This window comes from Helianthus annuus, chromosome 5, assembly GCF_002127325.2.
Source record: "Helianthus annuus cultivar XRQ/B chromosome 5, HanXRQr2.0-SUNRISE, whole genome shotgun sequence".
NCBI classification, from domain to species: domain Eukaryota; kingdom Viridiplantae; phylum Streptophyta; class Magnoliopsida; order Asterales; family Asteraceae; genus Helianthus; species Helianthus annuus.
Genome location: NC_035437.2, coordinates 167,161,944 through 167,233,576, shown reverse-complemented (window position 1 = coordinate 167,233,576; position 71,633 = coordinate 167,161,944). Strand labels below are relative to the sequence as shown.

Here is a 71,633-nt window from a genome sequence, read left to right as displayed (position 1 = left end):
AGGGTTTTTTTTTTTTCTCAAATAGTCACCTTATAAAAAGACTTTTTTTTTTTTTTTGTAGTACTGGTGTGCTGAGTTGTTCCATAAAGCAAATCAAAATCGCCGGTGATCCAAGGGATACCAAGCACGACTAGAGGATCGCAACTTCAACACCTTCAATTTTAGGTCAGTAATTGTTAAAATTTAAAAAAATTATGTTCAAATGGTCAACAATGTGTGATTGTGGGTATATGTGCAACAATCATGATGTATTTCTGTGATTTTTACCGGTTTGAATTGAAACTTCGTTGTTGTTTTGTTTATCAGTGTGTGTGTGTGTGCATGTGCAATAATCAAGTTAGTCGATCATAAATGCCTTTTGTTTGTTCATGAATTATTCACTGAATTTTATAACACCTAGTGCCGGCCAATTATAAATTTAGGTTGTGCTATATGACCCATATCAGTTGTTTGTTCAAATATTTGCTCGTTGGTTCATTTGCTTCTGAACACCAAAAGCTACTTGAGTTATATGAACCAAATGAATAAACAAACAGATCTGACCAAATCCAATCATCTCTATTTTTCAACTAAAAAACCATATTATAGAAATGCTAAGATCAAAGGTGCTGTAGTGATAAACTCCTCCATTTGTCCCAAAGGTCAGAAGTTTGACCCTATTCCACATGTTTTATATTAAATTTGGAATTTGTTTTTTCTTTTTCTGAGCAAATACAGACAACCTGAAAGTACTGGTCCAATATGGAATTACAAATTACAACACCAGCTTGAAAAACAAACATAATAAAATCAATATCAGCAGCTCTGCATATCTTAACTCCTGGTTTCCATGTAACTGACTTCCATATCGATCAGCACATCCACTAATAGATTTAGTTCACCTACCATAATGTTAGCATGATATTAAGCAATTTAGGTTTATTCTTACAAAGTTTGGCTTCATTCCTCTGTTTGTACTCAGTTATATGTTTTTGTATAATATGTAATACTTACAAAGTTTGTTATTTTTCACTTTGAATAGTAATGGACAGATCATGGATGTACCTTGCACCAAGATCAAGTCAAACTTTTGTTAATGGGGTGCACACGTTCTTGAATTTTGCATTTGAGAGAGCTTGTGTCAATGGGGGGAAAATAAAATGTCCATGTACAAAGTGTCTAAATATGAAATATCAGAGTAGACAAACTGTTCTGGATCACCTCATATGTTCAGGGTTCCGGCCTGAATACTTGAATTGGGTATATCATGGGGAAGGCGCAACGGTTGCATCGAGGAGCACAACCCATAATGATGACGAAGAGATACTTCGCCATGAAATGCATGAAATGTTGGATGATATTTTTGAAACAGAAGGTGGAAGTGGAGTGGGGATACATGAGAATGCTTGGAATAATAGTCAAGAGACGAACAATAGAAGAAGCAAATTTGATGACCTTGTTAAGGAAGCCGAAGAAAATGTGTACCCGAATTGCAAATACAGCAAGTTATCTTGTGTGGTGCATTTGTACCAAATAAAATGTCTCGGTGGATGGAGTAACACATCTTTCTCTATGTTATTAGACTTTTTAAAGGATTTGTTACCTAAAGGAAATTTGTTACCTAAAACAACACCACAAGTGAAAAAATTAATGGCCGACATCGGATTAGGATATGAAAAAATACATGCATGTCCTAATGGTTGCATGTTGTTTTGGAATGACAAGGAGAAAGATGAAGTGTGTTCTTTTTGTGCATCTTCTAGATGGAAAGTTCATGAAGCTAATCCAGAAAACGAAGTAAATCCTCCCAAGAGGAAGGCTTTAAAAATATTACGATGGTTTCCCTTAAAGCCTAGACTTCAAAGATTGTTTACGTCATCAAAGACGTCTAACCTTATGAAGTGGCATCATCTAGAGCGTGTAAAAGATGGAAAATTGCGGCATCCAGCAGATGCATTAGCTTGGAAAGATTTTGATGAAAAGTTTCCTGAATTCGCTACTGATCCTCGCAATGTTCGTCTAGCTCTGGCAACTGACGGCTTCAACCCATTTAGGACAATGAATTCGGTAAATAGTATTTGGCCAGTTTTTCTTATTCCATACAACTTACCACCATGGTTGGTTATGAAGCAGCCAAATTTTATTCTTTCTTTAATCATCCCGGGTCCTAAAAGTCCTGGAAACAAGATAGACGTGTATATGCAACCTTTGATTAAGGAATTGAAGGAGTTATGGGAGGATGGAGTTAATACATTTGATGCCTCAACGAAACAATACTTCATGTTGAAGGCTTCTATTATTTCTACCATATCAGACTTTCCAGGTTATGCCAATCTATCTGGGTGGAGCACTAAAGGAGAACTTGCATGTCCCGTATGTGGTTTTGGTACTGAATCCAAATGGCTAACTCATGGAAGAAAGTTTTGTTACATGTGTCATAGGAGGTGGCTTCCATTTGACCATAGTTGGCGTTCAGATATTAGATCGTTTGTTGGACGCCACGAATTCAGAGTTGCTCCTATTCCTCCTTCTGGAGAGGAGGTTCTACAACAAGTAGGCGACATAGAATTTCTTGTCGACAATGATGTTCGTAGTCCATGGAAAAAGAAAAGTATTTTTTTTATGTTGCCATATTGGGAGCATCTGCTGTTGCGTCACAATCTTGATGTGATGCACATTGAAAAGAATGTCTGTGACAACATAGTGGGGACTTTATTAGGACAAGAAGGAAAGTCGAAAGATAACTATAAAACAAGACTTGACTTACAAGAAATGGGTATAAGAAAAGAATTGCATCCAAAGAAGCGGCCTAGAAGTAGTATCACTTTCATGCCAAAAGCTTGCTATCAAATGACTCGAGGTGAAAAGGCTCAATTTTTAACAACCCTTAAGTCAATCAAGCCTCCTGATGAATTTTCATCCAATATCTCTCAATGTGTACACTTAAATGAGGGCAAGCTAATTGGGATGAAAAGTTATGACTGTCACATGTTGATGCAAGAGTATTTGCCGATTGCATTACGTGGAAGTTTGCCGGATCATGTAAGCTCTGTTATAATCGAGTTATGCGAATTTTTAAAGACCATTTGCTACAAGGACTTATCTGAAGTTGATCTACATTTTCTCGAGTCTAAAGTTCATCTCACTTTATGCAAACTAGAGAAGATATTTCCTCCATCATTCTTTACTATAATGGTTCACTTGGTGATCCATCTAACGAGAGAGGTTAGGCTTGGAGGTCCTGTCGCATTTCGGTGGATGTACCCTGTTGAAAGGTAAATAATGTTTTTATTAATGTTATCCATTATCTGCTACATTCCTATATATTTAAAGTGTATCGGGGGGGGGGGGGGGATAGGCCCAACTGGCTATTGGCTACAAAATTTATAACCTGATTTTACAAGCTAAGCTCCATATAAATTTCAAGTTTCATCAAACAATTCAGGTAGAAGTTCAGTACAACTCGTTTGATTTTGTATGATAATTGGAGTTGGGTTTGTGTATATTGAATGATTTGTGGATGGTTACATTTGAGTATATTGATATTCTGATTTATATGTTGAAAATGATTGCATTGAAGTGCACATAAGTTGGTCGATCATATGCCAAAATGAATTTTTGCTGTTTTTTAATGATCTCTTCCAACTTAGGCTGAGTCGATTCAATTCAGGTTGTTCGAACCAAACCGGTTCCATACCCTATCCTACCCGGTTCTTATTGGGTAGGATTTTCCATCCAAAAACTAGTTATGAACCTGGCCCAGTTCCTCTTCCTTGCGTATGGTGTATTTGGTACTCAATACACTATGTATGGCATAACAAACGCAAAACAGTTGTTCATGCATTTTCTAACTACTTACAGATCTAAACCAAGTGTCTTTTGTAACTATACAAGCTAGGCCTATTGTATGACATTAAGTCAAGTAAAAACGACACTTAAACTATAACATGTCCTAAAACTAGTTTATTTTATTTCTAAATGATCAATGACTTAGAAGTATGACATGTACAGGGACCTTCTAAAACTTAAGTCATACGTTCATAATCGAGCTCATCCCGAAGGATCAATTGCTGAAGGCTATTTAGCTGAGGAAAGTATAACATTTTGCTCTAGATATCTATCCAAAGTAGAAACTGTTTTTACTAGAGCAGTTAGGAACGATGATGAGGGTTACCAAAATCACATCGAAGAATCCAACAATCTTTGCCCTGGTCGTGCCTTAGGTCGTAAATTGGATTTGGGAGTACCTATTCGCAAAAGAAGGAGATCTTCAAATTCAGACATTGATGAGAAGTCTCTCACTCAAGCACATCGCTATGTATTATTCAATGTTGAGTCAGTTACACCTTTTCGAGAGTAAGATAATTTGTGTTTGCTATTAGTTACTCTTGCTCTTCATTCATCTATCACAAAAATATATAGTAATATCAATTTTTATTTAAGGGAACACAAACGGATAGTCAAGGGACAATACGGTTCTCGTCGGATACCAGATTATGAAATGAACAAGATTCATGGCCAACAGTTTGCTGACTGGTTCAAGAAAAGGGTAATTCAAAATAAATACTATGAATACCTTATAATTTATTGTTTCGGATCTTAGTAAATGACTATTAACAACTCTGTTGTAGGTTGCACGTTTGGAAGAGCAAGGTGATGAAGTAACTGAAGATCTAAAATGGCTTGCTCGTGGTCCGCTTAGAAGTGTGAATCGATACTCTGGATACCTTGTTAAGGGTTACCGTTTTCATACAAAAAGTCGAGAGAAGTCACTAAAAACCCAAAACAGTGGTGTTGTTGTTACTGTAGAAGGTGAAAATTATGCTAGTAGTCGAGATAGAAGGCCTGTTCAAGGCGTGGTTAACTACTATGGTAAATTGAATGACATTATTGAGTTAAACTACTCAGGTCAAATACGAGTAGTTTTATTCAAATGTGAATGGGTTGATATCAATAGGGGCTACAAGATAGATAATGGTGTAACATTGGTAAATTTCTCATACAAGGCACATACAGGGGCTAGTTTAACTGATGATCCATTTGTATTGGCAGCACAAGTTGATAAGGTGTTCTATGTCACAGATCCCAAGCATAAAGACTGGGAGGTTGTCAGATTTGTAAAAGTAAGAGATGTATTTGACATGGGAGTTCTTGATGATTGCACATTTAATGTGCCTAATTTGCATAGGATTGGGGATGATGGTGAAGATGGCATTGACATTACACCTGATATGGAACATGAAGTAGATGTTGAAGAAAACGGCGATGAGTCTTTTTTTTAATTAGTTACAAATATTATGTTGTAAACCTTTGATGTAACTTTGTTTTCGGAATTTAGTATTATGTGGTGAGTATGTTGACTTTAGGATGTTAACCTATGAGGTCGACTTTCTGATTTAGTTCACTTAGAATGCTAACTTTCTGTTTGAATATGATACTACTAGATATGGTACAGTTGACCACAGTTAGATCAGTTGACTTTCTAACCTATCATATACTGACCATAATTATACACTGAACTGGTTTTTAATTCTTAATGCTATTGGTTTTTTAGGTTAGTGAACTTATAGTTGCAGTTAAGGGAGAAAAGGAGGTACTTGTGCATGGTGGGATGATGAAACCCACAAAAATTCTTGTGGATATATCGGAGTCAGTGACTGGAGTTGTGTTTGTGGATGGTGAGTTCCTCTGCCCCTATGAGTTTCTTTGAATTTGATTTATGTGTTTAATAGGAAACTTAGAGGGTGAGTCAAGGTTTTGATTAATGGGTTTGATATGAAACTTGGAGGGTGAGTCAAGGTTATGATTAACGGGTTTAATATGAAACTTAGTGGGTGAGTCAAGGTTATGATTAATGGGTTTGATATGATCTATTCAGGTATACAGATGCATGCATGCCTGCCTGAACCATTGGTGGTGCTTAATGTCATTTGGGCTCAACCGCAACCTGTTTCAGCACTATATGTGGCGTCCAAAAAAGATAAGATGAGAAGCAGGTTGATATACGTTACTGGTGAGATGGTAAATCTCTCTCTCATCATTTATTAAATGGCCGTCAAAATATGTGAATCGGGTTGGATTAGGTGTCAGATCATGATCATGCTCTGTTAATGTTTGAATGTAAACGGGTTTAAGTCAGAATGGGTCAATTTAAAAAAGGCATCATTTTGCCATTTGGTCAAATTGGATCTCAGACTTTCACATTCGGTGAGCATGCAACTATAACTCGTATTTTTTAGCCCTGATTGTTTTTTAGGGGAAGGTGGGTTTGGATCAGTGTATAGAGGGCATCCGACCCTCGTATTCTTGGCACTGAAGATTATATGCAAACTCTGGGGGTATGTGTGACAGTGAACAAATTGAGAAATTTTGTTATCTGAATTTTCATTTAATAATGTGAATCTGATAACTAACATTATAATTGCAGGTAAGTAGCGGGAGGTTGTCGGTTGGTATGACGTCGAAAACTTTACGGCTTCCAAAACAGGGTGAGATGCTTCTGTCTGTCCATGGTTCGCCGCTTGGTGTTTCATTTATTTTACTTATCTTTTTCGTCAGTACAGATAATTTCTGCTATGCTGTATTGCTTCACACTCCTGCAAAATGTTATTTGGTTTGTGTTTTGAGATACACTTTTCAGTTAATGTAAGATTATTAACCATCATTTGATAATTCATCTGCAGAGACAGAGGAAGAATGAGTTGTTGGCTGCAGGTTATATCTTTTTAAAGCCTCAAAAGGTTTATTTAGGGTCGCTTCTAAGGATACTGCTATAATAATATTCATCGTATTAAAAATGTATGTTGCGTGTTGTTTTTTTATGCTTGAGCTTTTCGCTTCAATTTATCATGCTATTTGCTTGCTTTTCATTACACTTGGCAAACGGGTCGGGTCATGGGTCAAAACGGGTTCGGGTCAAAATGGGTCAATTAAAAAGGGGTTGTTTTGGTTCGGGTCAAAACGGGTTCGGGTCGAAATGGGTTCGGGTCAGAACGGGTTTTGGGTCGGAGCAAGTTTCAGGTCGGGTTGGTTACAAATGTTTTTTTAAAGAGATTGTACATCAAGGGGCAATTTTGATAGGATTTGGGAACTGAAATCTATTTACACAGATATCATGTCATCTTTTTTGTTACAGTTGGTTCGTGTAGTGGTTTATTTGGTTCACCCTTTATTTGTCCAGTTAAATGATATACCGAACACCGCTCAAACAGCAGTTAATTTGGATTTGAATTCTGTAGGTGGGCATGAAACTAACAATCGTGCTTCTACACTTTATTCGTCTAGAAGACGAACTGAACTTCTTCGGCGGTCTTTATTGTCTTCCATTGATTCACAGGCTAGTAGTAGTGGAGGGCAAAACCGTAATCTTTTCTCTAGAATTCCACCACATGTGAATGCTTCAGCTTCACACGAAACTGGAATCCCGATTGTAAATACTATCACGGGTCATCATCATCATCGGGTAAGAACCTTAAATAGACAGGTTAATGGTGCTTTTGGTTTCCCGTATCTATCATCAACAACATTTTCTGGTGGAAGTGAAAGGAGAGGCAGACTTGTAGCAGAGGTATGTTTAATGATTTACAAAGTTATATAAATTATGATTTTATCTTTTTGTTATGCTGAAAACATGTGGTCTTTCTTCGATGCAGATGCACAACGTTTTGGATCGTATACGCAGGGGAGAGGGTCTGCGATTCGAGGATGTTATGCTTCTAAATCAATTTGTCTTTTATGGCTTGGTTGATATTCATGATCGGCACAGGGATATGCGGCTCGATATTGATAACATGTCTTATGAGGTAATGAAAATAACATTCTTTGTTCATTTTATTTATAATGATGCAATTATGAATAGAGATAATATAAATTTTAATATCTGTTCAGGAGCTGTAGCCGTTGGAAGAGCGGATTGGAAACGTGAATACTGGATTGACCAAAGAAAACATTTATAAACATTTGAAACAGAAAACATACGCGAGTGTAGCGGGTGAGACAGATGCCAAACCTTGCTGCATATGTCAGGTACGCGTATATTTCTTTTATTTGTATCTTGGCGAAAATGTTAGTTTGGTTTGTGTTGGTGTAAACTTTGATGGTTTAACAGGAAGAATACAAGAATGGAGATGATTTGGGAGCACTAGGTTGCGGGCATGAGTTCCACACGGGTTGCATCAAACAATGGCTGCTTTAGAAGAACGCATGTCCGGTCTGCAAGTCCGCGGCTTCAAAATGAGAGATTTAAGAGGAGGTTTTTGTTGAAGATAACAATTACTTCATCATACTGGATTGGATTAAGAATCATGAAGGTGGAGTTGGTAATGTTTATTCAGGCAAATAGTATTCTTCAAATATGAAGTATATTGGTATTCTTTTAATGCCAGTTATTTATGACTAAATAGTTATTAATGACTAAATAGTTAAGAGTTTGTTTACATATCTATACTGGATTTTATTCTCTAGGAATATAGAAGTTTTCATAATTATCTTTTGTCACTCTTGATTTTGTTCCATTTTTTAGGCTAATCGCTGTGGCGTGGCGCCCTCCACGTAGGCTGTCAAAGGCGCCAAACACCGCCCTATCCATAGGCTATTTAATTTGCCCAACCCAAAGAGTCATTGAAGTAGCTGTTTGGGTCCAAAAAAATGGCGACACCGTTATTGAGCCGTTAGTCAGATTGTGTTGTAATATTAAAATGCAATAAGTAAATATTTGTGTTAATAGATTCATTCACATTGTTAGTATATAATAAATCAACGTAACCCGTCCATCGGACGGGTATTAAACTAGTTGATTATAGATAAACCCTAGGTCAAAATTTCCACCTCTAAATTATATACAAATTCAAGACCAACTAAAATCTTTAGACATGCTTAATAATTTCAAGATGTTAATATAGTTTGTTGATGATGCATGCAGGACTTGCAGAAAAAAAAAGGTGAATAATGCGGCACAGAGTCACCCTTTGGTGGCTCACTTACATGCTTAATAATTTCAAGATGTTAATATAGAAAGTGTCGCTGTACATTGGTCTTGTGCCGCCATTGACTTCCGTTGGCCACCCTTCTGAACCACCTCCTGCGACACGGCGCAGGACCCTTTTGATCATCCTCCACCTTCAAAAGAGACAGATAGACTAGAAGATTGAAACGGGAGAGAGATTTGGAAGACGGAGAGAGATCCGAACCCGGCCAGTCTCCGGTGACCGGCCCTGCGCGTCCTTGCCTTAACCAAGGATGAAAGTTCGGCAGCCACCTCTCCGGAGGTGATGGGTTTAAAGGTGGTCTGTAGCAAGACGATGGTGGTTGATAGCAGCAACGGCCACCTCCAGAGGCGAGGCAGATGCCAGACGCCATGGTGAAAACTGCGTTGTTTTTCACGTCGATGGTGACGACAGAGTTGTTTTTCACTCCGGTGGTGGCGAGGTCGTGGAAACAAGGGATTATGGTTCGTAAATCCAACTAACCTTCATCTGCTAGCACCTAAACAGAACACATACTGACATACATTAGCTGACTAATTTTAACTTTGAAAATAAATAATCAGTAGCTGTGGAACAAGCAATAAGTGCTGGAATGTAAAAAAAAATCAAACCTTTGTAATTGCATCTATCAGTGTTGTTTTTCCATGATCAACATGTCCAATTGTTCCAACGTTAACATGAGGTTTCCTGACAAATATAAATAACAACACAAAAAATATCTAAACACAAATTTTATCCACATATCATGCTTGTTAAAAACAATATGGCAACACTTGGCCTATTTAACAAAACCTAATATTGCTGACCCGTTTGACCTGTTTAATCATGAAATACCTTTTGACCCGTTGAATAAAACTGACCCGTGTTATCCGTTTTATAAAACTGGTTGTCTGACTCATTTAATTAAACTAACTCATCTGACATAAATTGAAACCTAGAAGTTTCCACTTTTTTTCCAAATAATCTTTCGAAACAAAATTACTTAATACCTAATAGCTTATGTACATGCCATAGTTATCAAAGGCGTTAGGGGCACTAAGGCACATAGGCCTCGCCTGGGGCCTAGGCGCAAGGCGCAAAAAAAGCGAAGGCCTGAGAAAAGAAAAGCGCACAACAAAAAATAATTAAATTTTTTTTTTATAATAGATAATTAATACTATTCTTTAATTAAAATAAACTAAAGCTTTTATATAACATTTAATATCGTCTATTTAGTACAAAAAGTTATAAAATGCTAGTTTATTAGTGTAGAAAAGTAGTTTCGTTAGATAAAAATAGAAATCTTGCCAGAATTTAGAGAATTTTGCTGAAAACTCTTAAGAATCTAGGAATCATGCCGGAATCTGCGCATGAACCATCACCCGGAGAATTAAAGCGCAATTGCCTCGCCTCGCTAGGAAATTGGGCCTAGGCGCAAGAGGCGATGGCTTTTAACAACCATATGAAAAGAGGCTCACAACTAGAGGTGAGCTACTCGTTATCGGCTCGGTTAAAAGCTCGAATGAGCCAAGCTTTAACGAGCTCGAGCCTGAAATAGAACTCGGTTAGTTATCGAGCCCGAGCTCGAGCCTGAAATACAAAGCTCGTTTAGGCTCGCGAGCCTAAACGAGCCCAAACAAAATTTTATTTATTTTTATATAATATAATACTAATGATGATAACATTGGCGAGCTGAGCTCGAGCCGAGCTTTTGCTTGTTAGCGGTACTGAAGCGAGCTCGAGCTAAACTTTTAACTCGTTTGAGGTTGTTCTCAAAATACTCGAGCCGGGTCGAGCCGAGCTCGAGCTTTGGGTTTTACTCTCGAGCCGGGCTCGAGCTCAAATAAGTAGGCTCGAACTGAGCCGAGCTCGAGCTTTATAAAAACATGACGAGCCGAGCTCGGGCTTGGCCCGGCTCGTTTACACCCCTACTCATAACTCATGTTAGACAAATAAATTGATACATAAATAATAGATTATGATTGAAGCAGGGAGAGTATTAACAAGGTATACCACCATAACTTATGAGATAAATTATGTATACTAATACGAAACTTTGATGTTTACCCCTTCCATATGTGTAACATCAAGGTTAAGTGGGGGCGCACACATTATTGGATTTTCAGTATTGGTCATGATCTCCTGTAACATGTAAGAACAGAATACAAATTCAATACCACTAGTTAAAGACTTAAAAATATGGAAAGGGTGATTACTGAAGCAAAAAATAGATGATACCACCACCATTGATAAGGTTTGACGTTACTGCAATTTATGATTAAGGTATCTCTTGTGAAGTATATATGGTTCTCATTACTCAAATATTTTGAGAATAAAATTTACCCCTTTTTTGAACGGCCAACGAATCGAATGCATTAATCACCAAAAGTAAGCCAGAAAGAAGCTAACTTACAAAGTAACACCACATCAACACAGGCCAAAACAAAACGACCACAACAGCAAAGAGAAAGCCTACAGCCTTCAAAAAAAAAAAAAAAGATAAATTAAAACCACACCATTTCTCCCAAGATAGCCCAACAACCTTACATCTATTTCTTGAAGATTATTAATGTCCATAAAGATTATCAAAATTGGCTAAAAATGAATACAGACTCCAAGATTTCATCCAGATTCACTTTATACAATAAAAAACCCTAGGTTACCGTACTGAAAATTAAACAAATTGAGATCAAATCTTTGCCTAATTAGCAAATCACAAGTTGTAATTAAACTTGGATTTTTCCTAGCAAACACCACCAATACTGAAATAAACAATTGAAACTTAAACAATAATAAAGTGGAGTTGTCAAATTAAAGAAATTAACACAGAAAATCTAATAAATTTGTTCTATTTAGCATTTAGTCATCCATATCGCTTAAAAATTCTGACACACACATAATACATAATCTATAACCATATATTTGCAAACATCACCATTAAACCAGTAGGTTTTGTGGAAGATTGGAGAAGCGTACCAATTTCACCGCCGACGATGAGGGAAGGAGAGTCTGATTCCGAACGATGAGATTAGCATACGCGTATACCTCTTTCACCACCGGCGATGCAATGCGAGAGAGATGGAACAAATTTTAGGTGGTGGGAAATAATTTTTGGGGAAAATTTTATTAAAAGTTGTCAAAGGAGGGAAATAGTTATAGGTGTAAGTAAACTCTTGTGAGTCACTCGAGTTTAACTCAAAAGAACTTGTACGATTCGAGCTTAAATAAGCTCGACCATGAGACTGAGCCTAGATTGAGCTAGCTCGCGAGTCTACTATTTATTTCATTTTTATTTATAAAATTAACGAAATAGAAAATATACAAACAAATATTGTTTGACATACAAAATTTGTAAAAAAATAATTATAACTAAAATAACTAAATTAATAAAATTGATCCGAGTTCGAGCCTGTAAAAGTACCCATGAGCTAAGCTCGAGCTCAAGCTACGCTCGGATCGTCCCTTGAAAGAGTGAATATAAAAAGTAGTGGTTGCTTATTGAGTGGCATACTCAAAGTGCCATTAAAAACCTAAACTAATAACATAAAACTTAAATGCCACTAAAAGTGTGTACTAAGCAAATGTGGCATACACAAAATGCCACTAAAACCCTATATTAATGGCACAAAAGCAAAGTGTCACTAAAAGTGTGTACTAAGCAAATGTGGTATACGCAAAAAGCCACTAAAACCCTATATTAATGGCACAAAAGCAATGTGCCACTAAAAGCGTGTGCCACTAAATGGCATTTTTTTTGTAGTGACTGTCTCACTAGGACCCGAAATGGCCTTTTTCAAAAGAGAAACATGAAAAACCGGATGTATTTTGGAAGTGGCAGGCAATAGCAGTTTGTAAGCCACTGGACCCAACTTTTCCACTATCTGAAATGGTCCAAAGAATTTTGTTGCCAACTTTTGATGAATACGGCTAGCAACAGACAACTGACGGTAAGGTTTCAATTTAACATAAACCCATTCTCCCACCGAAAACTGGACGTCCCGTCTTTTCTTGTCCGCGTGTAACTTCATAGCACCCTGGGCATTAGATAAATGAACTTTCAGTTGCTTTAGGGCCTCGTCACGGTCCTGAAGGTCTCTCGCGACCGAATCCACCCGAATTTCACCCGGAATGAACTGAAACACCGAAGGGGGACGTCGGCCATAGACGGTTTCGAAGGGGGTAACACCCGTAGAGGAATGAAAAGTGGAGTTGTACCAATACTCGGCCCATGGTAACCAAACAGACCAGGTCTTGGGCTGATCAACAGCAAAACATCGTAAATAGGATTCCAAACACCGATTAATTACCTCCGTTTGACCGTCGGATTCTGGATGGTAGGCTGAACTCAGTTGTAATTTAGTACCCATGGAGCGAAATATTTCTTGCCAAAACTTGCTTAAAAACAAGGGATCCCGATCACTTACAATGGATTTTGGAATTCCATGGTGACGAATAACCTCTTTAACAAAAATCTCAGCCACGGTTTTTGCGGTGTACGGGTGTTTTAATAAAATGAAACGAGCATATTTCGATAAACGGTCCACCACCACCAAGACCACCGTAAATCCCTTCGAAGGAGGCAGCCCCACGATAAAATCCATCGACACGTCTTCCCAAATAGCTTCAGGAATTGCTAAAGGTTGTAAAAGACCCCCTGGCAGTACCGAACTTGCCTTACAACGCTGACAAATATTGCATTCCCGAATAAACTGTTTAACCGTAGCTGTCATACCTGCCCAATATACATTAGCCGCCAGTCTCCGATATGTTCGGTAGAACCCCGAATGTCCACCCGCAGCGGTGACATGGAATTGGTGTAATAAAGCAGGAATAAATTTAGAGTGGCGCGAAATAACCAAACGGTCCTGGTAAAACAGAACATCATTCTTGATTGAATACCCAAGATACTTTTCAGGCGTCACTTTGAGTTTTGCCATTAAGGTCTGAATATCAGAAGCTTGTTTGGCCTCCTCAATAAGCAAAGCACCGTGTAGCCAAATAGGAGCAGAAACTGCCTGTAAAAACTGACCAGAATCAGCACGACGGGACAGGGCATCTGCTGCCCGGTTCTCCCGACCGGGTTTGTATTGGATGTCGAAATCATAACCCAAGAGTTTAACCACCCAATTCTGTTGATCGTAAGTAGAAACACGCTGTTGTAATAAAAATTTCAAACTCTTTTGATCCGTACACACCGTGAACTTGGAACCCAACAAATAAGGCCGCCAATGTTGGACCGCCAAGACTAAAGCCATTAATTCCCGTTCATAAGCCGATTTTGATAAATTGCGATCGCTTAACGCTTTGCTAAAATAGGCAATAGGTTTATTGAGCTGCATAAGAACCGCACCAATCCCATAACCCGAGGCATCACATTCCACAACAAACGGAAGAGAAAAGTCGGGTAAAGATAATACCGGAGCTGAAGTTAAGGCCTGTTTCAGTTTCTCAAAGGCTGCTTGAGCCACCGGGGTCCAACTAAAAGCATCTTTCTTTGTGAGATCAGTTAACGGACGGGCAATACTTCCATAATCTTTAACGAATTTACGATAATATCCGGTCAAACCTAAAAATCCACGGAGAGCTTTCAACGTTGTGGGGGTCGGCCAATCAACAACCGATGCCACTTTTGCTGGATCCATAGTGACCCCTTGACCAGAGATTATATGACCCAAGTAATCAATCGACCGTTGACCCATACTACACTTGCCCGGATTAGCTTTGAAACTATGAAATAATAAAATGTCAAAAACCTCCTTTAAATCAGCCAAGTGAGTCTCCCAAGTAGGACTGTGGATCAAGATATCATCAAAAAATATGACAACTTTGTGACGTAGAAGAGGCCGGAAAATATCATTCATCACCGCTTGAAAGGTAGCCGGGGCGTTCATAAGGCCGAACGGCATGACCAAGTACTCATAGTGTCCATCGTGAGTACGAAAAGCGGTCATCTCAATGCTATCAGGACACATACGAATCTGATTATAACCTGCCTTGAGGTCCAATTTAGAGAAGAAGGTGGAACCATGTAATTCATCAAGCAATTCATCGATCACCGGGATCGGATACTTATTAGGAATTGTGGCGTTGTTTAGGGCGCGATAATCAACACACATGCGCCATGAGTCATCTTTTTTTCGAACCAATATGACCGGACTTGAAAAAGCACTCGTACTCGGTCTAATCAGCCCCATATTTAACAACTCCTGAACCTGACGTTCGATTTCTGTCTTTTGAACGTGAGGGTAACGATAAGGGCGGACACATATGGGAGCAGAACTGGACAACCGAATGCTGTGATCATGAGTACGGCTTGGAGGAAGAGACGAGGGTGGTTGAAAAATCTCTTCGAACTGCTGCAATAAGGAAGTCAAAGTGGTTTGTTGTTGAGTGGTTAACATGGGTGAAATTGAGGGAAGTGAAGTGTCTACCGACGAAGTAACCGTAATTCCATCCATTGATAACCATTGATGCAAGGCTGAAAAGGAAGATTGACCAGAATGAACTCCGTGTAACTGCACTGACACTCCCTGATGTATAAATCGCATCCAAGAATGTTGCCAGTCATGGACCACCTCACCCAAGGACTTTAACCATTCTAGACCCAGAATAAAATCCAAAGACCCGGTATCGAACACCAACGCATTCACCGAAAACGAACAAGGACCAATAATAATCGGCAAAGCAACACATCTTTCATAAACAGAAACGAAATGCCCATCACCAAGTTTAATATTTATACCTCTGAATTTCGACGAAGATAAACCCATAGCCGACACTAAACGTTGTGAAATGAAATTATGAGACGCCCCACTGTCAACCAGCATAGAGATTGGAAAACCCATCAACATACCCTCCAATTTCATAGTAGTAGACGGTGCTTGGGCAGCCACCGTTCCAGCAAACTCCAAGGGATTACAAGTACCCACCGTGCAATCCGAATCGGTCTCGTGTGTAGGAGAAGTATCCTGTAGTAAGGCGCATTGTTCTCCAATGGGAAAATCATCTTCATCATCTCCCAAGAGCAAGACGCGTAACCGACCCTCAGGACACTTATGAGTTGGTCCATATTGTTGACCACAACGAAAACAGAGTCCCTTCTTACGCCGGTCCTCCCACTCGGTTCGAGAGAGAGAACGGATACCTCTATCACGGGGAGATGACTGACCCATATCGGCCACTGGAGAAGATGATTTAGGGTATCCCAAGAAACGGGGGGAGTCCAATTTGGGAGTCACGTTCTTATCACTGGGTCTGGTAACAAAATTGGATCTAGAATCTGAACGGCCCATACCCGACGGCCCTTCTTTTGGCCCAAACGATGGAAGCCTATTAGGGTTTAGATAACGGAAACGGCCCAAAGCCTCCTGACCCGAGTCTGGTCGAAGCATCAGTTCGACGTCTGATGTGTGTAAAATGCAACATATAAAACACATCAATTAAGGCATAAAACTAACCCTTTTTAAGTACTAATGTTGGAAAAAGAGTGTTTTTGTCTTCCTTTTGTATTTTCAGGATGAAATGAGCTCAAAATCACAAAAGAAGCAAAAAGACCACTAATTCTACCATAAATACAAGAAAAGGAACAAAAGTGGACTGCCCGGACCCTCAACGGCACCTCCCAAGGCAAAAAGAAGGAAACAGAGTCTGAACACGCCCCGTGTCCAGCGAACACGGGGGCGCGCCCAGGAAGCAGCAGAAAAGACAAACCAGTAGAAGCTTCCATTGCCCACCACGGGGCCGTGTCCAGCTAGCACGGGGGCGTGGTGAAAGTACAGCAGGCGCATTAATTGTAATTCGCAATTACAATTAATGAAGAGAGAGAGTGTCAGGCGGGCACGGGGCCGTGTCCAGCCTTCTGCTCAGCCTATAAATAGAGGAGCTTGGCTTCATTCTCTCTCATCCCTTGGCACACCACCTCTCTCACACCTCATCCACCACCCACCACCACCATAACACCATCATCCACCACCATCATCCATTGTCCATCGTAGAGTGTGTGAGTCGTCTCGGGATCCAAGATTGATCGTAAGAGTTCTTGAAAATCAAGGCCATGTTTGCCTAAGTCTCTTACATCACTTGGTGAAGACAAGTGTTTAGTATAATACTTTTTATTTTTAATCTTTTGCACTTTTTATTTGGTTTTGTATTAATGACTTTAATAACTAGTTACTTATGTTGAAGGTGATCTTTCCTTATCGTTTGTCCGTGGTGTCTTGGCGTTATTTTACTGTCTATATAAAATAAAAGATTTTCACCATTCATATCTCCACGGTCTATATGGAGGTATGTTGGCTACCTGGTCGGGGGTTAAGGGAACGGTTTGGTAAGGGTCTTGCCCTTGTTCAGCGTTTAGAGGTCCTGCTTGGGACCTGGGTCAAATTTAGTAGGATCTCCTTCAATGCCCATAGGTATTGGATGGCGGGGATCCAAACTCTTTGACCCCCTCATAAGTTAACTACTATTAATACTATAACCCGGCTATTTAGGATTGTATCCCTGCTGACTCAGACTACTTAGCCGAGGGTAACGTCACCGCCAAAAGCGGGGCCTACCATAATTTGCATTAATAACTTAATTCATTATCTTTCAATAATCCGACCCTTTAGGATTGTATCCTTGCTGACTCAAACTACTGGGTTGAGGGTAACGTCGCCTTCAAAAGAGGGGCCTACTACAATAACTAAGATAATCTCTTAAACAAGTGCAAAAGTGCGAAAATAATCAAAGGTTATACTAATACACGTGTCGGAACCAAGTGATTCATCTTGTCTATCTGTTTTTATTTTATTTTTATTTTCAGCATTTAGTTAGTTTTTATTTTTCTTAGTTAAAACATTTTTCTAACCTTTTTGATTTGATTAGACGTTGAGGATAAACCGGTATTAAAAGCTCTTGTGTCCTTGGACGACCTCGGTATCTTACCAACACTATACTACGTCCACGATGGGTGCACTTGCCCATATGTGTGTTTAGTGTTAGTAAATATCGTGTTTTATAAATTTAAAACTTGGCTAAAAGTGTAAAAAGGGCTTAAATATATATCTAAAAACATATATACACTAACACGCATCAAGTTTTTGGCGCCGTTGCCGGGGACACAAGGATTTTAAGAAAGTTAGGAATCAACGGCCTAATCATATTTTTATTTTTCTTTAATTTTTTTAGGATTTTTTTTAGATTTTTAGCTTCTGCAGAGCTCAACACGGGGCCGTGCTTGCTGAACACGCCCCGTGCTCAATCATTGGAACTGGCAATCCTGTTTTAAATCAGACAGTAGGCTGAACACGGGGCCGTGTCCACTCAACACGCCCCCGTGCCCAAGATTCAGTTGCTGAAAACAGAACCGTTAGAGCCCGGCGGTTGGTAATTTCTGATACAAATATGGGTGATAGTAATTCTTTTTACTTTCGGCACTCTTATGGTTTGTGGTGTCGAATATGTGGAGGCGAACATGAGGAATTAAAATGTTTCTTCCTCACTTATAGGCCCCACTATATAGACCCACCGATTCCTTGTAACCTTAAGAGGGGCGAAAGTAAAAATAAGCACTATTTCTCCCTCGAATGCGCCCAGCCAGATATTCTAGGAGAAATGCTCCTTGACGAGCTATTTCAACTAGAAGAACTACTTCTTAATTGGTCAAAAGAACTTAGGAAGGATTTTTTAGATCCATCCCAAGATGATAACCATGAGGAAATGTTGGAACCGCATTCCGACAACCTCGTTGCTCCCGAAAATACCTTTTTACCTAGACAAGACGCGGACGATAGTCGTCCCTGTGCCGATTGTTCCGTGAAGAACTCCCCATCGACTTCGTTCGGTGCATACATAGACCTGAGCGATTCGGCATACACCTTCTTTAACGAGAGCCCGGGAAAGGGTTGGACTTGTCCACCTAGAATGAAAATAGGAATTACCCTCACCGATAACCTCTTGCGTTCTCGCCTTAGTATAGGACAATTAAGGTATCTTAGGCACTATGGGGTTGTTCCAACAAGTCAAGAGCCACCCGATATAGATTAAATCCTTAGTAAAGACAAAACTTCATAAGACAGCTTTCCGACACGGGGCCGTGCTCGGCCCACACGCCCCCGTGTCCACCAAAAGATTCCCTTCTGATCAGAACGTCAGAATACGGACAAACTGTGTCAGAATTTTATCTGCACACGGGGCCGTGTCCAGCGGACACGGGGCCGTGTCCAGCAGGCTGTCGTTTTCTATAAATGCAGCCAAAAATCCTGCACATTTGGACCAACTTGGGGACAGAGATTTGAAGGAATCTTCTCTCAAACAATCCTAGGTAAGTCTAAAAGAAGTTTCCAACAACCCATCTTGTCCTTTCCTCTTCTAGACATTTCCTTCTTCTTCATCTTTCTTGAAGAACTACCATGAGAAGTTTGAATTTTCAATCTTTGTGGTAGGGAGCAATGAGTTTTGATCATAGAATCTTGGTGAAAACATGTTATTTAACATTGTTTAAAGTTATTTACTGTCAAAAAGCTTGCATGAACTCAAAAAGTAACTTAAAAACCCAAGATTCCTTGCTCCAAAATTCTGCAGAAAGATGAACACGGGGCCGTGCTCAGTGAGCACGGGGCCGTGCCCAGAAACTGTTTCGTCCTATAAACTATTTTTGGTTTATTTTTCGTAGAATGGCGAGTGAGAACAGCGAAACATCATCCGTTCATTCCTCAAACAGCCGAAGGGGAAGGAGGCCCTCCGTTGAAGCTACACTTGTGCACTACGTGATAGCACTAAGGGAAGCTCTCGACGAAATGACGTCAGTGGAGGAGGTCCTTATTGACCGTATTAACGATCTTACAATGGGACTTGAAAGCAGCTTCCAAGAAATTAACCTTTTGCACCAAAGGTTAAACATTTTGGTAGCACCCCCTATGGAACCAGTCCTTCCACAACAAGACTGGAACTTGGCACTCGGTGTTAACAACCCTACCGGGTGGGGAGACTTTCTCGCAGAACCTCCTATGGAAAACCCACAAGAGGTCCCAGCGGAAGTTGAAACTCCTCAAACCAATGCAAATGAGCCCTCTTTTCTCCTTCCAAGGGAGGTAGAGGAGTGGCTTGCCGACATATGAGGAGAACTGTACCCGAAAGGAGGAGCTCTACAAAGCCTTATCTAACCAAGACTAATATCTTCTTGGAAATTTTGCTAAATTAAAATAAAAACATAGGGCTAGAACTCCATTAGTCTAATATCTATGTAGTTTTTATCTTAGTGTAATGTGTCTCTATGATTTGCAATGTTATGATGGTTTTTATGATTGATGGTTGTTTTGAGAATAAAACACACTCATGGTGGTAATGGATGAAAAAAGGAACGAGAAAAATGGACCCATGCATGAAGAACAGAGCAACCCGACAAAAATCTCCATCACAGAAGGCTCAACACGGGCCGTGCCCAACCAACACGGCCCCGTGCTGAACCCCTGCAGAAAAATCACCCAGTTCAGGTAACTGGACACGGGCCGTGTTCAGCGGACACGCCCCCGTGTCCAGGCTTCTGTTTCAATTCTGAAATTTTTGTTACTGGCACTTGACCACGGGGCCGTGCCCAGTGAACACGGGGCCGTGTCCAGAGTGCCAGTAACATAAATATTTGCTTTTTAACACACTTTTATACATTTTAATCACCCAAAAATATTGTTTTTGGACACATTGAGGACAATGTGTAATTTAAGTGTGGGGGGATGCTAAAACCTTGAAATTTTGCAAAATCCTAAACACAAGCCTTACACAAAACTCTATTGGAACCGCTAAACACCCCAAATTTTTTCAAAAAACTTTTTCATTTTATTTATTTACTTGTCTTAGTTTAAGTTGGGAAGAACAAGTTCTAAAAAGGTTATATTTTTACAAGTTTACAACCGATAGCGTCGTGATAAAAAAGGAACCAACATAAGAAAATTATGAAACGGCATAACAAATCTAGTTTAAAATTCGATTATATATGCTTGGTCACATTAAAAACCCATTCCCACAAAAGTGAGTTTTGAGCCTTTATTGAGCATAAAAATACACATATTTAGATTAAATGCTCATTTTTCGTTTCTTGTGTGAATAGCCGCTCGGTCCTTACAAATCTAGAACTTGCCACGACGATACATTCCCGGTCCTTACCAACTTAAACCCAAGTAAGTAAATGATGGAGGCATTAGGACTAACCATTTTTCTTTCAAAACCATTATTTTTCATTTTTTTTTACCTACCCAAAATCCCCCTAGATAGCCCCTTTGAGCCTAAACCTTTCATTTCATTACCCCAAAAACCATTTTTACCCACCAAAAACCTTTTTCATTTTTTCCCCTTTATTTTAGTAACAAGCTCGGTTTTTCGTCAACTTGCCCTTTCAAGTGACATGAAAAAAAAAAAAAAAAAAAAAAAAGATGATGAAGTCAAAAACAAACAAAAGCTACAAAAGCTTGTTTGAAGAAATACTTCAAAAATAATAAGTCACTAAAAACAAGGTATTCTACGAAAACCGACTCTTGTTACGATTTTCGCCCTTTTTACTAACCACTAACCAACCACCCACCTTTAAACCCAAGCCTTCACCCCAAAAGTCCTCTTGATATTTACAAAGGTAAAAAGTTAAAAAAGAGGAGGATTGATTGCTTGGCAAGCCTATGGAAGATGTAAGTTCCGGGCCGCTCTCGAGTGATTCACTTAAATATACACCTTCGGCCGAGTGTTGAGTGATCTCCCGTGAGGTATGTGAACTTGTATATAAATGGAATTTTAATAAGGGATGTTATGCCCAAATAAGTAGTTTATCTTGTGAAAAGTTCAAAATAAATCATAACGAATAGGATTGTAAATAAATAAAAATAAAGCCTATAAAAACCTTGGATTCCCGACACTCTAGGACAAGCTAAAAAACTTCTCTTCTACCTATTCCATTTGGGAGTGTAAGCCACATTTAAAGAGTTTTGCTTGAGGACAAGCAAAAGTTCAAGTGTGGGGGTATTTGATGTGTGTAAAATGCAACATATAAAACACATCAATTAAGGCATAAAACTAACCCTTTTTAAGTACTAATGTTGGAAAAAGAGTGTTTTTGTCTTCCTTTTGTATTTTCAGGATGAAATGAGCTCAAAATCACAAAAGAAGCAAAAAGACCACTAATTCTACCATAAATACAAGAAAAGGAACAAAAGTGGACTGCCCGGACCCTCAACGGCACCTCCCAAGGCAAAAAGAAGGAAACAGAGTCTGAACACGCACCGTGTCCAGCGAACACGGGGGCGTGCCCAGGAAGCAGCAGAAAAGACAAACCAGTAGAAGCTTCCATTGCCCACCACGGGGCCGTGTCCAGCTAGCACGGGGGCGTGGTGAAAGTACAGCAGGCGCATTAATTGTAATTCGCAATTACAATTAATGAAGAGAGAGAGTGTCAGGCGGGCACGGGGCCGTGTCCAGCGGACACGGGGCCGTGTCCAGCCTTCTGTTCAGCCTATAAATAGAGGAGCTTGGCTTCATTCTCTCTCATCCCTTGGCACACCACCTCTCTCACACCTCATCCACCACCCACCACCACCATAACACCATCATCCACCACCATCATCCATTGTCCATCGTAGAGTGTGTGAGTCGTCTCGGGATCCAAGATTGATCGTAAGAGTTCTTGAAAATCAAGGCCATGTTTGCCTAAGTCTCTTACATCACTTGGTGAAGACAAGTGTTTAGTATAATACTTTTTATTTTTAATCTTTTGCACTTTTTATTTGGTTTTGTATTAATGACTTTAATAACTAGTTACTTATGTTGAAGGTGATCTTTCCTTATCGTTTGTTCGTGGTGTCTTGGCGTTATTTTACTGTCTATATAAAATAAAAGATTTTCACCATTCATATCTCCACGGTCTATATGGAGGTATGTTGGCTACCTGGTCGGGGGTTAAGGGAACGGTTTGGTAAGGGTCTTGCCCTTGTTCAGCGTTTAGAGGTCCTGCTTGGGACCTGGGTCAAATTTAGTAGGATCTCCTTCAATGCCCATAGGTATTGGATGGCGGGGATCCAAACTCTTTGACCCCCTCATAAGTTAACTACTATTAATACTATAACCCGGCTATTTAGGACTGTATCCCTGCTGACTCAGACTACTTAGCCGAGGGTAACGTCACCGCCAAAAGCGGGGCCTACCATAATTTGCATTAATAACTTAATTCATTATCTTTCAATAATCCGACCCTTTAGGATTGTATCCTTGCTGACTCAAACTACTGGGTTGAGGGTAACGTCGCCTTCAAAAGAGGGGCCTACTACAATAACTAAGATAATCTCTTAAACAAGTGCAAAAGTGCGAAAATAATCAAAGGTTATACTAATACACGTGTCGGAACCAAGTGATTCATCTTGTCTATCTGTTTTTATTTTATTTTTATTTTCAGCATTTAGTTAGTTTTTATTTTTCTTAGTTAAAACATTTTTCTAACCTTTTTGATTTGATTAGACGTTGAGGATAAACCGGTATTAAAAGCTCTTGTGTCCTTGGACGACCTCGGTATCTTACCAATACTATACTACGTCCACGATGGGTGCACTTGCCCATATGTGTGTTTAGTGTTAGTAAATATCGTGTTTTATAAATTTAAAACTTGGCTAAAAGTGTAAAAAGGGCTTAAATATATATCTAAAAACATATATACACTAACACGCATCAACGTCCTTCGCTAAGTACATCGCGTCCAGACGAGAATGAGGACGATGAAGACGGACCCACTTCTTCACATCGTCTTTTAAACCTGCCACAAAGTAACCTATCGTCTGTGATTCCGGTAGTCGGGGAACAAGGGAGAGAAGGTACTCAAAATCATCAATGTAATCATAGATTGAGTCCCCCTGTTTAATCGTCGCCAACTGTTCATACGGGTTCTGGATTTCTAATCCACTGAACCTCTGAAGCAATTCCGATTGAAAATCCGGCCACGAGATGGTCGGATGCACCTGAGTAATTATGGTGAACCAGTGTTGTGCAACCCCAACCATACTCAAGCGAGCCAAACGTAATCGACCTTCATCAGGTGTATTGTTCAAATCGAAATATAGATCTGCTTTTTGAATCCATCCTTGCGGATCAAAACCAGAAAATTCAGGAAGTTTTACCTTCTTAACCGCCCAAGGAAGTGATGTTGATGAATCGGACGGTCCCAAACTAGATCCGGCACCAACAACGGCGGAGCCACCACCGGAAACTCCTGAATCCGGCGAACCGGACCCCACTTTCTTATCCTGCTTCGCCATCCACGTCAAAACCACCTTCCTAAACTCGCCGGACTCTGCTCGTTCCATCTCCAGAGACTGTAGCGAACTACCCATCGCCTGTAACGACCCACGAATGTCAGTCACATCTGACTGTAACTGTTTGATTTGAGAATCCTGAGCATCTAATCTGGAGTTTGTACGAGTTTCCATGTTGAAGGTCACCGGAAAACGAAGAAACAGGTCACCGGAAAACAAATTAACGGCAGGTCAAAGGTAGGTCGGACCAATGATGAGTATCAGACTCAAACAAGAGCAGTTAATCGGTTTGTAATGGAAATAGGTTTGAGAATTAATGAACAATGAACTGAAAATAATAAGAGCAACAGTGAGAAGGATGGGAATTTGATTGAATACGTAAGAGAATTACAAAAGAAAGATTGAAAAGGACCACTAACAATCCAGGGATATTCCCTCTCTCATTGCATGATGCAAGAGCCACTAATGTCTAACAAAATTCATAACTAACTCACATGATTATTCCCATCCTATTAATACTAACGTGTGCCCCTCTAGCCACTTTGCGTTTTACCCCTTCTTGAATAGACAATTAACTCTTTTGGACCTTCACGATTCTTATCAGTGTGTGTGATTGATGAACAATAGATAGAAACGGGAGATTCAAAGTTCAAACCTGCAAGCAAACGAACTAACGAAGAACACGTGAAGAAGCCACTAGGTTTCATATTATATTGGTTTAACAGTTATTAACTTTATAAAACACAAGACTTGGGCCTATGTTTCAATTCTTTTATTTGGTTGGGCTTAATTAATTATGACCCCTCACTATCAGGCTTTTACTTGGTTGGGCCTAATGGTTCGTTATATATATTGGAAAATCAGGCCTTTAATCGAACACACAAGCACGATATTGAGCAAACTTGTTCCACTCACACCAATACAATAACCCTAACAATCTATTTATACTAAACTCGTTCTAGTTCTAACCCTACTAAAACACTATTAATATAAATAAATAAACCAACTACAGAAACCTATCTAATTTAAACTAACAATTATCAGACTCGATAAATAATTCATCAAGAATTATCTATAACCCGTCATGATCTTGATCTCCTCAATTCAAGATTATCATTTTCAATATATGTGTTGTATGATCCACGGTTTTCTATTTAAAATTGATTTTACATGATAACGAATTTATGTCTTGATGAATATCACATATTTATTGAGGAATATTTACATGAAACGGTGTTGTATATTTGATTATTGATGGGAAAAGTATCCCAAGTACCTTATAATTTAAAATAAATGATAACAATAAACTTATAAACATATAACATGATGGACTAATTTTGACCATGATTTAGGTAACAGTGGTAGACTGGTAGTGGTTGTAGCTTAAGAAATCTTCAGGTGTTTGTTTTGAGAGAAATTCTTTGGTTCCGGTAACGAATGATACAGCATGGTTTCTACACAAGCCAATATTGATACCACATGGTTCTTACACAGGCCAATATTGATATTGTAGGTCCCGATACGGATTGTCGGACTATGATGATTTCTTGTTTCGGATGCCGTAACGAGTGCGGAATCAACGTTACAACACAAACCGAGCGAGAGAATGTTTTACACAATAAAGATTCAATGATTAACTGTGTATTCGATTCTACCGAGTTTCGGTACAATATTCGCACATACAAAGCAAAATATGCTTCACGTAAAGTTACATTCACTGTATTGTTGGGACCCGTAAGTTTACCCACGAGTCTTCATGATCACTAAATTATAAAAAAAAATTAAAAATAAAGAATGAAGATGCTAAAAGTTCTCATTTTTATAATACTCCTCATACGTTAGAAACTCAGGCATATTTTATTAACTAGCTTCAACTGCATCTAGGATCTAAAGTGAAAAGAAAATCGGGACACCTGGCAGCGTTGCACCCGCATCGGCAATGAACACATTGCCGCTTACGGACGCAGACACGAGTCATGAATTGGATACCTGACTAGTCTGGTTGAGGCTGGATTAAAGGAACAGTTTTTTTAACCACCACTCTGTTAACAGCCCCGGATTAATCGAGTTTACCCTGATGTTGTACATACCCAATTCCATAGCCATTGCCTATTCAAATCGTTAGATCTTTGAAATACAAAAATAAAATAAAATAATAAAACACAAATGGTGTTTTGGAATCTTGAAGATTACCTTGGTCAATGTATTAACACGTGGCTTTACGTAATGGTTTACATTGAATGTGTAATCACGTATCTTGTAAAAAAATTTAAAAAAACTATAGCAATATTCTGCTCGAATTAAAGAGAATGAAATGCTCGTTAATACGGTGTAATTTTTATAAAAAAAAAAAATATAAACGTATGCAAAGGTTGTAGCCGTCTGAAAATCAAGAGGGAAACTAGTTCAAGGGAGAAAGTATCATCATACTCTTCCCTTCTTAAATTGAGAAAGACACGAGCAGGCACGGCCGTGATTCTCCCCTAAATTTTGTATGAAATTTCTCACTTGTACATGATCTCTTATCTCTATTATTAATGTTGATTTTAATCGTATTTTGTTTTTCACTTATGAGTTTAAAAATACGATACTATATAAAATTTTAGGTATGGCATTGTTACGTGTTTATTTTTATCTTTGTCGTACATATAATAAAAGCTACTTCATGGTAAAGACTTTTTTTGTAATATAAAGTGACGTTGTTTACCATTTCGCCATGCTAATGATATAACATAATTCGTTATATAATTTCGAATATACCTTTGTGGAAGCCTCTCTTCCACAAATTGCGCACTTTTAATCAAGTAGCACGTCCGGTTCAAAAGCGAAGGGTCACAACTTTGGGCAAAAACTATTACAGCAATACACCGAAGCCCGAGAAAATGGGAGTGCATTCCAGTCAAAGCAACCTTGGGTGGGGTTCGGAAAAACATCATTAGGTTGGAACAGATCAAGGAACTCGCTTCATTGACACATGTAACAAAATTGTGGTGAAAATAGGTTGCGGCAACAACACTCTTTTTTGGCTTGATAAACGGATTGGGGACCAGACGATGAAGGACAGGTTCGGGTAAACAAAGCAAGATCAAAAGCCTTCGAGGTTATCATAGCTACAACCTGTTGGATGTTGTGGAAGGCCAGAAACGACATCATCTTCAATGGTAAACAACCTTCTCAAAAATCTTGGGCGACATCAAGGCTTCCTCTTATCTGTGGACGCGGCGAGCAAAAGCAAACATTCAGGAGTTGGACTGGGAGAAGTGGAACAAATTTGAATTTATAAATTTTCCCATGTTGCTTTCTGTGTTAAGGTCTGTGCCTACTTTTGTCTGGACCATTTCATTCTGTTTGTACTGTACCTTCAGCAACTTGCTTAAGCCATTCAAAAAAAATTGATGGCTTTGGGTTGAAATTGAGTCAATAAAGGCTCAGGTATGCTCTTATATATTTGGACATATTCAATAAATACATGTAGTTGAATTTGACAATCTAGAGTTAAATTGTCCCAAACAATGTATGATGTAATTTGGACTTTCTAGCGACTTGCTAGTATGGTAGTTTGTTAATATTATCCCCGCCTTCCAAAACAAAATGTTAAATTGTGTGTTTGAACAAAGGCGTGTAGTTGGAAAGCCTAAATAGCCAAGATATACTATATATCAGTGGCGGAACTAGCCCATTAAATCAGGGGTATCCCAAAAAAATTTTTACCGTGCAATCATACAGTATTAAAAAAACGACAATAAATAAATAAAATAAAACAAATACCTAATAGATTTGTCATTTTCTTTTTTCATAGCTTAAAATCGTTCCATCACATCGTCATCTTTTACTTTATTAAAAAATTCCTTTTCGACAGTACAAACCATGACACTATTCAAGAAAATCCGAGCATGTTTGAGTTTTATTATTGTTTTGCGTTTGGGCTAATGGGCTAGGTTTATCAATTACCCAAAAAACCAAACAAATCAATTAATAAATAAAGTAAAACACACTCCAAAAAAGACAAGATTTAGTGATTTATTTACCTTATATCCTTAATCAGAATCAGAGCCGATGAAGTCAGACTCAATACCCACGACCACAAATTCAGCCGCTGAACTGCTGAAGTCAGACAGTCTCAATCCTTAATCACGAATTCAATACTCAAAAAAGTCAAGACGAGCAGCAATTCATTAAAACTTGTCGTGCAGACGTTTGACGATGAGAAAGTCAAGCGCAGCAGAGTGGCAGACGTTTGATGATGAGAATTGAGAAAGATAATTGACGTTTGGTATCCTTGCCGTGCATTAAAACTTCAGGGCTTGTTTTATTAATTTGGGCTAACATATTAGGCAATTGAGCTTATTATTTACAATCTTCATTTGATTTGGGCTAACATATTAGGCAATTGGATTTATTATTTTCAATTGATTTGGGCTTACAGACTTTTTTTAAGAGTGTCCCTGTAGTGGTTCAACAGAAAAAAAAAATTACACTGCCGATAAAAAGTTGAGCCGTAGCCCGTGCTACGGCTCGGTATACATTAAGTCCGCCACTGGTGTATATCTATATCTATATGGAAAAGGTTCCAGCACATAATAATCTTAACTTAGACCACCCGTAGTAGGCATCATCTCCGGCGTGATCCCCCAAACACGCTCAAAAACGTCGCCGCCCCACCCCCGCCGGCGTGATCCGGCAAAAAAAATCCCGCAGGCGTGTTTTAAATCACGCTTGGAACATATTTGTTTGGCCAATAGCATTTAAGCTTCCTTTTTTTAATCCAATAGGTTTTTTTGTTGGTTTTTTTATTTTTATTTAATTCTCTACACCATTTAACATAATGTCTGCATCCCCACTACACCCATTTTATAGAAACGCCCAATAGTGCCCCTGGCTGAATGTACTGCCACATGGCGGAAAACGTCCAAGGGTGGGAGCATTATTCACCCTTACCACTACGCATGGTCTTAAAAAGTATAAGAGGCAACAGAAAGCGACACACGTGACGCATTTAATATTTATATTTTATAGGCAAACGGAGTTGAGTCAGTTTACTATTTTCCCCCGTTATATTTTGTACGATATTATTTATAGAAAAACAAATTATACCAAAAAATCGAGCATTTTTAACTCTTTAATATGAGTACTTTATTAATATATTTTTATCATTTATTTTAAAAAGGTATAATCAGACTTTGCGTATCAGTGTTTTGTTAACAAAACAGTTCTATGTGTATTCATCTGACTCATTTATCATGTAGGCATGTAAGATCAAATACTTACAAGTTAATATGGTCACTTGATAGATTTTTTATTTAAAATAAAAAATTGTATGATTATCTAGTAAAAATTTTACGCAAAATTATAAAAAATAAGTCTTTATACGAACTTAACAAATTCATTACACAACCAACAAAGAACGCGATTACGCGAATAAGAGACCGATACCACCACTAGCAAAATTTGAAACGAGAAATAACCCATTGAAAATCAAAATAGAACTAATAATAAAAACCCTACACTAAATGTTACATATATTCCACATAAATCAGGGAGGAGACACCAACATACCACCAAAAACAAATACAAAACCCCATTTTTCATTAACCCCAAGCAAGCATCACCACTCCGGCAACTACAATAGCCAAAAACCCGAAAATGTTGGTTTGTTGATGTAACCTAACCCCACCATGGCTAATGTCATCGGATGCAGACGGACCCAAGTTTCCCATTCCACCACCTAACCCACCAGTTGTCGACGGAGTGTTGCCAAACGAAGAACCCGGTGTACGAGTGTTTGTAGACCCACTGCATAACATAACGATATGTGTAACGCATACCCATCAATATTATTCGTTGATTTATTCGATTGTTAAAGCCATAAATATGTAATAAAGTTTAAAATGGACTATGTGGTTTGGTCCACGTCACACATTTACTCAAGGGTATTTTGGTCATTTTATGTAAATTCAACAAAAGTTAGCGTTAGATTCCAAACCTTTTACAAAAATAGACCCATAAAACTCAAACTTGCAACTTTTAAAACTTAAACCCTAACGAAGTGAACCAAGCCAAACCACATAGGCCATTTGTATAATTAACTTTTAACGTTGTTTTTAACCTTAAACCCTAAACCTTTAATTTTCAACCCCAGAGTTAAAGGTAAAAACCAAATATTTTAGTATTTAAAAAGATTAGCACACACATCTCAAAATGTGATTTGGGGTTGATCCAACGGTTGTGATTATGGGTTATATATGTGGACCAGGTCTTGTCGTCGGTGGGTTCGATGCGGACAAATTTATTGGGCAGAGGCTCAAGTCTCACAGCATCATCACTACTTAACCGTACAATATACACTGTACAAATCACATGTGGGGGGCTACTAAATCTTTTCACCAAAACAGTTGACGTAACAAAATATAAATTTATGAGTAAACTTCCAAAATGTATCTACTTAACCGTACAACATACTAGAGTCTTTAAACTCAAACGTTGTGAAAGTTTCAATTTTGTTGTTATTTTTTTAATTTGTTGTAATAAAACGTTAAAATACAATTTTGCCCTTCATTAAAGGGAGAGAAAAGACAAAAAAAAATTAGATGCTAACTGAAAAAATTAACAAGCTTTTGATTTTGTATGAAAATAACAACAAAACTTTTTGATTTTGTATGAAAATAACAACAAAACTTTTGATTATGTATGAAAATAACAACAAAACTGAAACCACAAGGACACAGATTCAAGAGGTTTGAGTTTTGCACTAAAGTGTCAAAAGTGACCAAACCTCGTGGACACGGTTTACTCTAAATTCATTGTTTTCGTTAAGATTTCGTTTATAGATAAAAAGCATTTAACATTGTTTGTGTTTTGATAAATTTGGTACAAGTTTTTATTCATGTAAAAATGTATAATTGGATAAAAAAGCTAAAAGCCTCCTTAGTAGCAGACTAGCGGTTAAGGTTGTAAATGAGTCTAGTCGAGCCTAAGCTTTACTCAGCTCGTAAATAAGTTTTTCAAAATCGGCTGAGGTTCGTTTATTATTTATTAACAATTTTTATCATAATATCTGTGAGTAATTCAAAGTTGTCGTTCAAAAAAATAAAATAAATAAATAATAAAAATAAATAAATAACATGTGTGATTTTAAAGTTGCCGTTAAAAAAGTAAAATAAATAAATAATAGAAATAAATAAATAACATGTGTGATTTATCATGGATTTCTATAATAATAATTAATAATTAACATGGGTAATATGTAAGTAGATAAATATTATTTTTTTAGACTTGTAAGCATAAATGTGGGCTCGTGCGTGTTTAAGCTCGACTCAAAACGAGATTTATCAAGCCGAGTAGGTGTTTAAGCTCGGCTCAACACGAGATTTATCAAGCCAAGTAGCTTACGAGCAACTCACTCCTTAACACCCCCAGTTGGGGTATTCATTCAAAAACCGTAGAAATCAACCTAACAGTCCAACAAACCGAAACAAGTAGACCGGATAGAGACATAAACGGTTCATTTTCACGGTTTTCTAGTTTACCGACCCGGTTCATGAAACCAAGGACCAAAATACTTTCATAAATCTTTACTTTAAAGTTTAAACGTATTTTCATAAATAAAATATAAGGTTTCAAAAGGACAACATACATACCTTGCAGACGTGGGATAAGTACACCCATTAGCACCTAACATAAAAAAATAAGTAAACTAACTAAAAATAAATAAATAATTAATTTAATCAACTTAAAACAAAAAAAAAAAAGGAGACACTAACTGGGATCTGTGGTAGTGACCATGGCTGCACCGGAGAAATCACATGAGCCAGGGGCCTGGCCCTTGTTCTGAAAATAACTATTGACTGCATAGTTACAATGGTCAAGAATGGTGTCAGGGTTGAAACACTTGCCACCTTGGTGCGTCTGGGTGCAGTCAGCTCCGTTACCACAAGCGTAGTCTATGGCTTGTTGTAGCACTTTATCTTGTCCACCTTTTTTACACACACACCATGTAGCACCTTCACACAAAAATACACACATTTGTGAATGTTCAGATCAGATCTACATGTTTAAAGTTATGACATATAATACATGTAGAAAAATGTGGGAAAGTAGAAGGAAGGAAGGGTGTTTGAGAGGAAATGTGTGTACTTGATTGAGCAGCCATGGAGATGATGATGATGAGCATGGAAACAAGTAAAGCAGCCATGGATGAAGGTTAAACCTTTTGGGAGAGATGAAGTCAGAGAGAGAGAGAGAAAGTGGGTGTGAAGTGGTTTGATGAAGTGGGTTTTATTTGAGTTACGGAGACCATAAAAAGGGGTGTTTGTCCTAGTTTTTTTATTTTTTGGCTTATGCTTATATTTTAAACTAGCTTATAACTTATTTTTTATCATTTTATAAGCTCTTTTTAATGTGTTTGGATTAGCTTATAGTTTATTTATATCATTTGTCCTTACATAAAGAAGGTTTCTTCAAATAAGCTAAAAAACCATCATCAAATAAGCTTATTCAAATTAGCTTATATAAGCTAATAAGCATAAGCTTAAAAAGCTAAACCAAACATCAAATTAAGCTTATTTTGTAAAAAAAACTAAAAAAAGTTATAAGCTTTGTTAAAAAAGCTAGGCCAAACACCCCTAAAGTTCAGGTCGATAGGTGAGCTCATTTTTCCAAGTTTATTGAGAAATGCATAAAATAAAGAGTTAATTGACAAAATCGTCCCTAAGGTTTGGGTAGGTTTGCCATTTTCATCCAAAATAACACTTTTGTACCAAACTGCCCCCAACGTTTGTAACTTTTTGCATTTTCATCCAAACCACTAACTTAGTTTATTTTTTCTGTTAACGATACGTTGTTTGATAGAGGGGGGGGCATTGGCTTCTGTTTTTCCTTAGGAGCGAATTTAAAAGAGTAGAAAATAAATTATAAACTACCTATGATAAGATTTTTTATTTGACCTTTTTCAATAAGGTCACCAGTATTTTAGTTTTATAAAATTTAGAGGTTTAAGTAGATTTTATTTTTGTAAAACTGATCTATAAAAAATTAGAAATTAATTGAAGTCTTAGTTTATAAACATCCTTCGCCTTAATAGAAAAATTAACTTAGTTAGTGGTTGGATGAAAATTTATAAAAATTATGTCACAAAGCTATTCTTTTTTTTTTCATATAAAAGTTGTATGTATATTCTTTTTTATTATATATGTAACAAAATTAATTAAATAAAAGAAATTTAAAAGAGTTTGAGTAAATTGCCAAAATCGTTCCTGTGGTTTTATATTTGCCAGTTTTATCTAAATATTCTCAACTTAACAGAAAAAATAAACTAAGTTAGTGATTTGGATGAAAATGGCAAAAAGTTACAAACGTTGGGGGCAATTTGGTACAAAAGTATCATTTTGGACGAAAATGGCAAACCTGCCCAAACCTCAGGGACGATTTTGGCAATTAACTCTAAAATAAATAGAGTAAACTGCCATTTTGGTTCATGTGGTTTGGTCAATTTTGTCACTTTAGTCCAAAACTCAAATTTTTTGCATCTGGCTCCCTATGGTTTCAATTTTGATGCCATTTTGGTCCAAAAATGAAATCAGGTCATATTTGTCTTATAAAATCCTGTTATTTTGTCATTTTCCATAGGGGCAAAATGATCGTTTCTTTTTTATAAATAAATGCCATATTTTATAAGACAAATATGACCTGACGGGGCCGTGCCCAGGCCTCTGTTCAGCCTATAAATAGGAGTGCTTGGATTCATTGCAACTCATCCCTTGGCACACCACCTCTCTCACGCTTCATCCACCACCCACCACCATCACAACACCATCATCCACCACCATCATCCATTATCCATCATAGAGTGTGTGAGTCGTCTCGGGATCCAAGATTAATCGTAAGAGTTCTTGACAATCAAGGCCATGTTTGCCTAAGTCTCTTACATCACTTGGTGAAGACAAGTGTTTAGTATAATACTTTTTATTTTTAATCTTTTGCACTTCTTAATTGGTTTTGTATTAATGACTTTAATAACTAGTTGCTTATGTTGAAGGTGATGCTTCCTTATCGTTTGTCCGTGGTGTCTTGGCATTATTTTACTGTCTATATAAAATAAAAGATTTTCACCATTCATATCTCCACGGTCTATATGGAGGTATGTTGGCTACCTGGTCGGGGGTTAAGGGAACGGTTTGGTAAGGGTCTTGCCCTTGTTCAGCGTTTAGAGGTCCTGCAAGGGACCTGGGTCAAATTTAGTAGGACCTCCTTCAATACCCAAAGGTATTGGATGGCGGGGGTCCAAACTCTTTGATTCCCTCATAAGTTAACTACTATTAATACTATAACCCGGCTATTTAGGACTGTATCCCTGCTGACTCAGACTACTTAGTCGAGGGTAACGTCACCTCCAAAATAGGGGCCTACCATAATTTGCATTAATAACTTAATTAATTATCTTTCAATAATCCGACCCTTTAAGATTGTATCCTTGCTGACTCAAACTACTGGGTTGAGGGTAACGTCGCCTTCAAAAGAGGGGCCTACTATAATAACTAAGATAATCTCTTAAACAAGTGCAAAAGTGCGAAAATAATCAAAGGTTATACTAATACACGAGTCGGATACAAGTGATTCATCTTGTCTATCTGTTTTTATTTTTATTTATTTTTCAGCATTTAGTTAGTTTTATTTTTAGTTTAAAAATCTTTTTCTAACATTTTGATTGGATTAGACGTTGAGGATAAACCAGTACTAAAAGCTCTTGTGTCCTTGGATGACCTCGGTATCTTACCAACACTATACTACGTCCACGATGGGTGCACTTGCCCATATGTGTGTTTAGTGTTAGTAAATATCGTGTTTTATAAATTTAAAACTTGGCTAAAAAGTGTAAAAATGGCTTAAAATATATATCTAAAATATATTACATTACACGCGCATCAAGTTTTTTGCGCCGCTGCCGGGGACACAAGGATTTTAAGAAAGTTAGGAATCAACGGCCTAATCATTTTTTTTTATTTTCTTTTAATTTTTTTAGGATTTTCTTAGTTTTTCAGCTTCTGCAGCGCTCAGCACGGGCCGTGCCTGGTCGGACACGGGCCGTGCCCAACATTATTACTGACAGTTTTTAGTTTTCCAAGTTACAGAAGGCTGACCACGGGGCCGTGTCGGTGCAACACGGGGCCGTGTCCAAACTCTCCATTAACTGGGATCTGGAAAACAATCACCGTAACTCCGACCACGGGCCGTGTTAACTGAGCACGGGGCCGTGGTGAACCTTCTGACCAACAGTCTTTTTTGTTTTTGTTGCAGGACTTGGAAACAGACGACACTTCTACGTAGTGTATGAGCTCCAGTTCTAATAAAGACATAAAAGAACCTCTAGAAGAACCCGAACGCTTTCTCAGAAAAAGACTAAAAGCTAAAAGCCAATAGAAGGTTTCGGGGAACCCACTTCCAATGGCGGACCAACGTACCCTCATGGATTATCTACGACCCACCGTAGGTAATCTCGGCGCCGCTATCAATGCACCGAATGTTGAAGCCAATAACTTCGAACTTCGGCCGCATTTGATACAGATGCTTCAAAACTCTGCAACCTTCCATGGGCTTGCGGACGAGGATCCCCATCTACATATTACTAATTTCATATAAATATGTGATACCTTTCGGATCAATGAAGCATCAAATGACGCCATCCGCCTCCGAATGTTTCCTTTTTCACTAAAAGACCGAGCAAAAGCTTGGCTTAACGCCCTCCCAGCTGGATCGGTAAACACCTAGGATGAACTAGCCCAAAAATTTCTATATAAGTATTTCCCTCCCGCTAAAACGGCTAAATTAATGACTGAAATTAATACATATTCACAAGAGGACGGGGAATCCTTATATGAAACTTGGGAAAGGTTCAAGGAGCTATTGCAAAAGTGTCCACATCAAGGCCTTGCGATATGGCAACAAGTATCCACTTTCTATAATGGGATGTTGCCACACACAAGGCAAACACTTGACTCTAGCTCCGGGGGACTTTTAGGTAATCGCCGCCCGCATGAAATATATAATCAAATTGAGGAAATTGCTCAAACCAATTTTCAGTGGCACACTCCCCGAGGCAATAAATCCATTGCCTCGGGCGCCCATAAGGTTGATGAAAGCACTTCTTTACAAGCCCAAATCGAGGCCCTTTCTTCAAAAATAAAAAAAAAAAAAATTGGAAATGACAAAAACGGTCTCGGTTATGGATTGTGAAGGGTGTGGTGGGCCACATGAAAATTGGAGTTGTATGAAAGAAACAGACGATCAACAAGAATCGGTAAACTACATTGATAATAGACCTAGGCCGTCAGGTCCTCCAACGGGCACCTACAACCAAGGATGGCGAAATCACCCTAACCTTGGTTTGAGAGAACCCGGCAATGGTAGTAACCAACAAAGCGTAAACCAACGAACAAACTTTCAACAACCAAGAAATGAGTCACAAAATTTCCCTCAGCAACAAGGTGGACGAGAAAGGCTTGAAGATACTATATCTCGCCTCATCTCCGACACTGAAAAGAAAAACTCGGATAGGTTTCTACAATTAGAATCAAATTTTAAAAATCAACAAGCTAGTATTCAAAACATCGAAAAACAAATAAGTCAACTAGCACAAAATTTCTCCGAGAGACCACAAGGCGCGTTACCAAGCAATACCGAAACAAACCCAAAGGCGCAAGTTTATCTCATAACACTACGGAACCGCACCGTGGGTCCTACGGAAGGCCCTCCGCCTACCGAGGAGACCGTAACACCGCCCTTACAAGAGAAGGGTTCCCCTCCCTCATCAGAGTCTACCAAGGCTCCTCGAGTTCCGTACCCCGGTAGGTTAATCCGTCAAAAGACCAATGAGCAATTCGCAAAATTCGAAAGTCTACTAAAACAATTGCATGTCAACATTCCTTTCATTGACGTCCTAACCCAAATGCCTAAATACTCTAAGTTCATGAGGGACTTTCTCACTCATAAAAGGAAAATTGAAACATTGCAATTAGTTAACTTAGGCGAAAAATGCTCTGCCCTCGTACTCAACAAACTCCCCCAATAGAAAATCGATCCCGGAAGCTTCACAATTCCCTGCTCGATTGGGGACTCCCCCGTTCGTAATGCACTAGCCGACCTTGGGGCTAGCATTAACCTCATGCCCTCATCAATGTTCAAAAGACTCGGCCTAGGAAAAACGAGTCCTACAAAAATGAGCATACAACTTGCTGATCGATCCGTCAAGTTCCCGCAAGGTGTCATTGAAAATCTCCTAGTCAAGGTCGACAATTTCGTCTACCCGACCGACTTTGTCATACTTGATATGGAAGAAGACACCAAGGTCCCCCTCATACTAGGGAGACCATTTCTCGCCACCGCACAAGCAGTGGTAGACATGAATGACGGAACACTCACTTTGAAATATGGGGATGATGAAGTAAAGTTCGGGGTTGGGAAGAGAATAGAGGACGATGACCCGGTCAGTTACATGAAGGTTATTGATTCGAGTTTGGATGATACTCTCCGACGGTGCAACATGGGATGCAAAACATCCCGCTCAGAAAACATATAACCTTGCCTTGGGTCTAGCCAAGGACCCTTATAAACGTGGCGCACCACGGAGGCAATCCACGGAACTATCCTTAGTTTAAGTTTAATCTTTTAGTTTTAATTTGCAGGAATAAAACACACTCATGGTGGTCAAGGATGACAAGGGAAACGAGAAACATAACCCCATGCACGAAAACAAGGCCATCCGACAACAATTTCTCCATTACAGTAAGTTCAGCACGGGTCGTGCCCAGCCAACACGGCCCCGTGCTGAACATCCTGCAGACAAATGCCCAGTTCAGGTAACTGGACACGGGCCGTGTTCACCGAACACGCCCCCGTGTCCAGGCTTCTGCTTCTTTTCTTTAATTATTGTTACTGGCACCTGAACACGGGGCCGTGTCCAGACTGCCAGTAACGTAAATATTTTGCTTTTAACACCATTTTGCACATTCAGTCAACCTAAAAAAATTATTTTTGGGACACATTGAGGACAATGTGTAATTTAAGTGGGGGGGGGGGGGAGATGCTAAAACCTTGAATTTTGCAAGTCCTAATAACAAGCCTTACACAAAACTCTATTGGAACCGCTAATCACCCCAAATTTTTTTTTTCAAAAAATTTTAATTTTTTTACTTTTCTAAGTTTAAGTTGGGAATTCTAAAACTAACAAGGTTATATTTTTATTAGTTTACAACCGATAGCGTCGTGATAAAAAGAACCAACATAAGAAAATTATGAAACGGCATGACAAGCTTAGTTAAAATTCGATTATATATACTTGATCACATAAAAACTCATTCCCACAAAAGTGAGTTTTGAGCCTTTATTGAGCATACAAATATACATCTTTACGCTAAATGCTCATTTTTCGTTTCTTGTGTGAATAGCCGCTAGGTTCTTACGACTCTAGAACTTGCCACGACAATTCATTCCCGGTCCTTACCAACTTAAACCCAAGTAAGTAAATGATGGAGGCATTAGGACTAACCTTTTTTCTTTCAACACCATTATTTTTATTTTCCTTTTCACCTACCCAAAAATTCCCCCTAGTTAGTCCCTTTGAGCCTAAACCTTTTCATTTCTTAACCCAAAACCCTTTTTACCCACCAAAAACCCTTTTTATTTTTACCTTTTATTTTAGTAACAAGCTCGGTCTTCGTGTGACAAAAAAAAATTACAATGAAGTTAGAAATAAACAAACAAAGCGCCTCAAACAAAAGCTTGTTTGAATAAATACTTCATTGAAAATAAAAAGTCACAAAAACAAAATGTTTTACGAAAACCGACGCTTTTTACGATTTTTGCCCTTTTTCTATTAACCACTAACCCAACCACCCACCTTTAGCCCAAGCCTAACCCTTCACCCGAAAAGTCCTCTTGATATTTACAAAGGTATAAAGTTAAAAGGGAGGAGGATTGATTGCTTGGCAAGCTTATGGTAGGAATAAGTTCCATGCCGCTCTCGAGTGATTCACTAAAAATACACCTTCGGCTGAGTGTGAGTGATTTCTCCCGTGAGGTATGTAAACTTGTATATAAATGGAATTTTAGAAAGGTATGCTATGCCTTAATAAATAATTTACCTTATGAAAATTTTTTAATAAATCATGACGAATAGGATTGTAAATAAGTAAAAATAAAACCTAAACAATCTTGGAAAATCCCGACACTCTATGACAAGCCCAAAACCTTATCTTCTACCCATTCCATTTGGGAGTGTAAGCCACATATTAAAGAGTTTTGCTTAAGGACAAGCAAAAATTCAAGTGTGTGGATATTTGATGTGTGTAAAATACAACATATAAATTACTGCAGGCACATTAATTGTAATTGCAAATTACAATTAATGAGGAGAGATAGTGTCAGACAGGCACGGGGCCGTGCCCAGCGGACACGGGGCCGTGCCCAGGCCTCTGTTCAGCCTATAAATAGGAGTGCTTGGATTCATTGCAACTCACCCCTTGGCACACCACCTCTATCACACTTCATCCACCACCCACCACCATCACAACACCATCATCCACCACCATCATCCATTATCCATCATAGAGTGTGTGAGTCGTCTCGGGATCCAAGATTGATCGTAAGAGTTCTTGACAATCAAGGCCATGTTTGCCTAAGTCTCTTACATCACTTGGTGAAGACAAATGTTTAGTATAATACTTTTTATTTTTAATCTTTTGCACTTCTTAATTGGTTTTGTATTAATGACTTTAATAACTAGTTGCTTATGTTGAATGTGATTCTTCCTTATCGTTTGTCCGTGGTGTCTTGGCATTATTTTACTGTCTACATAAAATAAAAGATTTTCACCATTCATATCTCCACGGTCTATATGGAGGTATGTTGGCTACCTGGTCGGGGGTTAAGGGAACGGTTTGGTAAGGGTCTTGCCCTTGTTCAGCGTTTAGAGGTCCTGCAAGGGACCTTGGTCAAATTTAGTAGGACCTCCTTCAATACCCAAAGGTATTGGATGGCGGGGGTCCAAACTCTTTGATCCCATCATAAGTTAACTACTATTAATACTATAACCCGGCTATTTAGGACTGTATCCCTGGTGACTCAGACTACTTAGTCGAGGGTAACGTCACCTCCAAAAGAGGGGCCTACCATAATTTGCATTAATAACTTAATTAATTATCTTTCAATAATCCGACCCTTTAGGATTGTATCCTTGCTGACTCAAACTACTGGGTTGAGGGTAACGTCGCCTTCAAAAGAGGGGCCTACTACAATAACTAAGATAATCTCTTAAACAAGTGCGAAAATAATCAAAGGTTATACTAACACACGAGTCGGATCCAAGTGATTCATCTTGTCTATCTGTTTTTATTTTTATTTTATTTTTCAGCATTTAGTTAGTTTTATTTTTAGTTTAAAAATCTTTTTCTAACGTTTTGATTTGATTAGACGTTGAGGATAAACGGGTACTAAAAGCTCTTGTGTCCTTGGACGACCTCGGTATCTTACCAACACTATACTACGTCCACGATGGGTGCACTTGCCCATATGTGTGTTTAGTGTTAGTAAATATCGTGTTTTATAAATTTAAAACTTGGCTAAAAAGTGTAAAAAGGGCTTAAAATATATATATCTAAAATAATTACACTACACGCGCATCAATACAAGTTGATATCCTACTGATATTATAACCTGTTTAAAGTATATTAGCTTATAGAACTTGTCCATGACTTATCCGGTTACCCATTATCGCTTATATGCGTACTGTTAGGCTTATGTAACTAGGGGTTAACCTTATCATTTTTATCTCAATTTCCAGAATGTTATTTGTTTACCCATATTATACAAGTCTTAGTACTTGTTGGGTTTAAACTACATTCTATTCCGGTCATTGCTTAATCAAGCGTATCGTACCGTTTTTTATATTTTAAGCTAGCCGGTCTAAGTCTATGACTTGAATAAGACCCGTTAGCATTCTAATTGGTTATTTATACCATCATTCCATACTAGAGCCTTTCAGTAAATTGTTACCTACACTTACCAATTGATTAAACGACTGAGTTATTTATAAACCTTGCATTTATAAGACAAGTATTAGCCCAGATAAATACTCTTAACCTATTTTCTCTATACGGGCTTGGGATATGATAAGTTATTACCACTTGGTCGGGTATGGGATCATATGCAAGATTGTGGCTACAAAATCTTCATAACCCGTTTCAATCTGTTTTGTCTGATAACTTAAACATTGGGGGGTTAACGCGACCGTGTGATGGATATCCACGGCTCATTTAAGTTAATAATGGCCACGACTGTGCACGGGGTGTAGGCATGCACCCGTCAGATGCTAATGTTTTATACAAAATGTTTTCTTACCCGTTGATCAGGGGATACCCCTTTGTGGGTTTTAAGTGGTGTGTCGGTTAATCATGTCTCGGTGTTTAGTACTGAGCCCCATATGTATTGACAAGCATGTAAAACTGTATACAAGATTAATTTTAATTGTCCCAAATTATTTATAAAATGTGTGCCTTGTGCACTTAAATCAATTTTGAATTTTTTTTCAAAATGTGTCAGTTGATTGTATTTACCAGTGAAAACTGACATATTTTCAAAATGCTAAGTTACAGGTACAAATACGTAAATAGGCTGGAAGCTGCTTGGTAATGCTAGAAGAGGAATTTGCAACTCCTTTACATAAGCCTATTAGTTTGTTGAACTAACCTTTGTACATTTTATGATCCGCCTGCGGATCTTTATTATTACGAGCCGTCTGTGTATTTATTTTGAACTTTGGACATTTGGTTTGTAATAGTAATTTAACTCCAAGACTTCTGCTGTGCTATCTGTGATTATTTGACTATACGTCACGATACTCCCCACGGACCCCACCCGGGCCCACCGGGATTGTGTTGGAAATTTGGGGTGTGACATGACCGGTTTCCACCACGTCCCTATCACCACCACCGTTGTAAACCACAACCATGACCCGATCTGACTATAAAGGATACATGCATACTTGGTTCAAGTCACCAGGTTCTCACCGGACCTCGTCGGAACCCTAGAAATCCCAGGTCTCTCACCGCCAAAGAACCCGACACCAGGTTCTCACCCATTCCGACGACTTGACCACCGTCTCTGCCGTCGGAGATGTGGAAGCACCCTACCCTGTCTCTCTCTCTACTCTATCGTGTATCTCATCTGATCTCTCTCTGTCTAGCAGAACCCTCTCTCTCTTTCAGTTCTCTCTCTATCAGTGATAGACTTCAACAATCAGGAGGTTAGAAATTTGGGAAACAAGCCACCCTTAATACGTGTGTAAGAAGCAACGTGGCACACACATCAAATGCCGCCAGAAAATCAACCATCCCTTCACTTGCTAAACTAATAGATATAGATATAGATATATTAATATTAATAATAATAATTAACCACTGTAAGACCGTGGGGTATGGTGGGGCGGGGGTTGGGGGCATGGGTTGACACGTGGAGTTCGAGCCCCCCACCGGTGAGTGACGTGTCCGTGGGGTATGGCGAGGCGTGGCTAGCCCGCGTGGCTTGGCAGGTTTATTAAAATAAAAATAAAAAAAAAACCAAAAATTAAAAAATACACACAACTTAAAAAAAAAGCCTAAAATTTTATTAAATTCCTAAAAATTACAAAATTCATAAAAATTACAAAAAAAGCCTAAAAAGAATTACAAAATTAAAAAAAAAACCCTAGAGCGTTAGGTAGATTTCGAAAAGGGCAAGCTTGTCGAATGGCTTCCGCTCCTTGGCCCGGAACTCGATGTTCGCCACCGCCACCCGGTCTTCGTGGCTTATCTCACCGCCCGGGACGCTGTCGTAGTAGGATTTGAAACGATCGAGCTTCGATCGCAGCTCGCGCCATTTGTGTTGGCACGCGTTTAAATTGTGCTGGTCGTTTCCCACGTTATGCCGGTAGCTAGCGGAAGCTTCCGGCCAGTAACGGGTATCCCTGGGTTGGCGGCCCTTCATTGCGTCAACGACGCTCGTGACAAGAGCTAGCTCTTCCTCGTGTGTCCAAGAGGCCATCGATCAAGTGTGTGTGGGTAACGGGTTCGATCAAGTGTGTTTGGGTTGGTAGCGGTGGACAGCCGGTGGGGTTGGGGGTTATATATAGCGATGTTGACTGTTGGGTGGGTGAATCGCTTGGCTTGGCCAAACGGTTATAATTTGAATTTTAAATGTGCCCCGCTATGACCTAGCCAACAAGCGAATATGAGCCGGCCACATAGGATCGCTAGCATGCCCCACGCTCGGCCTTAAACTCCCGCCCCTTGGGCCACACCCAAACCCAAACCCACCCGAAGTGATGGCTTGGGCGTTTTCAGCCAACCCACGCCCCATACCCCATAGCCTAAACCCAAAACGAACACACAAACTTTTTAAAAGCTCAAGCCCACAACCCATAAACCCAAACACACGGTGCAAAATATCCACTATCCAGCCCAAACTAAACACCCACCACTTTCAACAATAAACCGACCCTTGGGCAACACTCCTCCACCACCGGACCACCCTCCCGCCATCACCGAACAAGAAAAATGTTGCTGGAACTGCCGCGATTAACTAACTCTCTCCGGGAGCCATTCGACGCCGATCAAGCTTATCTCAACCGTAAATCTCTTCTTCAATCGCTCACCAATCGCCGCAGGTAACTATTTCATTCCAAAACCCTTACATATCGAACCGTTCAGTAATACTCAATCTGTAAAGTTTGTGATTATCTTCGTGAACTGAAATTTGAATTATCTATAACTAGCTCGGCGAAACCTGTTGACGAATTCGAAGTTGCTCGACTGATTGTTCATCGATGGGATGAAGGTACTTGTTAGTTCATGAATTGATGAATTGTTGTGTAATCTCGCGTTTTTGTATGTTGTGGCATGCTAAATATGTGATCTCTGTTTTCAACTTTTGAACCGATCAATCTGAAAATTTAGGAGAAAGTTGTGGTAATTAGGTTAGAATTTTAGATAACATAGTGACTCGACGTATGGAGTCTTATGATTTTATGATGTTTGCTTTGTAAAAATGCTAGGTGTGACCTTGAGAAACTTTACGAAAATACAGAACACTATGAACTGTCTCACGGTAACTGTATAGTTTATTGAAGTTTGCTGTATATGCATACAGGATGTGACCACAAAACTAAGTTTACGGTTTATCCGGTGGTGGAATTCCTTTCAAACTTATGTTTATGCTTATCGAGTGTGGCATTGATGGTTCTGTAGTTATTACCTACTGAATTTTTTAGACTAATAAAATAATTACGTTAAAAATTTGAGGAAACACTATAGTAGGAAAAGGAAGGTGTTTCATATTGTAAAAAGATTGGATGATCGACTTCACATTGATAAATGGAGGGAGTATTACTATCAAGCATGGGTTTGTATATTGTGTGGGATTTTGGGAACTGGATATGTGTTGTTACAATACGAATCTGCAGTTTCAGTTGGCAATTAGTACAATAGCTGTAAAGGCCACTTGGAAATATTTCTAACTTTTGCATGCGTGCTTAATGCTTATAATTGGTGTAGCTTCTATTGAAGTCCGCCAAGCATACAGGCAATTTGTTGGGGCGGTGGTTGATTTGATCGATGGGGTGGTGATCAATGAGGAGTTCAAAGAGGCAGCGTTGGCAGTATATAAGCTTTTTGGTACTCGTGAAGAGGTGGAAGAAGATAAACATAAGTTCATTGAGAAGAAGTAAGCAATTATTTTTTTACCCTAACAGTCACAACTATTTCATGTGAAGACAAAAATCTTTATCATACAATGTGTTTGTGCAGATCTGAACTGCAAAAACTACTTGGCTATGCTGTTTCGGATGCAAAGTTACAGAAAGTTGTTAATGCCGTTCAGAGTCTTTCTTTTTTGCAGCCAGACAACCACGAGTCAAAGTCTTTACTTGAAAGGCAAGTAAACGGGAATGATGATGGCCAAGAATTTGGTGCAAATTTGGTTTTTCACCACCCAACCCGGTTCTTGGTTGATGCTTCTTTTGACGATCGAGAAATGTGGGGGGAGGGTACAAATGTAACTTCTACCTCACTCCATGGAGGGTGGTATGATCATAGTGAGAACACAAATAAAGTATTTGATTTAGAATGGTTAAGAGATGAATGCAGTAGAATAGTAAATGGTAGTGCTTCTCAGCTTCCTCAAGATGAACTAGCAATGGCTATATGTCGGGTACTTGAATCAGACAAAGCTGGTGATGAGGTACTGTAATCTTGTCAGTTCTGGAGTATATTTTATAAAACGGTATCTTGTTTGGATATGAAGTTATTCTAATGCTGTTATATCTGTTTTGAAGATAGCTGGTGATTTGTTGGATTTAGTTGGTGATAGTGCATTTCAAACTGTTCAAGACCTTATCACGGTGAGAGAACTGAAAATCTTGTTCTTGCGTTTTGGTTATAACTCATTTTCTTTTGTTTTGTCATTTGTCATGTTCTCACCTGAAAGTGATTATGATATATGATTGTTTTGCGAGTGATGGACTGTAATATAATTGTAGCTACTTTGAAGTCTGTTTCATTCTTTATTCCTCATTATCAGCCATAATTAGTCTTTCTGTGAATTTTGATTGTATTCAGCATAGGAAGGAACTTGTTGATGCCATTCATCATGGGATGCTTAACTTAAAATCTGAAAAGTCGGTTTCTAGCTCTCAACCGCGTATGCCTAGCTATGGTACTCAGGTATGAAGTTGCTGATATTATTATCCTTTGCCATGTCATCATCATATACTAGATGTCAAATTCCGGTGTCAACAATTTGTGCAGGTTACTGTTCAAACAGAATCAGAAAAGCAATTTGATAAATTAAGACGCAAAGAGGAGAAGAAACATAAGCGTGGAGCAGATAACGAGTTTGACAATGACTTGTCTCTTACAAGTTTTAGTTCTTTACTTCATGCAAGTGCAAAGAAAAGCCCATTTGATGATCTGATTGGGCTTGGTGAAGGGCCCAACACAATAGCAGCTACTGCTCTTCCTCAGGGAACTACTAGGAAACATCATAAGGGATATGAAGAAGTTACCATCCCACCCACACAGACCGCACCCATGAAGCCTGGAGAGAAGCTGGTACTTTCTGTTTCGTATTTTATAAATAATTTATAATTATGATCATATTTGTCAGATGAGTATAAACACTTCCGTCATCCTAATTGGTTAATCTTGTTTGTTAAATGGCATATGTCATATGTCCATAGTTTTCTACTATAGAAATATTATATTTCGATTTATACAGGGGCTTTTTGCTGGCTTACTAATGCCGTTAAGATTTAGTATTATTATTAGATTTAGATTGAGGTGAAGCACAGTGGCGGAGCCAGGATTTTTATCCAATGGGGTCCAATTTTTCGGTGTTAAGATTTTTCATGTTAGAATTGTTGGGTCGGACATCACTCGGGTCGGGTCGAGGCGAGAAACATAATAATACAATATACAATATCATAATATAACTATATGATATAAGAATACCATGTCATTTGAAATGAAAAGAAAAACATCACAAAATCAAATTAAATCTAAAAATACGATGTCATAGTTCTCTGCAGCTATGCTCTCATTATCTCCAAGACAAAAATCAACAAAATCATTAAATCTAATAGATTAATATATTCACCATAACAACATTAATGGTATGCATATCAGAAACTTCTAATAAATCAGATACAAATAATGAAGAGAGGAAGGCAACGAGGGTGTTGTGTTTTGAACCTGATGAAGGAAACAAGGGTGAAGGCAGCTGATGTTCTGTTTATATTTGGAATAAAAAACAAGACGATAAAAAAGGAGAAAGCGTGACTCGAAACTATGACCTTTCATATATAAGTCAAGAAATTTACCACCACACCAAGTTTAATCTTGTTTTAATGGGTTCCATCTAAATATTTTTATGGGGTCCATACAAAATCTAACACACCGTCGTTACTACACTTTTAAAAAACATTGGGGTCCGGGGACCCTGACCCACATAGTGTGGGTCCGCCCCTGGTGAAGCATATTTGGCGAGTTGATGATAACCTAGAAATGAAAATATGATGAGGGTAGGTATATGGTCAAATATTTTATTGTGGCTATAAGTATCCTGTTTACATTTCTTACCTATGTTTGTGTTTTTTTACCATATGGTCAAATTTTTTATTGTTACTATAAGTATCCTATTTACATTCCTTATCTATATTGTGTTTTTCACCAGATTGAAATAAAGGAGTTGGATGAATTTGCACAAGCTGCTTTCCAAGGCTACAAGACACTCAACCGTATTCAGAGCAGAATATTCCAAACTACTTACCATACTAATGAAAATATTCTGGTTAGTTTGAAATTCACTAATACAAATGGTGCCAAAATTAAGATCCTTTTCCTTAAGCAATCATCATGTGTTTCAGGTTTGTGCTCCAACAGGAGCTGGCAAAACAAATATAGCTATGATTGCTGTTCTACATGAGGTGCACCAATTCTCAATACTTCGATGTTCATTTGTTATCTAATACGTAGTTTGACAATTATATTACAACTTACAACACACATTGTACCTGTTGTTTCTCATTGAGGAATCTTAGCTCTATTTCCATACCTTCTTGCTCTTGCGCCAATTATCTGAATCAAATGATAATTTTTTCAGATTGGACAGCACTTTAAAGACGGTTACTTGCATAAAGATGAGTTTAAGATAGTTTATGTTGCTCCAATGAAGGTAGAACCGCTATTTAACATTTGCCCCAATGTCTTTGTTTTGCTTACTTTTTTTTTGTAATACGATCATAGGCATTAGCTGCTGAGGTTACTAAGGCATTTAGCCATCGATTAGCTCCATTGAACATGGTTGTGAGAGAACTAACCGGTGACATGCAGCTTTCTAAAACTGAACTTGAAGAAACTCAGGTTTTTCACATCCCATATGATAAACGCAAACAAAATCATATATCTGCTTTAAGCTTTAATTTTTAAATCTTTGTTCACAGATGATTGTAACAACACCTGAGAAGTGGGATGTAATCACCCGTAAAAGTAGTGACATGTCACTATCGATGCTGGTAAAACTCTTGATTATCGATGAAGTACATCTGCTGAATGATGATAGAGGGCCTGTAATAGAAGCTTTAGTGGCTCGCACTCTTCGCCAGGTACATCTATAATCTAGTTAAGAACAATACAAGAATAGTTGTTGATGTTTGAAGTGAGTTTGAAGGTGGTTTTGAATTATGTTCTTGATAACTTTTGATAGGTGGAATCCACACAGTCAATGATCCGTATTGTGGGGCTATCAGCTACACTTCCCAATTATCTGGAGGTTGATCTGGCGATACCTTTGATTAAGCTCTTATGATTTGTAGTTTGATTTGCTTGTTTCTTTCTCAACTTCCAGGTGGCACAATTCTTGAGGGTTAGTCCCGATGCGGGTCTCTTTTTCTTTGATTCTAGTTACCGCCCTGTGCCTCTTGCACAGCAATATATTGGAATTACAGAACCAAACTTTCAAGCACGGAACGAACTTTTGAATGAAGTTTGTTACAAAAAGGTCTTCTTTAATTTTTGTTAATGACTTCATGCTTTGCACTAAATCTGGATTAGCTTTTGTTTATTCTGGGGAGTTTTGTATGCGCAGGTTGTTGAGTCGTTGAAGCAAGGGCATCAGGCGATGGTGTTTGTTCATTCACGTAAAGACACAGGGAAAACAGCTGATAAACTGGTAATATCTTCTTTTTCTTTCATATTTTAAGAACCAATATGGATCATCTGAGATCTGTACAAATGGTTTTTGTGTTTGACATGTTATACAGATAGAACTTGCCCGGAAGTATAATGAACTAGACCTCTTTATGAATGAAGAACATCCTCAGTTTCATTTGGTCAAGGTAAATTGTCATAGTCAAAACTTTAAAAGTCCATCATGATCAAACAAGATATGTCACCGACTCACCGTTACTTTTTTACTTTCAGATGGAGGTTGCAAAGTCCCGAAACAAACAGCTTGTTCAGCTATTTGGATCAGGAGTTGGCATTCACCATGCAGGGATGTTGCGTGCTGACAGAGGTTTGACCGAACGCCTTTTTTCTGATGGATTGTTGAAGGTACACAGATCTTTATTTGACTTGCTTCTGTATCTTTATTGGTATTCCACCTAATGTGCCACCATTTTTTTTCAGGTCTTAGTTTGTACAGCAACTTTGGCATGGGGAGTCAATCTACCTGCACACACTGTTGTGATTAAGGTTGTTTAGAAGGCTACTATTTATCACAATATGAACATCCACATTCAAATTTGAATTCAAGTTCATTCAGTTTAATGAACCCTTTATATCTTTTATCTATTTATTAATCAAAATAAACACTTTTGCATAGGGGACTCAACTGTACGATCCGAAGGCTGGTGGATGGCGAGATTTAGGCATGCTGGATGTCATGCAGGTGCCGTTAATGTTCACACTGATCTGTTATCAGCTTTTACTGTTTTTTGAGTTCTAAATTCTAATGTTGTTTTCTCCTGTCTATTATGTTGTGCAATAGATTTTTGGACGTGCTGGTAGACCTCAGTTTGATAAAAGTGGCGAAGGCATTATAATTACATCTCATGATAAGTTAGCTTACTATCTGCGACTGTTGACAAGTCAACTTCCCATAGAAAGTCAGGTAACTGCTTGTTCAGTCAGAAATTTATCTCAAATCGAATGTGGAAGCTCAAGTTTTTCTACAATTAGATTTCACACTGGAGCATTAAAATAATTTGACGTATAACTTATATTGGTTTTGTTGGCAGTTCATTAGCTCCTTGAAAGATAACCTAAATGCTGAGGTAACACTGGGAACTGTGACGAATGTGAAAGAAGCTTGTGCATGGCTCGGATACACGTACCTGTTCATAAGGATGAAAATGAATCCTTTGGCATATGGTATTGGATGGGATGAGGTATATTCATCTTAGTGGCACCTACATATTGTTGTTTGATCTGCATTATCTGTATTGTTGTATTGCTTACCAAACATTATTCTTTTGACTTCTATTTCCCTGTGTGCTGATATCTTTAATAACTTTTTTATGACTATATCTGTTAGAATTTAGAAGGTATGCATGGTAACTGTTTTCAATTTGATAGGTTATCGCAGATCCTTCATTGGGTATGAAGCAAAGATCCCTTGTTACAGATGCTGCACGCGCTCTTGACAAAGCTAAAATGATGCGGTTTGATGAAAAAAGCGGCAACTTTTATTGCACCGAACTTGGTCGCATTGCTAGTCACTTCTATATCCATTATTCTAGTGTTGAGACATACAATGAGATGCTGAGGCGTCATATGAGTGATAGTGAGGTAACACATTCTTATTAATTTACTTGCATAACCGGTCTGTTTGCATCACCGTTAAATTCTATTGCTAACTACATATATGCATATAAAATCTATGCATATAAACTCTAGTCACTTCAATTGCCCATAATTGTTTTTCTTTGCAGATAATTGACATGGTTGCTCATTCTTCGGAATTTGAAAATATTGTTGTTCGAGAGGAGGAGCAAAACGAATTAGAAACATTGTTACGCACGGTCTGTCCTTTAGAAGTAAAGGGTGGTCCCACAAATAAACACGGGAAAGTATCTATTCTAATTCAGGTATAAGATTATAATTATATATAGTACCATGAGCAATCGAATCTATGTGATTTGTTTTTATCCAACAATAAATTGGTAATCATGTTCTTTGCAGCTATACATATCTCGAGGTTCTATCGATGCATTTTCCTTAATTTCTGATGCGGCATATATTAGTGCCAGCTTGGCTCGTATAATGCGGGCCCTTTTTGAAATCTGTTTGCGTAGAGGATGGTGTGAGATGACGTCTTTCATGTTGGAGTATTGCAAGGCTGTCGATCGTCAAATATGGCCCCACCAGCATCCCCTAAGGCAGTTTGACAGAGATATATCACAAGAAGTTTGTCTAGCCGTCTCTGTGTGCTTGATGCTTGATGCTGCATCTCTGTTATTGATTTCTTTTTTATTCTTTCAGATACTTCGGAAACTAGAAGAACAAGAGATTGACTTGGATCATCTTCAAGAGATGAAGGAGAAGGAGATTGGAGCTATGATTCGTTATGCACCTGGAGGAAGGGTACTTCGATTTTACTAGTTATTGACTTATTGTTCTGCAATCTATTTTGAAATCTGAATTTTACTTCTGTAAGATTTTATATGGCCGCTTTTCATAAATTTGAAGGTGGTGAAGCAATACTTAGGGTTTTTCCCATCAATCATATTGTCTGCTACAATAAGTCCGATCACCAGAACTGTTTTAAAGGTAACTTTTTGTATTCAGTTCAAGTCTCTTAAATGCAGCGAATTGACATTCGGTTCTATCTTTCAGGTAGATCTGGTCATAACTCCAGATTTTGTGTGGAAAGATCGCTGGCATGGTGCTGCTCAACGCTGGTGGATTCTTGTTGAGGTTCTGTTTTGCATTTACTTTCTATTTTTATGCGAAATGGCCAATTGTTGTTGCATCTGGCTATTCTCTTCTAATCTAAAAAAATGATAGAAATAAAGGAAATAAAAAAATATGGGCAAAGTAGTCAACTTCTCATTTAGTACTTTTATGCAGGATTCAGATAATGACCATCTTTATCACTCGGAGCTTTTTACATTGACCAAACGAGCAGCAAAAGGAGACCCACAAAAGCTTTCCTTTACTGTGCCAATATTCGAACCACATCCTCCTCAATACTACATTCGTGCTGTTTCTGATTCTTGGTTGCAAGCAGAGGCTTTCTATACAATATCTTTTAAGAACCTTGCCTTACCAGAGGTCATTTTAGTAATTTGAAAATGAGATGATCAGAATATTTATGAATGCCTATTCTTGTTTTGAAGGTTAAATTCGGTATTTTTTTTTTTTTTATTCAGAGCCATACGACACATACTGAACTTCTAGATCTGAAGCCACTTCCTGTGACTGCACTTGGCAACAAGGCTTATGAAAATTTGTACAGATTTTCACACTTCAATCCTATTCAAACGCAGGTATGTCAGCATCCTAAATTGTAGATTTAAGCCGTGTTATCACCAGTTATGATGTATGCTACTGATGCTTTACTTGGCAGGCCTTCCATGTTTTATATCACACGCAAAATAACATCCTCTTAGGAGCTCCTACTGGAAGTGGGAAAACTATATCTGCAGAGCTAGCTATGCTTCATTTGTTCAATTCAGCACCTGATATGAAGGTACACGTTTCATTTTGTGATCAAGGAGATCACTTGTTATGTGTTCTAAAACCTAAACATATCATATCCTTGATAAAGAATAGAACATCTAATTTAAAGAGATCTAATTTGTAACTATTGTCTATCCAATAATATTGAAATGGTTATGGAGGCCATGTATTTAACTGTTATCATCATAACATCCGATATTAATGCTATTTGTTTGGGTGTGACGTAGAAGTAAATGTATACATAAAAGTTAAATTTATGTATGAATCTGGATTTTTTTTCTTTTATTATCCTTCGATCAGTATGCCCTACTTACATTGAGAAACCAAAGCTCTCATTTCTGGTCAAATCACCTTTGCAGGTTATCTACATAGCACCGTTAAAGGCCATTGTTCGAGAAAGAATGAATGACTGGAAGAATGGCCTTGTTACTAAACTTGGAAAGAAGATGGTAAGTATTCTTTTTTTTAGTTTTATACCAATGAATTAAACCTTATGTGTTTGTTATATTAAGCAAACGTTAGTTTTATGTTTGAGGTTTTTTATCGCTTTTGTTTATTATTTTTGGCTGGATATTTTTTTTACAACAAGCATAGATTACATTTATCATCTGTCAAACATGAATTCATATTTCCACATGTTTTATCAGGTTGAAATGACTGGTGATTACACACCAGATATGATGGCCCTTATGTCAGCAGATATCATTATATCAACTCCTGAAAAGTGGGATGGTATTAGTCGTAATTGGCACAGTCGAAGCTACGTCACAAAGGTTCCTTTCTTACTCTCTGTTCAAGAATTACCTTTACAGAGTTATATACCAACAATAACATATTATTTCTATCATTCATTCTTTGATTTTGTACAAAATGTTTCAAACGTTGTCTTGTATTATGTGGCAGGTTGGTCTTATGATTTTGGATGAGATTCACCTTCTTGGAGCTGATCGTGGACCTATACTGGAGGTACAATGCAATTTGTATAAAGGCTTAAATGGCATTTTAGCACCCATGTATTATTCTTGTATATTGTTCACTTGACACACCCATGACAAGTTTCAAAACATATTCAAGCAGTTCATCGTATTTTTCTTGTCATCTGTTGGAATAAGCACTTGTTACTGTGTTACACATAGTGTGATAATGTGTTTGTCTTCATGTCTTGTCACTTGCTGTAAAAAGATATACGTACCCTGTATATATGCTCGTTTGGGGTTAATGTTTTTACCCTTCTCGACTTGATTGCCAGGTCATTGTCTCAAGGATGAGATACATATCATCACAAACAGAGCGACCTGTTCGGTTTGTTGGTTTGTCAACAGCACTAGCAAATGCTCAGTGAGTTATCTTGTTCATGAACCTCATTACTAGAACTAAAAAAATCATCTACTACTTACACTAAAAATTCAAGCATGCATTACGATACGCAGTATCAAACCGTATTCAGATTAATTTAGAAACCTACTTTTTCATTTTCTTTTTAGTACTTTATTCGTGTTCAACGCTACTTTCATCCATTTTAACAACGATATGTGTTGTTTCATAACTTCATTGCCCTGAACTGCTGTATATTGTTCCAATGTTGTGATGTGTTCTAGAAATCTGGCTGACTGGTTAGGAGTTGATGAGATCGGTTTGTTCAATTTCAAGCCAAGTGTGAGGCCTGTGCCTCTCGAAGTTCATATACAGGCAAGTGAAGCGTTTTTTGATCTATAACTTTGTTTCACCTGTTTCTTATAGATATTCATACACAAGTTTGTATCTAATTTTATATTTTGTCACGTCAATCTACAGGGGTATCCTGGGAAATTCTACTGTCCAAGAATGAATAGCATGAATAAGCCCACCTATGCTGCCATATGTACACATTCACCTACAAAACCAGTTCTAATTTTTGTTTCATCTCGACGGCAAACGCGGCTTACTGCATTAGACCTCATACAGGTAAGTCAGTTGGTTTGTAACTTTGTATGATATGCAGCTCCTGTATCAACTATTTGATTCATTACTTAACAATATTTTCGCTCTTTTGCAACATAAAGTTTGCGGCTTCAGATGAACATCCAGTACAGTTTCTAGCCATGCCCGAGGATGCACTACAGATGATTCTTTCTCAGGTCACTGATCAGAATCTGAGACACACTTTACAGTTCGGTATTGGTTTACATCATGCAGGATTGAACGATAAAGATAGATCTTTAGTTGAGGAACTTTTCGCAAACAACAAGATTCAGGCAATGACTATTCACTTCATTATCAATATTCATTGATAGAGGACTTTGTATCATATGTACATTTTATGGACCGTTACTGTTTTTTCAGGTATTGGTTTGCACAAGTACTTTAGCTTGGGGGGTAAACCTTCCAGCTCATTTGGTTATAATTAAGGTTAGTAACTTATGTCAATCTCATACAAACATACACAGAATAATTTAGTATAATAAACTTTGTTGGGATTTGATCACACGCTTGCAGGGAACAGAGTATTACGATGGAAAAGCGAAGCGATATATTGATTTTCCGATCACAGACATCTTGCAAATGATGGGTCGTGCAGGTCGTCCTCAGTATGATCAACATGGGAAAGCAGTCATTCTTGTGCACGAACCTAAAAAAAGCTTCTACAAGAAGGTGAAATAATAAATGCAAGTGAAACACTAATATTGTAAAATATTGCAATTACTGATTTATTTATTTATTTATTATTTTTTTGCAGTTCCTTTATGAACCATTTCCAGTTGAAAGCAGTCTTCGAGACCAACTCCATGATCACATCAATGCCGAGATAGTTTCTGGAACAATTTCTCATAAGCAGGATGCAGTACATTATTTGACCTGGACATATCTGTTCCGCAGGCTGGTAAAATTTATTTAAAAAATAATTTATTAAAAATAATAAAATTACAAACGCAATTATTTTCCTTTTGACATTATTACACATGTGACAGATGGTTAATCCGGCTTATTATGGATTGGAAGATTGTGATCCTGAAAGTCTAAGTTCTTACTTATCCAGGTAAAACCGCAAGTCAGCAATGCTTCATAGATTTATTTAACATCTCTGTCTGATTGGTTAGTAGTACTAAATGTGCGATTTTCATTGCAGCCTTGTGCAAAACACATTTGAAGATTTGGAAGACGGTGGATGCATTAAGATGGATGAGGAAAATGTGGAGCCTTTGATGTTAGGCTCAATAGCATCTCAATATTATCTGAAATATATGACGATTTCCATGTTTGCTTCAAATATAGGGCCAGATACATCTCTCGAAGTAATTAACCATTTTAGTTTTAACTTGCAACCATCTTAATATAATAATATTTATTCTGCAAGCAAATGTTATTGGCTAGTGATGATTCTATGTTATGTCATCTTTCTTCAGGTTTTTCTTAATGTACTTTCTGCTGCTTCTGAATATGATGAACTTCCTGTCCGTCATAATGAGGTAATTCCAGTTGTTTACATATCAGAGTTTATAATCTTTTTTCGTATCTTTTCAGTTTTATCTTACCTGCTCGTTTATGTTGTAGGAAAATTACAATGAAGCATTGTCTGCCAAAGTTCCATTAGCAGTGGACAAGAATCGCCTCGATGATCCACATGTAAAAACAAATTTGCTTTTTCAGGTCAGCATCGTTTGCAATATTTTTAAAAACTTTTGATCATTTTGTTTCCTTCTGAAACATAACCTACCAAATTATTAAAATTTTATACAGGCACATTTCTCTCAAGTAGAACTGCCGATCAGCGACTACTATACCGACTTAAAGTCAGTGTTGGATCAGAGTATACGTATCATTCAAGCAATGATAGATGTTTGTGCAAATAGTGGATGGCTCTCGAGTTCCATTACTTGTATGCATCTTCTTCAAATGGTCATGCAGGTATTTTCAAATTTCCTCAAAAGGGACTACTTATATAATTTATAAATAAGTAAAATCAGCTTTCATCATCATCATTTTTTACTATTTTTGTGATTATAATCAGGGTATGTGGTTTGAGAAAGATTCTCCCTTATGGATGCTGCCATGCATGACTGAAGACCTTGTCATTTCATTGCAAAAAGGAGGAGTCTCTAATATACAACAGCTTTTAAATCTCCCAAACACAAATATGCAATCTAGATTTGGAAACATTGCTTCAAGACTACAGCAGGTAAGCAGAACATATGAGAATTCGTCATCTGATTTCGTACATATAAAGTATTTACCAACACGGGTAACGGGCCAAAACGGGTTTTTGGGCCAAAACAGTAACTTCTAATCCAGGCCTAAACAGATCGGGCCAGTTGATTTGCATGCCAACGTTTTCATTTTGTTTTAAAATATAACCCAAATTAACCCATTTATTAATAAATGTCTCAAAATTACTGATTATGGTCACTCTCAGGATCTACAACATTTTCCTCGTATTCAAGTCAAACTCAAGATAGAAGGAAGGGATGTAGATAGCGACAACAAACCAAGTCTCAGCATACGGTTGGAGAAATTCAACCGCAGAAAAACTTCCAGAGCTTTTACCCCCCGTTTTCCAAAGGTATGATATTTCTTGTATGATTTGAAAATCGTTCATCTTTGATCTTGTTTTTATTTTGTATCTTTTCAGTTAAAAGATGAAGCATGGTGGTTGGTTCTTGGCAACACTTCCACCTCTGAATTGCATGCTCTTAAAAGGATTTCCTTCACAGATCGTTTGGTTACTCGCATGAAGTTACCATCAACCACAACTAGTTTTCAGGTAATTTAGTTATTTAATTTAATTTTGCTCTTTTTATAAGATCGTTAAATTCCTGACTATTAGATATTTTTTGCCTTTTTTAAGCAAAGGGTCAAAATTGTCACCTTGTGGGTAACGAACACCATACGTTCGCAATGTATTTGCTTATATCTTGAGTTGATTGTATTTTTTTTATTTTTTTTCACTAGGGAATGAAGCTGCTTCTTGTTTCAGATTGTTATCTTGGTTTTGATCAAGAATACTCGATTGAAGAACTAATGGAGTCTTAGCCAGACTTTGTATATATGTAAGCTGAGAGTTGAAGATCTTTTTGGCTTAAATTATATCCGATCATCTTATACCTTTTTCAATAGGTTCAAACATAATTTCCGGCCGGCCTAATGTTATAGATGGAAGTTTTTGTAGAATAATGAAAATCTCATCAGATATTATTAAGAAGATCTAATATATCTTTTAATTATAGTAAAGATTAAAATAAACCATCACTTGTATCTTGTGTTTAATATTTTTTTTGTGGTGAAGAACATTAATTGTGTGAAAGAGAGGGGAGATTTGCTACTCATCCGAGGGTTCATTTCGTTCATTATGCACTCAAAAGTGAAGGTCTTAAAAAACTCCAGACTTCATGATCGTCCATTACATTTGTGCTTTCGGCATGTTTAAAACATCAATCCAAACTGTTTTAACTTAGCAATCAACCCATATGGTTTAATTTGCATTTCTGAAACTATAGTTTGCCGTTCTGAAACTAAATTTGCTTTTCTAAACAAACACCCTACAGCTAACAGAATAGCAATTTGATTTTTAGCTTAAAGTACACCGTAAATTCATATAGGGGTGTAAACGAGCCGGGCTGAGCTCTACTAGGCTCGAGCTCGACTCGTCATGTTTTTATGAAGCTCGAGCTCGGTTTCGAGCCTACTTCTGAGCTCGAGCTCAGCTCGCGAATAAAACTCAAAGCTCGGGCTCGGCTTGCCAATGTTATTATCATTATTGTTGTACAAAAAAAATTGTTTGGGCTTGTTTAGCCTAAACAAACTTTCTTTCAGGCTCAAGCTTGATAATTAAACAAGCTCTTAGCCGAGTTCGTTAAGGCTCGTCTTGTTCGATCTTTTAGCCGAGCCGATCACGAGTAGCTCTCGAGCCTCTGGGCTTGTTTACACCCCTAGCTTCATATGTTGGATTTACTGTTTCTCAAAAGTAAAAGATTAGCCGAGCCCTCAGAAGTCAAAACGGTAAAAAAAAAATATCTAAAAAACACAAGTAAAAGCAATCAACACCCAAGTCCCAAATGATAATCATTGAAAGCTACAATAACCATATGTTTTATAAGCCAAACAAAGTCTTTGGTGTCCAAACCAAATTTTGTAGTGTTAAAATCTATCTACATTTTACTTGGCACAAGGAAAAATCAAATCTAACATGCAGGTTACATATCTATCGTATTTACGGAATTTCTTATTCCCAGTCTGAGTCAAAAAACCCAGCATCTCTCATTTCAGAGTAGTAAGCATTATCTAAAAGCAAGTCTTCCTCCTGAAACATTATTAAAAAAAAAAACAATAAGTGGTCAAAATCCTGGCTTTAAAAAGGCCTTTAATTATAAAAATAAACACAAGGACGATCAATAACCTGGAAAAAATCAGCCAGGAAAGTGATGTACAGAAAAGGAAGGTAGAGAGTGTGGTAGCAGATGCCTATGAAACTATACAACCTGCAAATATGTTAGATATTTTAGTGTAATCGGGATTGACTTGGTGATCAAACCGAAAAATAATACACATCAAGCAAGTTAGGAGGTGCGGGAGTGCACGCTTGTTTGAGTTATTATAATTCAATGTGTACGGGCGGAGCCCGTACTCTACCGGGGTTCCAAGGGGGCAGCGCCCCTGGGAGCAGGGTCCAAGGGGCGGCAGCCCCTGGCGGGGTCCAAGGAGCAGAGCCCCTGGCTGGGGTCGAGCTGCCAGGTCAGCTTGGAAAAATTTTATTTTCATTAAATTGCCTTAATGAAACTGCATCAGAAAATTTTATTTTCTGGAATTTGTCACATTTTCGAAATGACAAAAATTGGCGGTTTTTTGGCAATTTTGTCTGAAAATCGAGATAACTGCCACTAGGCAGTTACACCCCAAAAATTCCAAAATTTCGTAGACAGTTTTTCTTTGGTCACAAGCCTCTGGTTCGAAAATTCACACACACTAACATACCCTGGTTCAATTTCTCATAAAATCAGAGTTGTATCCGATTGAATTTTTCGGGTGAACCACCGAAATAATTTGATCTGAGAGTGATTACAGAGTGATTACACGCCTCTATGATCATCCGGCAAATCGAAATTCCCAAACAAAATACATGTTGGAAATTAATTATCAGATGGGTTTACTGTTTTGAGAGAAAGCTCAACAGCTCAACCTAAATCATTAGATTGTTATTATTATTATTATTTAAGTAATAAAATTTTGTAAGCATGTTTGACACAATAATTGTTCATAGAAATCTCTGCAATACGCCCGAAAGTTACTGTTTTGAGTGGTTACCAATCCGCCCATTTTCCCACCTCGGCTAAAAGTAATTTTTATGATTACCAAAGTCCAAAGCCGACGCTACTAGCACCTAATGCACAGGCGAACAATCCAGTTCCATGAACCATAAACATGACAACAGCATAGTTATAAAATGCTGGTCTGGCTGCATAAGCGAAAGACAGTGGTGTAGTTAGAAAATCGAAGGTCAGTTACTAACATGTATAGAAAAATGTAACTTCGAACTTGGTTAGTTAACTCACGGGGTAACTTGTCTCTCCACTTTGAGTAATGCACAAACAAAATATAGCCATAAGCGCATGTAAGCAATATTTCATCGAATGTCCACATGCCCCATTTTACGCTATGAGTAGTTGCACCATCCATAAAAAGCGGCACGCCAAATCCAAACACAAATATTGCCTGATAACAAAATGTAAATAAAAGGGAAGCATCAGTAACTATTTTAATTTTATTTACAACGGGATAGTGTACAAAGCTAACAAATTTCACTCAACAGATATTATGGCTACACAAACTTTTAAGAATGGCCATCGATTGAAAATAGATAAACTGCACTTGAAAATCACAAACTGAAACTGAACCTGAACCAGTAAACTACTAAACTCGATTCGAACAGTTGGTCAAAACAAAACGCAAGCTAACTCTGATTCTTATTCGATTAACCAAAAAACTTCTAAAAGAATTCATATAAATGGCCACTTATAGTTATTGCTAAAATTTACAGTATCTGACAGAATAAGCTGATTCTAGCTAGCATCAGTTGCATACAATGCAGGCAATCAGGCACATAATGCGTCATGTATCTATAACCCCACTGAAACAGGCAATCATGCACACGATGCATCATGTATTATAACCACAAAAACAGGCGATTATGCACACGAGGCATCATGTGTTATAACAAAAACAAGCAATTATGCACACGATGCATCATAACCACAAAAACAGGCAACACAGGCAAATAACCTTGAGAAGCATATCTGCTCCAACAATCAGCCCTGAAACCATGAAAGTATGAGCTAATGTCTCCAACCCAGTTGCATAGTTTTCCTGAAGTAAGAAGGCGATCAAACTGATTTCTAGACATAAGGATCCAGATTCTGTCAGCAATGACAATAAATTCCACGAAACCTCCTTCCCAGAAGTGCATTGCCATGCCTGAATAAACACGAATTCGAAGTCAATACCACTCAAAAGACAAAACAAATAACAATACTTCTGAAAGACCAAAAATAGGCAGAAAGACCATGGTCTTCTTTCTTTATATAAAAAATATTACATAAAAAATAACATCAAGAAATGAAAGATCAACTGGTGGGATTAGATGGACATGAAAACTGATGCACAAACAATTCAAAAGCAATCAATCAACTATTAGATAAACCAAGTTATTTCTCTATAGCCTTCAATACTCATTTCCAAACCGAATTCAAAAGGCAGCCTACAATCACTCAATTCCTAATTCAACCTAACATAAACTACAATAACCACTAACAACACTCTCATCAACCAAACACAAAACAAACTTTCACAATCCACAAAAAAAAAAAAAAAAAAAAAAAAAAAAAAAAAAAACTCTACCTGAAGAGAGCACCAAACGAGATTAAGAACAGCAGACAACCAAAGAAGCACATAATAAGCGATCATAACATGCGAACGACGGTGACTAAGCTTCTTAACATTCTTCTTCAAATAAAACCCTAGGTACACTATAAACAACGCAGCCGGAATCGACAAAGCAGCCGTATACAATACTCCATGACAGTTGCTCTGATTGGGATCCGAATTCAACGGCGGTGATGACGATGATGAATCAACAACGGAGTTGATGTCGGTTATGGCGGGAAGAAGGGTTGAAATCGGAGAAATTTGATCATGTTTGTGATCCATATTGTTTGTTAGAAGATGGAGGAGGTGCTGATCGGAGGCATGGATCGGATTGAAAGGCTAATTGTGTGTGAATTGATCGGAGAATTGAGAAAGTTAGGGTTAGGGTTTGATGGGGGGGAAAAGGGGTTTTTGGTTTTGTGAACGGAGGAGGAGCATCGGAATTGTACAACTAGAAAGAATGGACAGCTGATTCAGACTACACGACGTCGTTTTCGCTTATTGTAATAGTTTGTAATGTAATTGGATCGGATCGGAACGGATCATTTTAAGTCGGATTGGGACCTCCACGTAGGGATGGCAATCAAACCTCAACCTGTTGGGTAAATCTGAAACCCGACATATTTGAAACGGGTTTGGGGTCGGTTAATCGGGTTTGGGACGGGTTTGGGAATAGTTTTTATTTTTTTCGCGGGTTTGGGATTTAGTGATATACCCGTTTACCCAACCCAATTACCGATAAAGTGTACCCGTTTACCCGATCGTATACCCGATATAATTTCTTTTATTTTATTAAATATATGTATATATATATATATATATGATACATCCATTTTTTTACACATATAGGTATTCTATTCCGTATACATTCTAGGTATTTGATATATATTTTTATAATGATAGTACAAAATGTAACGGGTTAGTAGTTAGCCAATAAATACCCATGGGTTTTGAGATGAGTATACCCAACGAGTAATCTTTTTAAATTAACGGGTTTACCTGAAACCCGCGGGTATACCCGTTGGGTATTCACCCGCTAGAAACCCAACAGGTTTTGGGACGGGTTTGAGACAAGCTTATCTAACCGGGTTTGAGTTTGGGATTACCTAAACCCGTCCCAAACCCGACCCATTGCTCCATGTGGATAAAAGACATTTTCATTAATTATTAAATAAATTAATTAAATAATTACAATAATTAAAAATAAAAAGGTATAAATAAACTTGAAATAAAAAAAACTAAAAGTTGTTTGCCCAACCTCATATTATTAAATAAATTAATTAAATAATTACAATAATTAAAAATAAAAAGGTATAAATAAACTTGAACTAAAAAACTAAAAGTTGTGTGCCCAATCTCATTTTTTTCGCGAATTACGTTTACATTATATACTAGGTTACAACCCCGTGTATTATACGGGTTGAAAAAAATAAACATAGTTAACATATGATGCAAATTATAACATATGATGCAAAATGGTAATAATACTAACAACAACAATAATAAAAGTATTTTATGGAGTTTGGTAGATAATTTCTAAGAACACATTTATCACACTTCATGATAGTGTTAGGTTATAAGCCGATTATCTTTTATGTATTTTCATTTGTGTAACATCCTGATTTTAGAACTACATATTACTAATAATACATTTACCACGGAGGTAATAATAATGATAATAATAAAATCATGAATGAATTGAATTTTCTTAAGTACGAATATAAAAGAAAAACACAACTTTAAGAATTTTAATAATATTATGAAATTTGTAAACTAATAAAATGAATTTAGTTAGAAAATATATAAACAATATCTATAATTATGGCTTATCACTTATCAGTTAGAAAATATATAAATAATAATTAGACCTAAAGAATAGATAAAATAAAAAATAAAACTTATCTATAATTATTGTTTATCACTTATCAGTTAGGAAATATATAAATTATATTTAAACCTAAAGGATATCAACTAAATTAGAGAAAAAAATGGGGAATTCGACACGTGTCCTCTCATAGGTTTCTTTTATTATATAGTATAGATATAGATTTATACATTATAAATTTATACAATATAAATTAGCAACTATTTTATGCATTAGGAAGTGTACTCCTAGCTTAGGGTGTGTTTCAAATTTTTTTTTTTGCTTTTTCACTTTTAACCCAACTATTTTCATATTTTGTGTTTTAACCCATTTTAATTTTTTTACTTTTAACACAAAGTTTTGGTCCCTCATAATTTTTATCTTTCTTAAGTTTTTCGTTTTACGTTTCGTTTTAAATTTTGCGAGTTAACATGTTGTAGGGTGCATGTGAGATTCAACGTTTTTTGCTCTATTTTTTGAATTTGATAGGCCCGTCGCAACGTGTCCATTTTTCCCCTTTTGACCAGTTCGCCGCAACGGGCGGGTCCTTGATCGACTAAGTTATTATTTTCTACGTTTTACGTTTCTGTTTAATTTCTTCGCATTAACACACTGTAATGAGTGTGCGTAGTTCAATGATTTTATCTCTGCTTTTCGTTTGGTGTAATTTTTTCCATTTTATCTATTTTATTTTTACAAGTTTTTTCGATGTTGGGAGTCGATGCCGGTGTGGCATTGGTGCTACTTGGCATGGTTTTACGAACGTTTTTAACCTATCAAATTTTTTACTAATATTTTGTTTCGGTTTACCCTTATACTTTCTTTACTTAAAAACTATTTTTAGGTGCATATTTTATGTACGGATAGGTATCAATATGATTTGTTATACATTTCGACGTAAATTTTTTTTTATAAACAACTCTAGGTCAAATATAATACGTTTTCGTTTAAAGAAACCATTTTTACGTGCATATTTTTATGTACGTGGTTTCATATGGTTAATGCATCATATAATGTTTGGACTAATCCATTCAATGTTTACGATGTACCCGCGCCGCAACGCGGGCGGGTCTTAGTCCTAGTTATATTATAAATTATAAATTAGCAAGTTTTTAGTGCATAACAAGTTGTACATTGTGCTTTGAACATTTTTCAAAAAAATAATTGATTTTTTACTTTTAACCTAAAGGTTTTTACCTTTTGCAATTTTAACCCTACATAATTTGTTTTTTTAACTTTAACCCAAAACTTTTCATTAATTATAATTTCACTTCACAACTTTTGTCACTTATACTTTTCAACTTTCGCAAATTTTCGTTTTACGTATAGTTCTAAATTTTTCGAGTTAATACGACGCAACGTGCATGTGTGGTTAAACGTTTTTACCTCTATTTTTCTATGTTTGACAGGTTCGTCTCAACACGCATATCCTAGGTCGAGTCAGTGTTGGTGGTCGATGACGGTTGTGTGACATTAGTATTATTTGACACCGTTTTACGCCTCGCCGCAACGCGGGGTGTGCTTTGGGGGGTTTTCAAAGAAAAAATGGTTATGCATATGGTTGTCGTAACGTTGGCTTTAGGGGTTTCCCAAAAAAAATGATTTTTTTTTTACTTTTCACCCACAAGTATTTCATAAATTACTTTTAACCAAAAACTATTTGTTTTTTTTTTTTCTTTTAACCCAAAACATTTTATCTTTTGCAATCTATCCTCATAACTTTTTTTACTTTCAACTTAGGTCCTTTAAAGTTTTTTCATTTTCCGCAAATTTTTCGCTTTATGCTTGGTTCTAAAATTTGTGAGTTAACACATCGCAATGTGTGTCTTTGGCTTAACGTTTTTACGTTTCGTTCTAAATTTTGCGAGTTAACACGATGCAACGTGCGTGTGTGGGTGAATGTTTTTACATCGTCTATTTTTCCCCGTTTGACAGATTTAACATAACGTGCGGGTCCTAGATCGACTTACTTATAGCTAAAGAATCCCCGCCGCATTGCGGTGGGTCGCAATCCTAGTTGTAGTATAATTGACAAGTATGGTTCGACAACTTTATCACGCAGTTTCATAAACGTTTTGATATCATGGCCTCTTTGTTTTTCCATCATGATACTCATTACTCATCGTCATTTCTTCTTCTTTTTTTGTTTCCGTCACCTTTTGCCGAAGCAATGATTTTTTTTTTTATTTTTTCTACATCTTTTATTGTCTTGTACTTGGTTACGATGTCTACCAAACTTTCCTTCTCTTAGCTAGACGACTCGATCTCTTTCTTCATGATTCGTTGTCCTTATTGATCTCGTTGAGCGCAGGAATGTTGCTTGTTAAACCATCCGTTGAACTTGTATAATTTTTTGTCTCCGATGTTTTTGTTCTTTTGTGCAAATGGCCTTCAAATTCTGCACCATCAACGGAATGGGTTCCCATTTGACATGGTTTCTTACAACCTCTCAAGAGTTCAAGTTGAAGAAACCTTTCATGTACTCGTTTAGGGTCGTCGTGATGATATTAATATCTGAACTTCCACTCTGCCAACATTGTGTCTATAAAAATTAAAAATTAAAAAGTAATAAAAATGTAACAACTTAATTTATATAAATAATTATACCAATTGAAGGTAGCTTTCGTTGAATCTACTTATTTTAATTTTTAAGAATTAAATCCTTTTGTTTCCAATTCACTTGGTCAGTTGTTCGGTTGTTTCCACCAATTAGACCATTAAAATGTTGGAGAACCCGACTCCAAAACGACTCCCTTTTTTGCTGATTTTCCGATCTTTTTGTCTTTGAAAATATGAATCCAAGCCTTTCATAAGGCTTTTCTTTGAAAATATGAATCATTTTGTTATTTTCTTGATGGAGTGCGTTGTTACAAAGTAATAATATTTATTTAATAAGTGTTTGATTTACGCAGTCTGATCCCTAGACGATTAAAGTAGTATCCAACTATTTTACTAGCTAGGGTGATAGGGTTAAAACCTTGGGGAGAAAGAAAACTGAGAGATAGAGAAATATTTGACTCAAATTATGCTTGATTTCCATTCCATACGTAACCCCAAATAAATAAATAAAAAACTTACATAGGACACCCCAAACTAAACCAAAATAGCATACTAATCTCTTGACTTAACAATAGTAATAAAAATAAAAATAAGATACGTAACAATACTCCCCCCTTAACCTACTTTTTGCCCTCAAAAAGTACTTCAAGAAACCTTGTCTTCATCCTCTTCCGTTGCTTGTTTTTCATCATCTACCACTTCAAGTATGTAAAGTTGTTTTTTCTTACATTTGTGCCCCGGAACGAACTTTTCGGTACACCAGAAACATTCCCCCTTTGCCCTTTTTTGCTCAAGTTCATCACTTGTCAAACGCCTCGATCTAAGGATTCCCGGTGTAGAACTTGATGGCTCGGTTGTTGGACTTGGCAACAAGGGTAGTTTTGAACCATTAAGCATGTGTTGTTCATAGTTTGAATTCTTGCTAACCCATACGCCTCACGTTGTGTCTGAGGCTTGAACATCTTTACCGGCCCTTTTATTTCAGTCTTCAAACCCTTCAAATGTAGGCTAACGACATAAAGTTCGCTAACGGTAACCTTGTTAAGCAAACGATCGAAACCTGAATTATATTCTTGTAGACCCTTGGCGTCATCAGTAAGTTGAACGAGAGATGCAGTTTCTTCCATAGGGTCTTCAAACATTGCATTAGAAAAACGGGCAGAGATCGAACGAACATAGTCCGCCCATGGGACCTCGGCAACCGTGGCATTACGGGTCTTCAAGTAGGCACGGTGTCATTGGAGGGCATCGCCTTCCAAGTGAACCGCAGCACAGCGTAATTTTGAGTCATCGGGGTGTCATCCATCGAAAAAAAATGTTCGCAGCGATAGACCCACCCCTCAACATCGTCCCCCGAAAATTTAGGGAAGTCGATCTTATCGATACGGAATGGTTTGGATGTTCGTGAGTCACCATCTGGGCCGGAGAAGGACCCGAAGGAACTACCCGACGACTGCACGGCTTTGTCACGCACCGCCTTCAAAATCTCTTCCTGCTGCTTCGAAGATTGTTCCTGTTGCTTCATCAGGGCCGCTAACACAGCTTGGATGTCGCTGATTGCCTTACCATGGGACTTGAGGGTGTTGTCGATTTCATTATTGCGGGTGTTAGTCATGGCGGCGGCAAGGAATTCCGATGAGGAATCGGACCGGAGCTCTGATACCCTTGATAGGGTTAAAACCTTGGGGAGAAAGAAAACTAAGAGATAGAGAGATATTTGACTCAAATTATGCTTGATTTCCATTCCATACGTAACCCCAAATAAATAAATAAGAAACTTACATAGGACACCCCAAACTAAACCAAAATAGCATACTAATCCCTCTTAACAATAGTAATAAAAATAAAAATAAGATACGTAACATAGGGAGTGTGTATACGAATTGAACGAACAAGAACGATGATGACTTGTTCATGTTTATTCGTTTAAGTTTAACCTAACAACCTAAATCAGTGATAACTTAAACCAACAAATTATCTTGATTGATCGAGCTCTTACGTTAGAAAAATATATAGTTTTATTTTCTAGCTTTTGGATAATGCATCCATTATCTTCTATAAGTTCTGAGCGATTCTTTATAATCTCTTTAGGATTTTTCAACATTTTAAATTATAATTACATGCTTGTTCAGTTTATTTGAGCACCTTTTCTGTATTTGTTGAAGATGGTTTTCGGTGATTTGTAACAGTTTTAGGAGTTGTTTATGCTACATTGGCAATGAGACTTCTTGTAGTTGTGGCTAAAACGTCCGGGTAAAATTATCGACTAAGCTTAACAAGCTAGAATGGGCCTTTTTAGGAAGACATGTTTCGGTCCTTGGCTTTATGTCCAAAATACATCGGCGTACCCCTGAGGTGACTTGAGACGCGTTACTTTTTGGTATTGAAGATCAGGATATTATGTATTTGGTATACGAATGACCATATGTAGATGCCATGCCTTTCGTTAATCCGTCAATAGTAGTATTATGACACGAGCAGTCATGAAGCATCTCCATATGATTTATATTCTCTTGATAGAATGACTGATAATCGTCTTTCACGAACCAATGGTGAGTCGCTACAATCAGCTTGGCTCAACAATCATGTAACCGAAATAAGGGGACCCATGAGGAAGACCACTTTTCGAAAAGACCAAGCTAATTTCCACATGTTAAAGGGGCTACTTTTTTTTTGAACGGTAAACTTCATTAAAAAAGACGCGACCTCAAAACAAGGGCCGCCAAAAACACCATTACAACATATACAACGGGTACATAGCTCAATCCTTCCATTGAAGAGACGTAAACATAGACCGACTCTTAAACCACAAGAACGACAAAGACTTTATCGTAGCCATCACATCACAAACTTTAGGATCAACGCCTTCAAAAATCCTCCTATTCCGAGCTCTCCAAATTGCCCAACAGCTTATCATAACGATCCCATTCAAAATCCTTTTCCCCTTTTTGGAACCAGCTCTCAAATCTGTGAAGATGTGATCCAAAGATTCGTCAGCCGAAGAACAAAAAACGCAAGAAACATCCTGAATATTAATTCGCCTTCTGAGTAAGGCGGTCCTGGTAGGAAGCCGATCCATTTCCGCCCTCCATATAAATAAATTAACCTTTAAAGGGACCCAAAACTCCCACTTCATAACCTGCTGCCGCTTCACATCTCGACCTCTAAAACCTCTTGCATTTCAGAAATCTCTACAACCGTTTGCGGACTCCTCAACCAATTATGAGAAAATATGAATCCGTCCAAAGACTGCTTGAAACGATCGCTCACATAACAGCTCTTATCCTTCTCCAATTTGTAAAGCATCGGCCAGCAGTCCTTTAACAATGAATCGTCATACGAGTAATCAAACCAAAACCTCGTGGACTCACCTTTACCCATATCGGCTCGCAAGCAACAATGAATACTCCTACCTTGTAGTTTTAACTTACCAAGGAAGGAAGCAATGGTCTTCCAACAACCACCAATGGCCTTAGGCTGTGCGGTGTGGGGGTCGTTCCCGCCCCATCCTGGATCGGCGCAGCCGTCCCCTCCATTTCGCCCCCCACCGCCGGCGTCCTGAACGTCTGCATGAAGACGTTGGAGACGGGCCTCCCCTCTCTCACACACCTATACATACAATATATACATATATATTTTAGGTCCATCCCCCATTTCCTTACCCCCATCCTCTTTGCCACATCCTCACACCCGATCTACATGGCGGACCATCCTCCAAGGATGGACCATCACCATACCGCATAGCCTTATCAACCGGAAGAAAACCCCACCTCCCTCCATGAATCGCCTCAACCACCCTACGCCATAAAGAGTTTTCCATATTATAGAATATCCAGGCCCATTTAGTTAATAAAGCTGAATTAACATCAACCAGCTTAGAAACCCCCAACCCGCCATCTGCCTTAAGTCTATTTGTGACAAGCTGGGCATGATGAACATATATGCTCGAGCTTAAGGGGAGTGTTAAATAATATGAACCCAAGTGGGCTTCTAGAAGGGACAACTAGGACATTTATTTATTCATATTATTTAACACTCCCCTTAAGCTCGAGCATATATGTTGATCATGCCCAGCTTGTCACAAATAGTCAAATAGAGAAGATTAGTTTCTCTTTCTTTCTATAAATAGCACGCATTGTATCTATTCCTTTGATTTTGGAGTTGTTCTTTGAGTGTAGTTTAGAATTTGTTCTCAGTTTATTACACACATCAATATCCGAGGGGTCATATTAAGCAAAACACATACATGTAGATCTAACCCAACAGAAAAACGATCAAGCAATTGAAGTCAGGAACAAAATAAGACACAATAATGACAAAACAAGTGAAGAAAATTATGAAAAGATCATATATAGAAAAAGAAAGTACATAACTTGTCCATATGATGGATGCTACAGAAAAACTTCAGAAAACTGCTATGTGATTTGTAACTTAAAATATGTTGATGTTCAGGCAAATACGATTGCTACGAGCAGAAACAGAAAGAGAATATGCGCAGTTAGTTTCATTGTTGATCAGTTGTGGTCTTCATTGCATTGTTCTGATAGGTTTGCAGTTCTATGAAGAATCCACATCTGCATGTTCAGGATGTTTGTGAAAAAACATAATTAAGGGAACTCAAAACTATCAGATGAATACTGCTTTGAGGGATGTATTTTATTTCTTTATTACTTGAATAGATGACGTTTACTTACCAACTCTCGCGTATATTTTATTCTTCATCACTATCATAAACAAGTGCCTTTCGGCGATGAGATGCAGCAGCCTTTCTTGGAGGAGACTCTTCGTCTGATTCTATCTCATGGCGCTTGAGACTGCTTCCTGAAGCCTTATGCTTCAACTCCTAAAGTTATTTTTAATTAAATTAACAAAATGGTGGAAAAAAAGTGAAAAATATAAAGAAAACACTTACTGTTTCTTCTTCTGATGCTTCATCAGCCAAAGCCTCCTCATACTGATCTTCCTCCTCGTCATCGTCATAACGGTCTGCCACATCAGCACGCCTACGTGGCGGAGACCGCTCATCTTCTTCACCCTCGGTTTCATACTCAGATTCTTCCCTTTCACTTTCATAATCATCAATCGGGCGTCTAGATGATTTCATGGAATGCAAGGATGATTTGCCTCGTGAAGTATCTTTGTGTCCTTGAGACTATTTACAGAGGACGTATTATTATTATTACATAAAATGGTAATGGTAATTAAAAAAATTGTTTTTTTTTTCTTTTATATTTTTTAAGCTTATATACCTTCTTTGCATTGATAATACGCTTTTCGGCCCGAGCTTCCATTTCCAGATCTTCTTCAAAGCGGCGTCGACGCCGATTATCATAATAATCTTGTTCATCATCCTAATAATCATTAAACATAGCATGTTACACATAAACAGTTGATAAGAAAAACGGTTACTGACAAGTGTCAACTCTAGTTATCAACTTACAAAAATACACATAGAACATGTTTACAGGTTCAGATAGTTAAATGACAGTAAAATAATTAGAAATCTAGAATTATACCTCATCGAGTGCATCCTCCAAGAAACCAGGTGAAAGTTGGCGCTCCCTACGCACAGTTTGTGTATACTTGCGGTTCACCTTTTCCTTTTTCTTACTAAGAAGTTCATTAGCCCTAATTGTTTGACTTTCAGCCTATAAAAATCAGTAACTTGATTAGTGGAAATTCCTAACCGAAGATTTCAAGAAAATTATATAATTTTCATGATCTAACCTTCTCCTTCTGCTCCTTCTCCCTCTCGGGGTCGATGTCAGTGACGGTTTTTTTGACCCTGAATACCTTTTTATGCCTTGAGTCAACAAGTGCGGTCAACAATCTATGAGAATTGGATGTTAAAGACGAA

General features: G+C 37.8%; 5 protein-coding genes, 1 non-coding gene and 1 pseudogene across 6 annotated transcripts in view; 3 read left to right on the top strand and 4 right to left on the bottom strand.

Moving 5' to 3' along the window:
* The window catches only part of LOC110941584, a 5,995-nt gene extending 617 nt beyond the window's left edge, over positions 1-5,378 (top strand). The window contains exons 2-6 of the mRNA XM_022183237.2: positions 62-165; positions 1,022-3,254; positions 3,991-4,335; positions 4,423-4,528; positions 4,611-5,378. Of these exons, the coding sequence (XP_022038929.1) occupies positions 1,024-3,254; positions 3,991-4,335; positions 4,423-4,528; positions 4,611-5,261 (3,333 nt within the window). The 5' untranslated portion in view covers positions 62-165; positions 1,022-1,023 and the 3' untranslated portion in view covers positions 5,262-5,378. The remainder of the gene's footprint in view (positions 1-61; positions 166-1,021; positions 3,255-3,990; positions 4,336-4,422; positions 4,529-4,610) is intronic.
* Positions 5,379-5,593: 215 nt separating this feature from the next.
* On the top strand, positions 5,594-8,465 carry LOC110943797 (annotated as a pseudogene).
* Positions 8,466-29,645: 21,180 nt separating this feature from the next.
* On the bottom strand, positions 29,646-32,493 carry LOC110941908 (PLASMODESMATA CALLOSE-BINDING PROTEIN 2). Its single transcript, XM_022183600.2, has 4 exons — positions 32,336-32,493; positions 31,963-32,202; positions 31,840-31,873; positions 29,646-29,995 (listed from the first exon to the last, which is right to left on the bottom strand). The coding sequence occupies exons 1-4, from the start codon at positions 32,391-32,393 to the stop codon at positions 29,791-29,793; spliced, it is 537 nt and encodes a 178-aa protein (XP_022039292.1). The 5' UTR covers positions 32,394-32,493; the 3' UTR covers positions 29,646-29,790.
* A 3,531-nt stretch (positions 32,494-36,024) lies between these two features.
* LOC118492815 lies at positions 36,025-36,126 on the bottom strand. Its single transcript, XR_004894816.1, has one exon. It is a non-coding gene; the product is annotated as a small nucleolar RNA R71 (small nucleolar RNA).
* Positions 36,127-43,680: 7,554 nt separating this feature from the next.
* LOC110941907 (DExH-box ATP-dependent RNA helicase DExH14) lies at positions 43,681-57,684 on the top strand. Its single transcript, XM_022183599.2, has 49 exons — positions 43,681-43,892; positions 44,001-44,062; positions 44,779-44,947; positions 45,031-45,463; positions 45,558-45,623; positions 45,841-45,945; positions 46,030-46,332; positions 47,453-47,569; positions 47,646-47,705; positions 47,882-47,953; positions 48,025-48,141; positions 48,222-48,383; positions 48,485-48,550; positions 48,626-48,778; positions 48,866-48,949; positions 49,041-49,115; positions 49,201-49,332; positions 49,408-49,473; positions 49,604-49,669; positions 49,769-49,891; positions 50,019-50,168; positions 50,356-50,568; positions 50,712-50,867; positions 50,962-51,186; positions 51,262-51,363; positions 51,469-51,549; positions 51,616-51,696; positions 51,850-52,053; positions 52,152-52,268; positions 52,349-52,471; positions 52,821-52,910; positions 53,109-53,234; positions 53,365-53,427; positions 53,711-53,799; positions 54,060-54,150; positions 54,256-54,405; positions 54,504-54,695; positions 54,784-54,849; positions 54,937-55,092; positions 55,178-55,321; positions 55,410-55,477; positions 55,568-55,733; positions 55,845-55,907; positions 55,993-56,088; positions 56,179-56,346; positions 56,450-56,617; positions 56,852-56,998; positions 57,068-57,199; positions 57,388-57,684. The coding sequence occupies exons 1-49, from the start codon at positions 43,783-43,785 to the stop codon at positions 57,466-57,468; spliced, it is 6,249 nt and encodes a 2,082-aa protein (XP_022039291.1). The 5' UTR covers positions 43,681-43,782; the 3' UTR covers positions 57,469-57,684.
* A 783-nt stretch (positions 57,685-58,467) lies between these two features.
* LOC110941906 (protein CANDIDATE G-PROTEIN COUPLED RECEPTOR 2) lies at positions 58,468-61,872 on the bottom strand. The gene is made up of 6 exons (XM_022183598.2): positions 61,327-61,872; positions 60,712-60,903; positions 59,985-60,144; positions 59,785-59,887; positions 58,832-58,913; positions 58,468-58,735 (listed from the first exon to the last, which is right to left on the bottom strand). The coding sequence occupies exons 1-6, from the start codon at positions 61,633-61,635 to the stop codon at positions 58,658-58,660; spliced, it is 924 nt and encodes a 307-aa protein (XP_022039290.1). The 5' UTR covers positions 61,636-61,872; the 3' UTR covers positions 58,468-58,657.
* Positions 61,873-70,101: 8,229 nt separating this feature from the next.
* Positions 70,102-71,633, bottom strand: part of LOC110941905 (protein LEO1 homolog) — a 7,450-nt gene continuing 5,918 nt past the window's right edge. The window contains exons 7-12 of the mRNA XM_022183597.2: positions 71,504-71,633; positions 71,293-71,424; positions 71,026-71,127; positions 70,689-70,928; positions 70,471-70,619; positions 70,102-70,350 (exon numbers count right to left, since the gene is read on the bottom strand). The exon at positions 71,504-71,633 is cut by the window's right edge and continues 50 nt beyond it. Of these exons, the coding sequence (XP_022039289.1) occupies positions 70,488-70,619; positions 70,689-70,928; positions 71,026-71,127; positions 71,293-71,424; positions 71,504-71,633 (736 nt within the window). The 3' untranslated portion in view covers positions 70,102-70,350; positions 70,471-70,487. The remainder of the gene's footprint in view (positions 70,351-70,470; positions 70,620-70,688; positions 70,929-71,025; positions 71,128-71,292; positions 71,425-71,503) is intronic.

Coding starts and splice junctions, on each gene's coding strand:
- LOC110941908 (XM_022183600.2), bottom strand. CDS start 32,393: ATGGCTGCTTTACTTGTTTCCATGCTCATCATCATCATCTCCATGGCT. Junction 32,203..32,335: donor CTCCATGGCTGCTCAATCAA/GTACACACATTT, acceptor TTTTGTGTGAAG/GTGCTACATGGTGTGTGTGT. Junction 29,996..31,839: donor ACTTATCCCACGTCTGCAAG/GTATGTATGTTG, acceptor TATGTTATGCAG/TGGGTCTACAAACACTCGTA.
- LOC110941907 (XM_022183599.2), top strand. CDS start 43,783: ATGTTGCTGGAACTGCCGCGATTAACTAACTCTCTCCGGGAGCCATTC. Junction 49,670..49,768: donor GCATGCTGGATGTCATGCAG/GTGCCGTTAATG, acceptor GTTGTGCAATAG/ATTTTTGGACGTGCTGGTAG. Junction 54,151..54,255: donor CTCTCGAAGTTCATATACAG/GCAAGTGAAGCG, acceptor GTCAATCTACAG/GGGTATCCTGGGAAATTCTA.
- LOC110941906 (XM_022183598.2), bottom strand. CDS start 61,635: ATGGATCACAAACATGATCAAATTTCTCCGATTTCAACCCTTCTTCCC. Junction 60,145..60,711: donor GAGCAGATATGCTTCTCAAG/GTTATTTGCCTG, acceptor TTTTGTTATCAG/GCAATATTTGTGTTTGGATT. Junction 59,888..59,984: donor GTGGAGAGACAAGTTACCCC/GTGAGTTAACTA, acceptor TCGCTTATGCAG/CCAGACCAGCATTTTATAAC.